Below are 72089 nucleotides of genomic sequence, written 5' to 3'. Positions count from 1 at the left end.
TTGTACATGAAAGTCGTTATGACATAAACAAAAGACTCACACAACATACCACTGGTATGTTTCATTCATTATATCAATGTGAAATATGCCGTACGAAGTGCTTGTCTGTCCTCAGAAGTGGAGGGCGTACTGCAGTGGTCGAGTGATCAAGAGTGTCCGTCTCGTAAGTCAACAGGCAAAAGAGTTTATAGGTCGTATGTGAGACTTAAATATCGACAGTTCTTAGTCCCTTCTCATCTGCAGGTTGGTCATAGACTTTCCCACTTTCGACCTGAGAGAAGCCAAGCGTGAGCTGGTCTTGACCTCACAGCGATAGCATTGGTGATAGGCTCTTGGGTCATTGTGCTCCGCTAACATTCAGACCTCCAGGGGAATGACGTTAAGTGAGCAAGTTGACAACATAGTGCTCATGCATAGTTTGGGCTCCAGGCGCTGTTGGTAGTGTTGGTTTACAAATTCATGGTTGGATGATCGCTATATACGAGTTAGTGTCAAGCAATGCTCATCCCATAAGAGCTGATAGATTTGGTGTTTCGTCCCAGAAGACCTATAAAGACAGACAGAATGTTAATATTTACAATATGAGGGATATGATGCATGTAATTTCATCTGTAGTATGCATGGACAGCTGTTGGATTAATGTAAATAAAATATGGAAAAAAAAATAAAATAAAAAAAGGAAAAAATATTCATGTCTTAAAGTATTAAGGCATGGTCATTATTCAAGCTTCATCTGACATGTTTGACAGTAAGTGGGGGTATACACAGTCGCTAGAGACAGACGGGAAGGCAGCATCACATAATGACTGGGGAAAATCACCTCGTCCATCATCGCCACTGAATATATCACGTGGAAACACGAGTCTCTTAGCCTGCTTCCTGTAATAGGCGAATACGTGGTCTTACAAAATAGGATCGCAAAATTCGCTTCCATGGCTACCAATAAATTTATATTCACAAGATACCGTTATAATATCACAGGAGAGGAAAATACCTTAATTAAGAAAAGGTCAATGTTTTAGATTTTAAGCTTAGACACGCATAGTAGGCGGAAGGTTCACGAGATAAGATATATAATTCCATACGTAAAAAGAGCACAGCAGAAGAGTCAAAACCCAGATAAGCAAGCTGTATGAACAGTAATACATGGTATGTGGTTAAAGCCAAGTATATAAACTACCAATTCTGTCTTTTAGTATACGTGTCACCAGTTTTGCAGCAATCAATCCAGTGCATGGTTGGAATTACTATTCGTTATTTCCGGAATATATGGTCAGAGAGCATTGAAAAGCGTCCTCGAGACACAATACCCTATAACATTTCCCGTGCAATGACGACTACAAAGGTACAGGCTGAATTGATTCATTTGTTGATTTATTGATTGATTTATTTATTAGATTGGTGTTTTACGCCTTACTGAGAATACTTCACTTATACGACGGTGGCCAACACTATGGTGAAACCCACGACCACCCTCAGGTTTCTGTCAGACCATCCCGCGTAAGACAGGAGACGACAACCTGGGCTTGACCTCACGGCGACTGCATTGGTCAGAGGTTCGTGGGTCATTCTGCCGCGCTAGCACGCTAATCACCAGGCCATAGCTGAAATTGCGCAATGTTGTTTTGCAATGTATGAGTAATACGATTGCCTACAAAACGTCATTGCAAAGGCGATGAATAATAAACTGCACAGCTCAGGCCAGAAGCACTTCACACAGGAAAGCCTTCTCACTGTATTCAGAAATATACAAGCTATAGACAGAGGCTTTCAGACGAACCCGTTAAACGGCAATTTTAGCGATATATCTTTGTGACAACTTTTCCCATTGTGTCTAGGGATTTACAGAGCAAGCTAGGAGCAGAGGCTCTCAGAAACGAACCAGTTTTAGCGATTTACATTGCGATGTATCTTTGTGGAAGATCATGCAGTGGACATGGTTGTATTGCTACCCAACCAAACCGGCACACCAACATCTAAAGTATTAAGGATTATTGCTAAACTTCATGCACCTGGAGAGTATATCAGCCATTGCTTAATGAGTCCTTGTGGCTCCTCGACAGGCACAGCAATATCACTGTCGAACCACATTACTGGGCCCTTTTTGTCTTTTATCTTAGCGTATGGGCTAACACCATTTAATTTTTGTAGGATCTACAAGAATTGCCTAACGAATGGCATCGTGATTATATGACTGGGTGTTAATGGTGCTTGTCCGCCAATGTAATTTTACGCCATGCTGGCATCCAATACGCGCGTCGTACATCGAATCAAACTGACAACATATATACCGCATACACACTCAGTTTTTGGACATGTTGAGGTATCACTGGAACTATATATAAACTCACCATATACATCTTTCTTGCATCTTCACTATTTTTGTAAATTTATCTAATGTATAGCTTGGCGGTTATGTGGTTTAATAATGTTCTACGTAACTATGCTAAACAATATATAAAATCTCCACCAAATGAAAGCAATCGAATCCTGATCTATGGTGGATGTATGGTGTTTTTTGTTTTTGTTTATTCGTTATGAAAGTATGATTGCTTGAATCAGTTTGCTACTTTAGTGTGGTTTACAACAATTTTAGTTCACGTAATCGTATTTTATTACCGTTTCGGTGGCCTATTGCTTAGGCCGCCAAACCTGAAAAATGGTACTTGTTGCAGCCTCGCTTGGCGCTCAGTACTGTATGAGAGGTTAGAGCAAGGGTGCGGGACTGGTTGGTCCGGTGGCAGTTAAATGTGACTGGGTGGGGTGTCATGTCTGGTGTCTTTGGCATGATAGTTCAGTGGTGACAACACTTAGCACTAAGTACGACGTAAAACCGCAAGCATACATACATACACACATACATATAGGGTTTGTGTACAAACTCGGCATGTTGAAGGCTGCGCCAGTTTAAAAGATACAGGGATTCGAATAATCAACGTATTTTAATCGCAATTTTTCAACGGTTTTTGTTTTTTTTTTTTTGTTTTTTTGATGTGGAAAATTAAGCATTCACAAACACTGGTTGCATTGTTGACTGTATAGTGCAATGCCTGTCGAAAAATAATATAACAACAGGTGACCTGAAACTTCAATGACTAGAAAACACTACATGGACGTTCTAGCCTATAAAATAATAAAACTTCACAGTCTCCAGGTTTAAATGCAACTCTTTCTTCAGGTAAAATGTCAAGTTGACGGAAACAGTCACTTTCGATGTTGTAGTCAAACCGATAGTATAGACTATGGTTGGCCCTAACTGATTAATTAATTATAAGACCTTGATAGTACGCTGTAAAAGCACGAAAAACACTGTATTATAGCCTGTAGGACGATATTAATGAAATATATCCTGGATGAATAGCGCCATTCTCTTATTGATCATTGTGTAATTACGCATCGTCAATTTCATGACCTACATAAATATTAAAGATATGTTATTCTTTTTTTGTCGCTCATTATGGTGAATGCTAACGATGTACATATGCTTCACTGGGTACGGGAAGATCCCATCTTTAATTCTTATGTCCAATCCCTTTGACATATTTGTACTTTTATTTGTCTACAGCCTGTGGATGGTCGTGGGTTTCCATTGGGCTCTGCCCGGTATCCTATCACCATAATGCTGGCCGCTGTCCTATACCTGAAATATTCTTGAGTACGGCGTAAAACATCAATCAAATAAGTAAATAAATAAGACTTAAATGGCCTACTTGGAATGAAATCAAAGAGACCAAAGCCTGCAGTAATAAAGTGGTAAACCGCTACATAGTGAAATTTAGATTTTGTGTTACATATATACATTTATATCCACCAAGTCTCCACAGCAGAAATATTCTAATTATGCCAAAAATTCAGATTAAAATATTTCAAAGTATTGTTGGATGGCTATGCATGCGTTAGAGCCCTTGGCAGAGACGACGATTATTTTAGATTGAGTGTCTTAAGGAAAACGTGTCAATTAGCCACATCGCGTGCGTGCCTTGAGTAGCTGGTGTAGAGACGAGGTCACAGTTTCATGAGTAGCTCAGTCAATATCCCAAATAAATGTAACCCTAGCAACCAAACAGAAAAGTTTAACAACAACAACAACTAAATGACAACGCTAGGAATATTGCTTCTTGAATTGTTGAATTGACAATGTGCAGAGTTGAAAACAAAGGTAATGTGTACTGAAACAGAACTGTACACATGCACACACACAAACATGTCATGTTCGCTTTATATGATTTTCCTATTACCTTCTCCATGGCTAGCTGAGGCGTTCCTTACGCTGCGCTCAGCGGCCCTGTCCCATCTAACACCACGTGGAAAATTTCACTAAACTTTATCAACTCGATCCGTCTGTGGTAGCTGTTGCAAATGTCCACTTATATTCACTTATGAACTTTGTAAAACAATGAAAAGCGCATTGTAAACATCCTTTCCACGTTGCAAAGGCTTTCTAAACGCGGTACAAAGGCTTTCTTCGCGGTGCAAAGGCTTTCTCGAAGAGAAGAGGGTTTACATCGCGGAGTAAAAGCTTTACACTACGGACAAAACCTTTTCACCACGGAGAAAATTTTTTTCCACTGCTTTTCCACGTCTATAGCTAAATTGACCAATTTTGTTTAATTTGTTTCGGGGGCCTCCGTGGCTCACTTGGTTAGCCCGCTATCGCAGCACAATGACCCAGAAGCCTCTTATCAATGCGGTCGCTGTGAGTTCAAGCCCAGCTCATGCTGGCTTCCTCTCCGGCCGTAAGTGGGAAGGTCTTGCAGCAACCTGCGGATGGTCGTGGGTTTTCCCCGGGCACTGCCCGGTATCCTCCCACCATAATGCTGGCCGCCGTCGTATAAGTGAAATATTCTTCAGTACGGCGCAAAACATCAATCAAATAAATAAATTTAATTTGTTTCTTTTGTTCATTCGCTTTTGTATATACTTTAAATTCTTCAAATCAATCATTGTAAATCAGTAGATAATGTTGATAATTTCGAATACCACGAACAAGATACCGTATAGGGAAACTCCGTCATATCCAACCGAGTGTCTTGCTGAAAAGTGGCCTGGTCCTCAAATGCAGACAATATTCGTCCTCTGAATCATTACGGCATATTTGTCCACATGCAGGTCCATATTTACAGAAAGCGTGTTTTTGTCCACATGCATGCTCATATGTACAGAAAGCGTATTTGTCCACATGCATGCTCATATTTACAGAAAGCGTATTTGTCCACATGCACGCTCAAGAAAGCATATTTGTCCACATACAGGCTCATATCTACAGAAAGCGTATTTGTCCACATGCATGTTCATATCTACAGAAAGCGTGTTTGTCCACATGCATGCTGATATCTACAGAAAGCGTATTTGTCCACATGCATGTTCATATGTACAGAAAGCGTATTTGTCCACATGCACGCTCAAGAAAGCTTATTTGTTCACATACAGGCTCATATCTACAGAAAGCCTATTTGTCCACATGCATGCTGATATCTACAGAAAGTGTGTTTGTCCACATGCATGCTGATATCTACAGAAAGCGTTTTTGTCCACATGCATGCTCATATCTACAGAAAGCGTATTTGTCCACATGCATGTTCATATCTACAGAAAGTGTATTTGTCCACATGCATGTTCATATGTACAGAAAGCGTATTTGTCCACATGCAGGTTCATATCTACAGAAAGCGTATTTGTCCACATGCAGGTTCATATCTACAGAAAGCGTATTTGTCCACATACAGGCTCATATCTACAGAAAGCGTATTTGTCCACATGCATGTTCATATGTACAGAAAGCGTATTTGTCCACATGCAAGTTCATATCTACAGAAAGCGTATTTGTCCACATGCATGTTCATATGTACAGAAAGCGTATTTGTCCACATGCATGTTCATATGTACAGAAAGCGTATTTGTCCACATGCATGTTCATATCTACAGAAAGCGTATTTGTCCACATGCAGGTTCATATCTACAGAAAGCGTATTTGTCCACATGCATGCTGATATCTACAGAAAGCGTGTTTGTCCACATGCAGGTTCATATCTACAGAAAGCGTATTTGTCCACATGCAGGTTCATATCTACAGAAAGCGTATTTGTCCACATGCAGGCTTATATTTACAGAAAGCGTATTTGTCCACATGCACGCTCAAGAAAGCATATTTGTCCACATACAGGCTCATATCTACAGAAAGCGTATTTGTCCACAGGCAGGTTCATATTTACAGAAAGTGTGTTTGTCCACATGCATGCTGATATCTACAGAAAGTGTGTTTGTCCACATGCATGCTGATATCTACAGAAAGCGTGTTTGTCCACATGCATGCTCATATCTACAGAAAGCGTGTTTTTGTCCACATGCATGCTCATATCTACAGAAAGCGTATTTGTCCATATGCAGGTTCATATTTACAGAAAGCGTATTTGTCCACATGCAGGCTCATATTTACAGAAAGCGTATTTGTCCACATGCACGCTCAAGAAAGCTTATTTGTTCACATACAGGCTGATATCTACAGAAAGCGTATTTGTCCACAGGCAGGTTCATATCTACAGAAAGCGTATTTGTCCACATGCAGGTTCATATCTACAGAAAGCGTATTTGCATACGCATGGCTGCGCACTAAAACAGTGACGTATTCAGTCTGAACATTTTAATCATTTTTCGATTGTTTTTATCTTTCAATGAATAGTCGTTTAAAAGTTTGTATAAATATATTTTTATCAATAATTGAAAAAAGTACCATTTCATTCAGTTATAGAATACACATTATCTTTCTCAAATGCTATTTGGGGCCTCCTTGGCTCAGTCGATTAGCGCGCTAGCGCAGCGTAATGACCCAGAAGCCTCTTACCAATGCGGTCGCTGTGAGTTCAAGTCCAGCCCATGCTGGCTTCCTCTCCTGCCGTAAGTGGGAAGGTCTGCCAGCAACTTGCGGATGGTCGTGGGTTTCCCCCGGTTTCCTCCCACCATAATGCTGGCCGCCGTCGTATAAGTGAAATATACGGCGTAAAACACCAATCAAATAAATAAATAAATGCGAGTTTATCCTATCTACATTTGTTTTGTTTTTTTTTGAGCATTTAACTCTTTGCGGGGTTTTAAATATTACAAAGTTTGGCTTGCGATAATCCAGCTTTAGAATATTTTGTTTTCTGACGAAGACTAAATTTTGCACTTTATATATATGACTCAAAATTGCTTTGTAAAACAGGCCAAGAATAGCCGCAGAATGATGGATGTTTGCGTCACGACGTTTGCCAGGTGTTTGACAACGTTCATGCAGTGCTTTCCTTCAGCTCTGTCGGATTTTCTCATATCATAAATCGGATCACCGCCATTTCGATAAAATATTCTTTGAGTGCAGCGTAAAACACCTGTCACATAAGTTAATGAATAAATAAGAAATGACTCCTCCACCTATGAGGTAGGCCTCGCTGTATCCCAATGGCTCCAGGGTCATTATTTATTCCTGTTGCTGCTCTTTTCAATTGATGTATTACTCTGCTTGTATACGTGTAAAAAAAAAATGCATATTTCTTTCTTTTTATACATACTTTATTACATGTGAATAATAATCCATAATCCTTTAAAGAATAAATGTTATTATGCTTCTTTCTCGCAGTATATATCTGTTCATTACGCTAAACATGGCGCGTCCGTATCGCACTTAAAATGTGTTGTATAAGTGACCGTTTATCCCCTGGAAGTATGCCCACATAAAACCTGTATTTAACCCATTCCTATATAAAAACATCACACTCGAAACAGTAGAAATACAAATATGTAGATAAGAGAGAAAGACTTACTCATTTTTTGAATGTGTGCCTGTGTTTCCAGTTTAGTGAAATAATGCGAATTGTTGGGCTTTCTGTCCACACATAATCCAGTCCTGGTTTACTCTCGAGCACCGGTGTCGTCATATATAAGTGAAATATTCCTAAGTTCGGTTTGTAACATTAACCTATCAAATAAGTACATAAATATAATAACCATGCAGAATCCCATTGATCCGCCCTGTATGTTATATAGCCCTATAGCCTACAATAAATACAAGAAGACAATCCAGAGAGGTACCCCAGAATTATATGTTAAGACATTTGAGTCAGTCTACCATATCTGTCATACACCCCTATTCTAAACTATATCGTGCTCAAGAATATTTCACTTATACGACGGCGACCAGCATCACGGCGGTTTCCTCTCATGCGCCATAATGCTGGCCGCCGTTGAATAAGTGAAATATTCTTAAGTAGGAGGTAAAACACCAATCGAATAAATAAAGAAAATAAATTTAAACTATATCGAATACAATTGTGTTCATAGGCGCTATATATCCATATTCTCTACCACTTGGAAGATAAGAATTCGGTCAGTTGAGACCCCTCACATCTCACACTTAATTCAAACAATGGCATATAAACTTGACTGACAAGATTTGAGCTCTCGTGAACTAATCATGTGCCGCAAACCTCAGACCGCTGTACGGGAAATTGGGTATTTTCTGGCGTGAAAAATACAACACATAATAAAGTCATTAATGCCTCGTGGCCTTGTAGTTTGCGTTGTACGCATGCAGGAATGAACCTCTCACCATTACCGCCACTGAGTTAGAGCCCAGCTCATGTTGGCCTCCTCTCCATTCGTGTACGTGGGAAGGTCTGCCAGCAACCTGACCTGGGTCGGCCGCTTATTGCCACTAAAGCTATCCAGATAGAGGTTTTAACCATTCTATAACCTCATATTTTCAACCACCTAGTCAAGAAATGCAAGAATACTGGTGGCTTCGAATTGGCTGGACTCACCCACAATCTGGTCGCTGATTTGTCGGTTAGAAATCCTCCGGGCCAATGGAAAAAAAACACATTTTAAGGAAGCCTAGAAACAAAGTATGCACACTGCGTGAATGCATAAATGCACACTGTGTGAAAGTTTGTTTCTAACAGGTTGCAAGTTCAAGATATTACAAACACCTCAGAAACGTCTAATGTCAGAAAAGTTTACACTTCTAGAATTTTGATGCTGTACTGAAAGTACCAATCTAGTCACATTATAGTGACCCCGGATTTGATCCCAGGTCTCCCGACTTCAAGACGGACGCTTTAAACATTAGGCCATCGAAGCGCTCTCACAAATGTTGGTGTAAGTATACGTAAATGGATTACAATTGTTCATGGTGTGATACCATACATGGGAGGCAACTCTTAACGCACCCAATTGCAGCCTCACTGTCTTAGGTTCAGACTGATTCATCTTTTAATAAGGGAAACGCTTCAATATGGCTAGCTGGGACACCTTGCTTTGTGGACCAGTTCTTAATCAGGTTTTTTTTAAAATATCATTTATTATATTTAACACGTACATATTAAGACGAAGGTTTATTACGTGTACATATTCATGGTGAACAATTTCTTATTACAAAAGAGCTAAACGCAGATAACAAATTTTGTTTTATACTGTTTGATAGGTGATTACTGTGTGGGTGGTCTCCGTGTCCCCAATACTATAGCTGGTTTGCCGAAGGGCATATGATACGTCAAATGTCGGCTCAGTAAAAGAAATGCAACAGGTAAGAAAACAGAGTAATCCGGTAATCGGATATGTTCCTAAAATTTGGATGTGGGATAACTAGGTATCGCTTGCATTGTTATAAAAGTCATGTATCAATCAGGAAAACTATAATATTGTTTTTAATAATTATAGTTCACCTTGGTTTTGTATTTTACCAGGCCTTATTTCCGGAATTTACTATCCAGCTCTTTGAAAATTTCTCGCGGAATGATGTTATAGAGAGTATGCCTTTGCTTCCTGTAGCAGTGGAGTTTTTGAGTAGTTACTGTCGGTTTTCAATAGAGAATTTTTTATATGTTTCCCGATGCGCTCAGAACCATGCACTCAACTGTTACGTGATGAGTAACCATGCAGCTGCTTTGTATTCATGGTTTTCTAATCAGGAGGGTAAGGGCAGACTCGTCCGGTATATTTCATACATGTACATCCTCACAGCGATCTTTGATCAGCAAACAGCACCGAGAACGTAACTCGACCTGTGGAGCATCAGACAATTAAGTCGGTACACATTCATGCCATCCCTTCCTCACGCTCTGTACATAATTACAGGATGCGAATGTTGTCGAATCAATCAGTTCTTGATTCTGAGCCCTATATTGTGCAGTTGTCCTATATAACCATGTGCTGCAAGTAGGCCAGACAAGTTACTAGTATGCAAAACCCGAAGAACTGTCAGTCTTCGAGACTTGGCCATTCAGGATGTTCGGTCACCGCAACCAGATGTTAGTGTTTTGCTTTTGCTACTTAACTGCGACGAAAAGCTGTTATAGCAGCGACGTTCAGAAGGAACTGGGTAAGTAAGCGTTATAATGTGATTGTTTGATTGACTAATTGACTGATTGATTTTTAACGCCGGAGTAAACCACAGACCTTTGTCAGGCGACTAACAAAACTGACAAAGCAGCCAGTCAGTGCTTTAAATATCTGAGTCAGCCAACCCCTTGTTTTCATATGCAGAAATAAGCATGCCATCTGATTCGTCTACCTTTAATAACTTTTTTTTGAACAACATAGCAGTCTTCCGGATAATTCTACACTTTGCATAATCTCGCGCACCTGTTCTTCTTTGTCCAGAGAACGGTCTATAAATTTCGAAAAGTTTCTTTGACTCTGCAGAGTCATCTGTTTGCTTGCCATTGCATGATTTCTTGAAGACTTGGAAATGTATGTTTCTATAGTTGATGATATGTTTAAATATATTAGTAAGTATACTTTTATGTGCGATACGAAGAAAATCAATAAAGAGACGATTGTTCTACCTCGCTGTTTCTCGGTCACTCGTATTTTTGACATCCATCTTTTAACATGTGCCTGCTATCTCTGAACAAAGGTCATTCATTCATTGGATGCTAGACGACTCCAAATGTACGGGGAGTCTCACAGTAATGAGAATCTGAGCATTTTAGCTCCGTAAAGCTTTTGCTGCTGAACAAATTGTCTTTTAGATCGGTTCGGGCATGGGCACACATATTCAAACCATTCGGTTTACGAGGAAGTCGCAGCCAAAGTTCGGCAGATACTTGTAGACCTGGAATGGAGGAGAGTGATGCTTTACAGCATAGGTGAATCTGGTAGGTAGTTGTTGTTGTTGAAGTCGCTTCTTGCTATCAACGCCAATAAAATGTAGCTGTTCTCTGCTTTAAATATTTATATGGTCTAAGGTATAGATTGATTTACATGAAATATCTTGACAGACAATAACTGAGTTTAAATACTTTATTGCAAGAACAAGGCACAAAAAATATAATAGCCTCTGATGGGGCATATATATTCCACAGCAGCATTAATCTAGTTAGTGTCTCCATGATAACGATTTCTATAGCTTAGTTTTTCAGAGATAACTTCAGGTAGGTTATTTTGTCTCAAATTGTTCCGCATTCAAATAGTGTATGGAACCCCTACCGAAAACCTCCCACCATAAAAGTCACTTTCGTATTTCAGAAGGCCGCCATTTTTTTTTAAGAGAAATGGGAGCTGAGTGCTAATTTTCACTCAACAACCTATGCTTTAACCTAGCGGCAGCATACTCGCTACATTATGTATCGGTTTCATTGGTGGCTCAGTTGGTTAGCGCGCTAGCACGCTGGGTAATGACCCAGGAGTCTCTCACCAATGCGGTCGCTGTGAGTTTAAGTCCAGCTCATACTGGCTTCCTCTTCGGCCGTACGTGGGAAGGTCTGCCAGCAACACAAATCAAATAAATAAATAAATATCGGTTTCGTTGAAATTCTGCACTGGAAATCTTGTCCTCATTTGCAGTAACTTGTAGTAAAAACAATGGAAAAACTGACAACATCAAGTAAAAAAATGTTACTTTGAAGGCTTGCTGTTTTATTGGCTGTGAAAAGCAGAAAAAATTCAAAGGGCACTTTGAGTGAATTTGTGCCTGGGGTTAAACGTAGTACTTAATGATTTTTGTTTAGTCATACGACGACAATGGAGTCCTAGAGTGCATGTAATGTGCCTTCTTGTTGCAGAATGGATTTTCACCGATGCTTGACTTAGACGACTTTACGAAGGCAAGTAAGTCGCCCCGACAGAAGCATCATACTGATACGGGTGAACCAGTCGTTGCACTATACCTTTAATGCTGAACGACAAGCGCCTAAATCAGATTACATATGAAAGTTACAACTTCCTCTTTTAAAGTCTTAGCTGTGACCCGACCCAGGATTGACCTTCGATTTAGCACTCCCAAAGCAGACGCCTTACCAACTGAACCATAGGGTCGAATATTAAAGATATGTCATTCATTATTATGGTTGATGCCAACGCTGTATATATGCTTCACTGTTTGCATGACATGAGAACATGGTTAGACCATTTTTTATTTAGGCGTATTTGACCCAAGAAGCTCCCATCAATGTGGCTCATGCTGGCTTCCTCTCCAGTCGCGCGTGGGAAAGTCTTCCAGTAACTTGCGGATGTTCCTGGGATTCCCCTGTCTGGCCGGTTTTCTGCCACCATAATGCATCAAAAATCAAATATTCGTTAGTGCGACATAAAACAGCAATCAAATAAATGAAATAAATAAATGTATTCATTTATTACAGACGATTAATGTACACTCAGGTCCAGAAACTGAACACATTGTAGACAAATGGCCATGAGCGTTTGAGTTTAGTCGTGTGCTGATGTTTTTTTTTGTGTGTGTTTTCCTAAACTTTTTGGAACTGATATTGCTTGCCATAAAGAGGCTTGACGTGGAACGCAATGTGGTGCGTTTTGTGGCAGACAACAATTTTCCATTTTTCTATAACATTTACTGTTATCTATTTTGTTTTGGGTTTTTTTTTCTAATATATTGCTCTATTAAGTTTATGTGGAAATATACAATTTTTAAGCTTCTCAGTGGTTGTTTACATTTGTAACCATGTTTGATACTAATTGCTTGGTCATTTAATGTATACATTACAATGTGTGGTTTTTCCCTTTGTCAAAAATCATGACATAAATCCTCCGCTTGTCGATTGCAAGTGGTCGAACAAAGGAGTATGCTTACGCTTTGAAGGCACACATCACACACTGGTCGTTGTTTACATTCAATCAAACCTTTTTCTTATACCATGAGTGTATCTTTGAGTAGAATAAAGATCCTAATACTCAAACACGCATCGCCATAGATTGATATATCTCGAAAATGATGTGTTTTATGCAATGGTGAAACAATACTGATGCTCTATAGACGTATTTGTGCATCTATACACGTTGCTTTACTTAGAATTTTCATTTCGGTTTCTATATACTGCTATACGCTAAAATGCTTGTTATGCGTTTTTGACACCTAAAAACATCCTTGCGTCATTCATTGTTTGAATGTATTTAATTAATTTTATTTCGTGTTTATTTTTCATTTTTATCCGTCTACATGAAACACCCAAGCAAATGTATTGCGCTTCACTAAAGACCACATGATTGGACACATGCTTGTTTGAAACCAGCTTCGTATAATACTATAAATAAAACCTTTTTTCATTCAAATTTAAAATATATCCGTTGGCGCAGTTGTTATTTGCACAATTAAGTCCGTCGCTCAGCCGTATTTAAACACAGGAATCTTTCCTTACCAGGAAGTATATAAATTTTATTGGCGTGGCTAACCATGGCCTTGCTTGCATTGCCATCTACAGCAGAAAAAATTACAATGGATCGTGGTAAGGCAGCCGTATTGATGAAACCCTATATGACCTATCTGCCGTGTATATAATCTTTTATTTCAGAGAGTAACCGTTTTGCAAACAAAACTGCATTACTCCTGCCTTGTAGACAGCTGAATAGCTATATACAGTTACATTAACTGGGCGTATAGATTTACCCATTGACATGGATCCATTATTGGTATCAGAACAATGGTAGGCCAGTAATACTTTTTACGCTATACTGTGATTCTCCTTTTCGCAATAAACTGTTCGCCATACGTCGGAATTGCCCTGGACAAACATTAAGTTTCATCCACTTCTGGGGCTTTTGACATCAGTATATATTAAGTCAATAGAAACGAGCTCTCTGTGTGCTAAAGAGCCAGCTATGGAGAATTTTCAAGGAAAGGGAAAAATTGACAGTTATTAAAAAGAATGCAAGGGACGGCATACCCTATAATTCCTTAATGGGAAATTTAATTTGGAGTCATAGCAACATAAATTTTTTATCTTCGTGAAGGATTTAACCTTAGAGACGTTTTTTATGACAGTGAGTTAATGAATATGGTTTAACTCCACATAAATTATGATACATAAAATATTTCGCATAATATCAATATTCAACTTCATTTGTTGCCGTATAAGAACACTTCATTGAGTTCTTCCTATTCCCAATAAGTCGTATACTTCATCATTGTTATTCTAAAAACTCACTGGTCAGGAAACGCTAATCTAGGGGCACGTCAGATTATACATATTGTTACATAAAATATAATTTCTTTATATCTTTCCTTCATATACTCTGTGACCGGCCCCGATAGCTCATTTGGTAGAGCGTCCGCTTCGGGGGCGGTAAATCCAGTGTCAATCCTGGATGGATTACTTAAAGCAGGAAGTTACAACTTCCAAGTTACGCTTGGCGTTCAGCATTAAGGGGATGGTGCAACATCAGTATCAGCAAAATGGCTCGGGCGGCTTACTTGACTTCGGTAAGTCGTCTCAGTGAAGCAGCACTAGATAAAAGAGCGGCGGAAATCCGCCCTGCAACAAGGAGGCACATTACAAGCACTCTTAGGATTCGTCACATGACTGAAAAATTGTTAAGTACGACGTTAGACCCCAAGCAATTACGCACTCACTCCTACACTCTATGTGCTTTGAACAGGAAGCGTTGCTTCTGATTTGTGGATTCGTGATACTTGGGGCCTCCGTGGCTCACTAGGTTAGCGCGCTACCGCAGCGTAATGACCCAGGAATCTCTCACCTATGGGGTTGTTGTGAGTTCAAGTCCAGCTCATGCTGGCTTCCTCTCCGGCCGTATGTGAGAAGGTCCCCAGCAACCTACGGATGGTCGTGGCTTTCCCCCTCTGCCTGGTTTCCTCTCACCATAATGATGTCAGCCGTCGTATAAGTGAAATATTCTTGAGTACGACGTAAACGACCAATGAAATAAATAAATAAATAAATTCGCAATACCGCGCTGATAGTTTGTGATATCGCTCTAATAATTCATGATATTGCGCAAATAATTTGTGATGTCGCGCTGATACTTTGTCATCTCACATTCCATAGCGCATACCATGCAGTTCTCATTGCTATATGTCACATGCAGTAAATAAACACACCCACAATAAGTTATGATCGATCTACCAGTTTGATATTTCTTTTTTTTTTTTCCTCACCTAAAGGACTACTTAACTTCGTCACTGATGAGTTATCCCGTCATGGCGTATGCTTTACTCACACATCGCGGACCTCAGTGAGAACTCGGACCAGCCACCTTCACAGAGGACAAATGTTGCCTCCAATATCTGCATTGATCGATGACATTATCGATAATGACACAGTTCAATTCCTGTTAGGTCCAAAGGTATATCTAGATCTTTTCTCCTAATCATACATCAATCTTAATCCCTTGATTTGAACAAAGTGCGACGTAATCTTCAATAACTAACACCGTTTAGATATATCACAAAATCGAAATGTTAAATTTAACTTTGTACTCGGTAAACCGTGAATAAAACAAGTTGCCGAGATATGACATAAATATTGTTGAGACCGACGATAAATCTCTAATAAGAACAAACAAACGTATGGACATGACAGTTTGTGTACGCTTCACATAAGCTACAACAGCTTTGTAAAACGGGAACCGAAAATTTGGAGTGAAGGGACCATTGCGGTGGCATCATTGGTGCAAGAACGATAATGGTGTGGTCTTAGACAAGAGCACTTTTTGCTGCCTCTTTTTATTCGGAGATGCCTGTTTGGGTAGAATCTTGTCAAGGGCAAATAGAATCACTGACAAAGTCATTTGGTCTTGTCAAGGACAAACACCATCACTGACAGTTTTGGAAGTTTATGTGAATCGCATACATGACAATAACAACAACAACAGCAACACACGTCTTCGTTAACTTCCTATAATACTTCGCGAAACACTGCATTATATGGCATGAACTCTAACCTTGCCTTATAGTTAACAAGGACGAAATATTATACAGTGTAGAAGACAAAGATACTAAATGTTATATTGTAAAACACAGGTAAGCAATTAGTCATGCAGTGTGCAATATGTTCTGTTTATAACTATTTAATGTAGATCGTACATTTATATATGTTCAAATCATCCCGTTTTAGACAGACAACAGGCCTCAAGGAAATACAACATGGATTACAATTTCATCAGTAGAGAATACGTCAGTGATTTTTGATCGACACCTTTTGTCAAGACAATATCCAGACATGACATCGGAGTGTATGCAGAAAGGACAGCTAATGGTGAGTACTCGAGGGGGTGGAGTTCAGTTCGAATTTAGTGAGTTGGTTTGGCCCTTAATTATGGTGACCAGGTAATACATACGTAATATCTACGGTATTTGATGACATGACAGTTGGCGTACGCCTTTCGTTACGTGAAATTGACGTAGTCCTCCATGACGATGAGCCGTATACAGTATAGAACACTGCATCCTTGCGTATGTGTCACTGAATAGTCGATAACATAACTTGGAAATACGTAACAATTTAATATCTCAATCGAAGACAAATTGCTTTCATTGCTTGCAATTAATTTGGAGGTAATAGCATAATTGTATATGTACAGCTAAGACACTGGCCTTGAACGTGCTGCGCGTCATTTATACCTGAGCAATCAATGCGTTCTTTTTTGGAAAGTGATTTTCTCTAAAAATCTTCTATGATCCAGCTTTATTGCTGACAGTCGTACACTAATCACCAGTTATATTTTCAACATGTGATGTCAATGTACACAATACCTGTTTTTTTTTTTTAAAAAAAAACCTTCATCACAAAACCCCCAATTAAGAAACTGAGGAACTGAATAAAGTAAAACCACAGTGAAGAAAACATGACGTCGATATAATGTCAATCCGAAATAAACATTTTCAGATGAATAATATAACCAATCTATCCCCTACTTAGAAAACTGAAGCTTGTATTCAGCGTTCAAACAGTACAATGTGATAACCAACAAGCAGTTATTCCTTTAGCGTTTGGAGCTAGTATTCGTAGAATGTACACACGGTGAACTAAATTGATTTAAATTGATGGACATGTTATATGACATAAAGTATACTCGGCTGAGGGGCCTGTGAATTCTTGTCTTGATTCCTTCATGCTGTGTTATAACAAATATAGTAAGACTGTCTATGTAAGCAAAAAAAGCCCAATCCATAATCTACTGTGCCAAGTCCAAAAATACAAGAAGAGAAACTGAAAAGAAGAATCGAGATAGGCCAAGTCATAGCTATAATATACGATCTTATAGAGAGAAGTGTCTGGATGACATTTATACTAGCCCTTGAACGTTCGTTTGAATTAGATATGAATAAAGAAGAATGAAATAGTCAAATACCTGTATATCCAACTGTTTCTAGTTTGCTTGTACGATGTGTTCTTTTATGTTAAAGAAGAAATAAGACGCCTTGTCCTCCTGGTGGGATCCAAAGTGATACCATTCCACATCACGATACTCGGTTGAGGGAATTTTTATATACAAGTCTCTTTTGACGTCACAAACAAAGTGTTTCCCTCACAGGCTGGATCATTTTGGAGTGGCAATTCGAATTCTATAAACAATAGTCGTCATTAGATATTTGCCGGATTCCGTAATATTATGTAATGAATTCAGGTCAGGCTCGAGTATGTCAGTACATATTATGAGCTGAGTGCCTCAAGTGACGGATCATATTATTTTACTTTGGAGGGTGGAGGGGGGGGAGCGTTTTGGAGCACATTTGAGGATACGTTAAGTTTGTGGGTGGGCGAAATTGAACGGCAATGGCTTCCTCCGTGGCCATACGTGGGAAGATCTGCTAGCAACCCGTGGATGGTCGTGGGTTTCCCCCGGGTTCAGCACGGTTTCCTCCCTCCAAAATGCTTTTGAGTACGGCGTAGCACACCAATCAAATAAATAAATGAATTATACTTACTAAGGATCTTTCTCTTCTAAGACGGTTAAACGCTGTCGGGTGATGAAACCATTTGTTGCTGTCTCGGCGCTGGGTGTAAGTTAGGTGCTTCGCCCGGTATCTGGAGAAGGCCAGGGTGTTTCCTCTGGGCTCTCGGTTTCCTCACCTCCTAAACTGGCCGCTGAGAGACAAGTGATAAATTCTTGAGTACGATGACCATTAAGCTGTATAAATACAATCTGTGCATCAGTTTGAAAGACTGTGATAAACCAATGTTTGTTCAGACAACACCGATAAAAGCGATGCCATGAAGTACATATATATATAGCAATAACTAACTTGCAATGTAAACTTTTGCGCGATTCTGGCTATATAACAAATATATTTATCACACTCAGTACATATCTATACCAATGTTATTCATTAAATGATAAACTTGGTTTGTTATATTTCCAGACGACACCTGTTCAATCGTATAACATCCGAAAGATATCAGTATCGGATCCTGAATGGGGTGGTTTGACCCAGAGAGACTATGAAAGTAGACAGAGGGTAATATGTGAGCATCCCACGCTAAGAGTTGGATTTAAACAGGTGAGGTCAATAATGCAATTGTTGTACTAGTCCCCGTAGCATTGGGTGCAGCAATATGTGTACTCGACACTCGGATCCGGGCTTGATAGGATTAAGAATCGACTACTGTTTAACGACAAAGTCAGTCGCATTTCACTTACACGAGGGTTTGATTTTTGATTGGAGAAAGTCGTATCGGTGAGAGTAAACCAATGACCTTTGGCATGTTACTTACTAACTTTTCGACGTGATGCCTGGAGACTTAAAAGAACTATTGGTGGAAAACAGGTGTTCAGCAAACGTTAGTCTGCACAAATAGCCCCGCCAACGGACTTGGACTAGTCTTGTATCTATAGGCTTCGGTATCGAACTGTGTCAGTTATCCATAATTTTTGGTTTAGTCCTTCAAAAATGATCAAAAGATTTCCCTTTGCATTGTTTTAATGTGATTTTATGGTAAATGTGTTGACAACGCAGAATTTTTATTAACTCTAGACCAGTGACGTCTAATAGATTGCAATTAACATAACTGCGGGTTTCTTTAAAACTTGAATCTGCCTTAGCCGAGGTGCTAGGGAAAGTGTAAATTGCTACTGTTGATGCTACTATGTAAAACCCTGACTGAGGTAAATTGACAAGAGGCCGCATTTCACCGGTTACGTGTGAACATTTGCCAGCTATCACATTGTCGTCGCTGCTATGGGTTTACTCTCTATGCTGTGCGGCTTTAATTATATTATCTTACATCATATCCGCAGAAGAAATGGCCGGTGGTTATTGCTTATGCTTATAGGTGCCGAATAAATGTACTTACCAAGGTTACTCCAGTGATCTTCAATATTCAATATAAAGACTAGAGCATAGAGAATAAAACCAGGTGAGCATGACAGTGTGGTAATTGGTAAACGATCGCACGTATATATTACCGATGGTATCTGGCTTTTGTCAATTTACCTCAGTCAGGGCTTTATTTCAACTGTGCATGTATCGGTAGAAACGTGCACGCCCCCTAGTACCAGGGCTTTATTTCTACTGTGCCTATAGGTAGAAACATGCACGCCCCCTAGTACCATGGCTTAAGCAGAATTAAGAAAAACCAAAACGCAGTGATGTTTATCGCAAATTGTTATGAATGGTCAATTACTCAAAATGTTGTGTTGTCATTAAAACAATGTGATTGTTAATTTCTAGAACTACGACATGTTTTTTATTTACTTCTTTATTTGATTGGTGTTTTACGCCGTATTGAAGAATATTTCACTTAAACGGCGACGGCCAGCATTATGGTGGGAGGAAACCGGGCTCAGCCCGTGGAAACCCACGACGATCCGCAGGTTGCTGTAGGACCTTCCCACGAACGGCCGGAGAGGTGTAAAACTTTAAACAGGCAGTCATGTTCATCCTTCTCTAACTTTTGTGCGCATGCGAAGAGACTATTCGTGGATTTTTTCTTTTGTAATGCCTGCATGAATTGTATCTGTCAAGAACAGCCATCAGCATGGAGAAGTCGCCTTCCACAAGGTAAACATGACTGCATGTTAAACATTTTGTTGTTTGCGATCTACAAATGAACCGACCGTGGTCCGAGCTCATGCGCACAGCGATTAGAGACGGTGAACATGGCTTCCTGTTTAAAGTTTTACAATGTCTTCTACTAGAAATGGTCGATTTGAGCGTAACAGGGGCCGGTTGTAGTCCAATAAAAGTGTGACACCCTCGACTAAAGATTGCGGGTTGAGAAAATGTCAGGTATAGTATAAACGCTACGAAAATTCTCTGCATGTGTGAACAGGGCAATATCCCCAGCCTTTCTTTTAATAGATCTCTATTACAGAGGTTGTATTAATCGTTAGCATACAATGTCTAATTCATTCTGCTTATGTCTTCTTTGCCAGTGGTATCCGTCCGCCACGAAGTCGATAACGGATGGCACCCTGGTTTACAGTGGATTCTCTGTGGAGTTGCTGAGTATACTTGGAGACAGGCTCAACCTTAGGTATACGACAATACAATTAACCATGTACAAAAGTTGTCATACCCAAAATATGTGTTTTCTTCTTGATTATTTATTTAATTGGTATTTAACGCCCCAACCACAGAGTGTTTCTCGTATTTGACGGCGGGGGCCTCCGTGGCTGAGAGAGCTAGCACGCCAGCGCGAAGCAGTGAGTGAGGGGTCTCCCACCAGTGCGATCGCTGGGAGTTCAAGTCAACCTCAAGCTACTTGGCTTCCTCTCCGGTTGTACGTGGTAAGGTCTTCCAGCAACCTGCGGATGGCCGTGGCTTTCCACCCATCATTATGCTGGCCGCCGTCGTGGAAGTGAAATATTCTTGAGTACGGCGTAAAACACCAATGAATTCAATAAATAAATGCCTGACGGCGCTGAGGTTTGTGTGTGGAGGAAACCGGCATCTCCGAGGTAAACCAACGCCCTCCGCGGAGCATAGGCCCTAGGTGGCAAATATTATCATCATAATTAATTATATCTGAATTTTATTTTTATTTGTGGTCTGATGTGCATAAAATATATACATGCAGAGAACCATGTATTTAGTACATATTAGTTCTGGTATCATTTCCTGTCGTGGTAATATAAATTTTAAAATATAATCTGTTAACTTTAACTGAAACTGTTGGCTAAATAACAGTAGCATCTATTCTGTTACTGCGGCACATTATTCAGTTAATGCAGCACATTATTCAGTTAATGCAGTACATTATTTTCTTATATATCAGACACATCCTATTCATATATGTATGCATGCTTGTGGTTTTAAGTCGTAATTAACAATTTTAGTCTTACGTGGGAAGATCTGCCAACGACCCGGCGGATGCTCGTGGGTTTCCCCCTGGCTTTGCCCGGTTTCCTCCCACCATAGTGCTGGTTGCCGTCGTATAAGTTAAATATTCTTGCGTACGGCGTAAATCATAATCAAATAAAAAAATAAATAAATAAATAAAACAATTTTAGTCATATGACGACGAGGAGTCATTAGTTGCATATACATATATACTGTGTCTTCTTATGACAAGGCAAGTCCATCCCGCCAAAGTGCTTCCGCCACTGAAGTATTATGCCAACGACACCAGACATGACACTCCACCCAGTCACATTATGCTAACACCGGGCCACCGGGCCACCAGGCCACTCTGCCAGTTAGTCCTGTCTCCTTGCTCTAACCTCAGTCCCGAGCGCCAAGCAGCAAACAGTACCATTTTTAAAGTCTTTGGTATGACCCACCCCGGGTTCCGTCCCGGGCCTCCTGATTTCCGAGCCGACGCTCTAACCATGAGGCCAAATCGGCCCATTGTATTAAAACAACTTTATTAATATTGCAGTAGGCTAACGGGATATTGTATTGAATTTTGCTCAGTTATATGTTATGATATAACTCAACACATTATACCGGCCCCGATAGCACAGTAGTAGAGCGTTCGGGAGCGGTAGATCAAGGGTCAATCCTGGGTTGAGTCACACCGAAGAGCTTAAAAGAAGTTGTAACTTCCTCGCTTGGCGTTCAGCAATGACTGGTTGACCCGTACCAGTAAAATGGCTCGGGTCGGGTTACATGCCTTCGGTAAGGCGTCTCAGTGAAGCAGCACTAGATAAAAGAGTGGTGGAAATCCGTCCTGCTACAAGGAGGCACATTACCTGCATTTAAATTATTCCTTTGTCGTCATATGACTGAAAAATTGTTAGGTACGACGTTAAACCCCAAGCACTCACTCAACATATTACAACAGACTTTCCGTTGAAGTCAACAGATCATTTCTGAGTGAACGTTGCACTGATTTAGTTTGAAATCAAGGGATTTTAGTCAAATAGTAAATTATTACTTCAAAGAAAATTATTTCAGACACAGAATGGAGATCACGCAGCTGACTGAATTGTTTACATTTCAATCCACAGTATTGAGTACATGGACTATGAAGACGAGGAGTGGGGCACTTTGGTTAATGGTACATGGACTGGAATACTGGGGGTATTGAAAAGTAAGGTGAGACGTCGGTACATGACTTCGTGTCTGATGCCCAGTGTCTTCAGAATGCGGGGCAGTACTGTACCACGTGTACCATGTCGTTGCTGCTCTGCTGTTGTTTCTTATGTTACACGCCAGCATAAACCGTGAATCTTGCTGGCTGACTGGCATGGACCCATTTGATGGTTTTCATTTTTCTGTATACTGAATGTGGTCACAACTTGGCAGTAATTGTAGACAAGTGACTGCTAATACGTTGTAGCAATACGTTGTTATTAACATGTGTGCATTTTCCTACGTAATATTTCTAAAGCCATGATGGGGCGTTCGTGTCCGATGGGTGAAATGACCCAGGGATCTCTCACCAATGCGGTCGCTGTGAGTTTCTCTCTGGTTGTGCGTGGGAAGGTCTGTCAACAACCTGCGGATGGTCTTGTGTTTCTACAGGGCTTTGCTCGGTTTCCTCTCACCATAATGCTGGCCAACGTCGTATAAGTGAAATATTCTCGAGTACGACGTAAAACACCAATTAAATAAATAAATAATTTTCAAATTGATTTGTGGACAAAAACACAAACATGTTTCATTTCAAAATTTCAGCTCCATTACTAAATTAAATCCATAATGTTGTAGAAAATTGACATCATAGTCCCACTGTACTCCATCTTAAAGGATCGCCAGGAGCACTTTGACTTCACCTATCCTGTCCTATTTGACGGCCAGGTAATAGCCGTGTACAATACCACCACGCCGGAACAGTCCATTTGGCGACTCGGGGTAAACCTGGTGAGTTGGCGCATCATAGCCTTGACGCTGATGTCTCTCTTCGCCACAGCCATTACGCTGACGATAACGCAACATTTTCGTCACGCCAGTCGGAAAGAGCAGAACGCCGTCCGGATCTGCGAAACGACACTTTGTAAGACGTGGTACCTGATTGGGAGTTTGTTAAAACAAGGTACGAGTTACACAAGGATGCACATGGGCATGCGCCTGACCTGAATATTAAACGTATGCACTTTGAGATATAAAAATATTTAATTTTAATTGCATTAATGTAATGAAGATTAATAACGTGATGAAGTAATTATCTATTTTTTTCATGTTGTATTATTGTAATTGCAACGTTGAGAACAAGTATCCACTGTATTTGAACACGCTGATCGCCTGGGCCCAGATGTTCGAAATTGTATAAGCTAATACTGACACTAAGAAATATTTTATATTTAAAACTTTAACGAAATTCAGCAGTTAAGGTAAATGTCCAAAATCAAGGTATAACAACAACAGTTAACACTTACTATACCTTATGCAGTTGTTTCTATGTTAAGCACAAACTTGAAGACCTGCCTTAAAGATAAATCTGATTTTAAGTTTTAAAACAGTTTTGAAGAACTTGAGCCTGGTATCTCTGATCACACGACGTGAACTAACGGTGTATTTGTGATGTACTGTTACTCTCACACAGGTGAAGATGGCCTCCAGCCCTGCTCTAACCGGATAGCTCTGGCCAGCTGGTGCTTGTTCTGTCTGATCATCTGCTCCTCCCTCACAGCGGCTCTTATTGCCTCTCTTAGCGCCTCATCTTCGTGGAAACCCCTCACTTCTCTGCAGCAGCTGGCCAACCAACGCACGTATAAGTGGGGTATGGTCGCAGGGGGCTACATCACCACCTTTGCCCAGGTATACCACCGATCGACTTTTGTGTTTTTCCTTTTTATCCTCTCCCAAATTTTGGTAACTAGTTTTCGGCTACTCTTCCATACTCTTTACAATGTAGGTTTCCCCAAATGCCCAGGTTTCCCCAAATGCCCAGGTTTCCCCAAATGTCCAGGTTTCCCCAAATGCCCAGGTTTCCCCAAATGCCCAGGTTTCATCAAATGCAAGTTTCAAGGAAACTTCCATACACCTCATAGTGGAGGTTTAAACGAGACACACTTCCTTCTTACTCACTGTGCGGGTTTCAACATCATCAATTTTCGGACATACTTCCTTGTTTCTTACGGTGCAGGTTTGAACAACATCAGTTTTCGGACATACTTCCTTGTTACTCACGGTGCAGATTTGAACAACATCAATTTTCGGACACGCTTCCTTGTTACTCATGGTGCAGGTTTGAACAACATCAATTTTCAGACACATTTCCTTCTTACTCACTGTACTAGTTTCAGCATCAATTTTGGGACACACTTCCTTGTTACTCACGGTGCAGATTTGAACAACATCAGTTTTCGGACACGCTTCCTTGTTACTCACCGTGCAGGTTTGAACAACATCAATTTTCAGACACATTTCCTTCTTACTCACTGTACTAGTTTCAGCATCAATTTTGGGACACACTTCCTTGTTACTCACGGTGCAGGTTTGAACAACATCAATTTTGGGACATACTTCCTTGTTACTCACCGTGCAGGTTTGAACAACATCAGTTTTCGGACACGCTTCCTTGTTACTCAATGTGCAGGTTTGAACAACATCAGTTTTCGGACACACTTCCTTGTTACTCACGGTGCAGAATGTGCCCGTTTGAACATCAATTTTTGCACACACATCGTTGTTACTTATTGTGGTGGTTTGAACCTCAATTTTCAGACACATTTTCTTCTTACTCACTGTACTAGTTTCAGCATCAATTTTGGGAGACACTCCCTTATTACTCACTGTGCAGGTTTCAACAACATCAATTTTCGGACACATTTCTGTGGTCAAACTTGTCAGTATCTTGCCAAACGTCCGTGATTTACGCCTATCTTTCACGCTTCCCACATTCATAAAAAATGATATCAGTGAGTATGGTTAATCATCAATGAAATAAATAGATTAAAAGAAAAAATCCCAACTATATTTTCTCTTTAGTCAAAGGAAAGGGATGCTACCCTGCGGAGATTATGGGCTGGCATTGAGGAGTTCCGCGTTGATGACCCTGATGTACTCAGCAGCTCTAGAGAAGTTCATCTGAAGAAAGTCAGGCTGGGTTCTTACGTTTTCCTCAGCGACGCGGTCATATTGGCACGGGTCCTGGCTGACAACTGCGATCTCCACTATTTTCTCGTACCTTTCCTCGACCAACAAACTTCGTTCATACTACAAAAGGGTTCCCTGTTTACCGACATGCTCTCACAACAGTAAGTTGTTGGATTAGCCTCATCAACCATTAGAGAAAGATGAAATATGATGATATAATCAAATGGTATTGGTTTGATATTTATTTTATTGTATAACTTATTCCAAGCGTGCAATTGGCATCGTCTTATTTCTGTATCCCTTATTTTGTGTTGAACAAATAAACCTAGTTTGCATTCCTGACAATCCGAAGAATAACTTTGAAAATGTCGTTACAGGATTCTGTCACTTCACGAGAACGGCGTCATCAAGCACCTGGCGCAGAGATGGTTGTCACCGCGGGACAAATGCACAAAGAAAAGAACGTTAGGAAATCAGCTCGACCTTGAAATCATGAAAATCGTTTTCGTTTTGCTATTGTGGGGAATCGCTATTGCCGTTTTCTTTCTATTCGTGGAAATTGTTTCCTCTAATCTTCAAAAGAAAAAGAAGACCTGCAAGCCGAAAATGAGACAATGGCCTCAGCAGTGATGGTACATTCTGGGTTTACGTGCGGAAAGAGTTCTGAGCAAGACAAACACTGAAAGATATGTGGCTGGTCAAATCTTAAATATTACATTTAATATACTGGATCTTACATGAAGGTGCTCTTTTTGATTACGCCCAAGAGCAAGACAGGGCGTCCTATCAGGCGAAAAGGTGCCATATTAGAGGCCTTGAGGAACACTGATAAAGGCGCGTCGCAGATATTAGATGACTGTAAACCTTGGTGCATACCGACGATAGCTACAGGAAATCTGACTGGCTGGCGTACTGTATATAGGGTGGAGCAAAAAGTCCGGACCCATAAATAATTTACTATACAATTTGATTTGATTTATTTTTAACATAATTTTGATCATTTAAGTATCATATATAGTTTTATTAATTTTATTTATTATCTTTCAGATTGTTGCCCATGGTAGAAAAGTTGACATTTCCAGAAAGAATAGAACTTGTGCTTTTGTATGCGAAGGACGGCGACAGCTCGCATTCAGTCGCAGATATTTTTAATGCTAAATACCCGAATAATGCATCGAAATGTGCAAAGATCATGTGTCTCACGAGTAAGAAAGTGTTTGGGGGAAAGTGGAAGTCAGTTCGAACATTTATTGTAAACTGTAAATTGTTATATAGTGAATTGCCTATGGGTCCAGACTTTTGCTCCACCCTGTATGTTAACTGCAAGTTCTAGGCGTTAAAGAAAACACTAAAATGTAGTATATATCAGATAACAGACCATTACATTAAACACTGTGGAAAAATTTTATTTTTTTTAGAATTTTTCTAACAAAGTGGTTTTAAATCATCAGCTTCTTCGATTGTCTGTATATAGTGACCCAGAGGGTATCAGTGAAGTCACGTCCACATTTTTTTGCTTGAAATAGTTGTCCATTTTGCAAAAGCATTCGTAGATTTACATTTACATGATATGCATTTAGAATAATGAAATTTGTGAAATTAGTACAGTTATGATCAGAACAGGTCACCGTAGAAGTTTCATATACATTTTACTGAGTTGAAAAAATTATCAAAAATAAAGCTAACTTTATGTGTGGTCTTTCATCTGACACGTTTAGAGCTTTCTTTGCCTTTAAATGCGTTACATGGTGGTAACATGTAATTTACTCTGAAGTGATGAAAATGGCTTGGCGAAGCAGAGACGACACAGCGGGAGGTCTTTGACCACGCCCTGATCTAAAACATCGGTTCACATCAATGAAGTTCACCGCCACCGTGCACACAACAAACGGTATAAGTTCTGTGGAAAACCAAACCAACGCGAAATAACCAAAAACACTATCGTAGTGTCAGTTTATGATTTATTGTTGTACAGCAGTATGGTATGACAAAGAAATGCTTTCGAAGGTAGTTCCTGAAACTACTGTGCACAAGGTAAAAACAATGAAGCAAAACAAGTTAACAGGGTCGATAATCTGTTCCCATGAAGGTGTTTCTCACCTGCCTTTTTCACGATGCCCGAGCACTAAACTTTACCGCTCAAATGTGACATACATTTACAACAGAGCAAGACATGATACCAGGTTCGTTTATCGTGATACATGCATATCGCAATGGTGGAGACGATTAAGAAGACAAGATGTGTGGCGTGTGCACATAAACATTGCAATCTATCTGGTAAAAAAAATATCATGCTTGTATACTATTGCATGCAAAAGCAAGCCTTACGGATTACAAAGGCACAATATCTTCATAACAAGCGCATATAACATATGTCTATATTAACATATAAAGCTATGATATATACAAAAACAAAGTAGAAGGTCAAAGATCAAAGGTCAAGACATCTTGACATCAGGTGATGTTAATATGGAGCACTGGTGTTGATGTTCAAAGGTTGGAAGGTATCTGAAAACAAACAAAAGGTAAGTAAATTTTAATACACATTAGGCCTATATTCAAGGGGCCAATATGATTTTCCATCAATCATTTCATACCTATATAACGACAATGGTTTGATTTTCCGGATTTACAGTATCGAGTATACAAACAGAATAAATTGTAGTTTACATAAGTTTATATTGTCGTTCTCACCTCAGAGAGTTTGTGTGTTGAGCGGACAATACTTGACGGTATGTGCCGCATCCCCTGAAGCGCCACATATCGGACATTTGTAACGCCTCAAAACAGGGCAGGTAACTCTTCCGCTAGAATCCTTCAGCACATGAGAGCCGTACTGGGAAAGACGTTCGCCGTTCGTCTTGCAGAAAACACAAACGGATATGGTGGCGTGAGGAAACTTGACTGGTGGAGACGATAGAGTAGATCTTCTGGAGGGCGTTCCTGTTAGGCTGGGAGACTGGTCATGAGGTGTCGGTGTGGACGTTCCTGGCAGTGAAGCGTTATACCGTGTCTGGGGAAAAGTGACGGGAGCTGGTGTCGAACCCGCACCATGACGGTTCATTCTTGGGGGACTCGTGTACTCCGACTGGCGAGACGAGGAGATGTCATCTACTAGGTTTTGCCAAACACTGGCAGGAGGTTGGTACATTGGACTGAAGAAACTGGATGAGCCGACGATAGCTCGTGGTTGTCCGGAGACAGATGACGTCACTGGTTTCTGTAATCGATCCGTTCTAGCCGATCCAAATATGGCGGTGAAGTCTACCGGGCTAGTTTGTCCAAACAGGTTATATTTCGGAACGTTGTCCATGACTTGTGGTCGGTTTTGGATGTGATGACTTGTGTTCTGGTCAGGCTTTTGCACTCTCTGTTCCGGATTTACAGAACCGAGGATCTATTTATTGGACTCAAGAGATTATCGGATTAGCTGTTTTACTTCATTCAAACCATCATGAGGTCTTCTTCCCTGTTTTGCATATAAGGATAAGATTTGAAAGGCGGCTTGGGGTAACTTAACCCTAGGGAGTGAAATACTATGGCCACATAAGCGCGGCTAAAAAACAACATGTGCCCGGAAGCAGCAAAGTTCCTTTTCGATTTAATTACATCACGGACGAGAGTCGTCAGACTCACTGTATGTGAAATATACCAACAACTGGATAGGAAGTTTAGTATTTTTGTTACTATTTGCTTTCTACCTACCATGAAAACATAGGAAAGATATGTCCCTTTTATTTCCTGAAAATGCTTTACACCAATCTAAAAGGTGTAATTAAAACCAATTTTGGGAAATATTACTCTGTAACACGTAAGAGTAGAGTGAGCTAAAATTTTCCGTCAAAAAATTAAAACGAGTCTGTAGTTGCGAATATGTCTCCAGAATTGTCAAACGTGGCGGGCTTGTAGCTTTCCAGAAGTAGTCCTATAGTATGTATACAAATAACCAAACGGGTGAGGGGGGCGGGGGGAGCGGTAATGGTTTTCTTAAAAGTTGTCCGTGGGTGGGTGGGAGGTGAAGTTTTTCGTGGTGTATTTTGCATCATTTTTACAAACACTCTCTTAACTGTCTGTAGTTTTTAAGGGGAACAAATCGTCATGACCCACAGTATTTAATTCGATGAACGAGATATTTGTTCAAATGTAATTTGAATGAACAGTACGAATACCGTTTTCAAGTGTCACCTGAAGACAGCATAACCTCATGTAGCATTTCCGTCTCGTATATATACGTGTACATACACATATAGTCTCATTCGATCAGCTGTGTCCAAAAGAAAATATTTCATAGTATTCTTTAAATTCCACTTTAAAATCTTCACTTCTGTCTCGAATTTATATACTGTGAACGAATAATTTCAGTATAGCAGCATATTATTTTTAGTTGAATACGTTAAACTTAACATATGAGAAAAATCAACTATATCATGTTTATTTATTAGTAAACCATTTAAAGCCTTTAATATGTGATTGATAGTAGATACCCTATGAAGCAAGACCCCTCGGGTAGTTGTAAATCTGTTCTTTTCCCACAGGAAGACCTCCGTAAAAGCACCACGCTCAGTTACTAATTAACTCAGGTGAGAAATATTAAATAGAATTGTTACACCCAAAGTAAACTACAGACAGCTTGTGCTTGTAGTTCCTACGTCTTCAACAAATTATTAACTAAATATGTCAAAAGAAAACACGCGCTACGTGTAATATGAAAACAGGTGCGATATGCAGCTGTATCAACTTTGTATGTTTGAAATTAACTCAAACACTAAAGAGTTTATTGTAACACTAGCTTTTTTCAAGCTTTCCACAGCTATTCGTTAGGCGATATCATCAATAGTGTGGAATAAACACTTGAAAAAAAAAGGAATATTAGTTGATTATTAGTAGCTTTTTTATTAAGAATTAATGAAAATAATGTGTGGTCATCACATTTAATAAATAATCACATGGACTCAATCCAAAAAGACCAGGCCTCGGGCACTCGTAGTTCACCAGTTCAGTCATGGTTTAGGCAACATTACCTATACAACCAATGCAAGTGAGACTTGTGAGGCTAACGGTGTCTGATTTCAAATATACCATCAAGGATCCGTTGAATGAAAAACATTGAATGAATGAGTCCGAAGAAGGCGAGATACGAAACAATGACATTAAGCCCCGGGTGTGCGGTGTTACTCTGTTCTTTACGAAAGCTTCTCACCTTAGGTAATTTTGCTAATTATAGAGACGCTCCCTGGGGTTTCTGTTTGATTTAACACTTGGCACAGAGCCAACACCTGCAACACGCTGTAGTTGGATATTGTGGGATTTTGTTTTTCGGAAAGAAACGTACATTTTGTTTGATATGAAATAACATTCATTTGACCCTTGATAATATTTGTATTACGTTTGGAACTACCAACAATAAATGAGCAAGAAGAATAAACTATATGTGTTTATCACATAATTATCTTCCAACAAACAAAAGAATTATATCTATTGTTACACTGAAGGTACAGGTACAGGTGAGGGAAACTCGCCACGTCGTGTCATTTCTGTCTATCACCAATTTGGACTCTCATCGCACAATGACAATCCAATAGCAACAGTCAATACACTACATATGGTGTAAGGAATCAGGACACAATATAGAGTGAATTGGAAGCTGACGTGATGCAACAAGTCAGAAATACAACAATTCCATTTGGATTCTATTTTTTGCCTTTGTTACTTTCCTTGCCATACCTTGTAATTGGTCCTACGTGAAATGTGATGATTTCAATCTACGTCACAAAGTATTGATTGAAAAACTAACGTGTGAAGGATACTTCATCAAACGCCTTCGATCTAAATGTCTAATATTTCAAAGAATTCATGTTGATTACATCAACAAGATGGTTTTATGGACAGTTGGAATAGAAGCGCGACAGAGATGTTTGTATTTGACCTGAACATTACTAATGTTTAATTATTAAACAGGGTTGAAATTATCATGCCAAATATTTACCCTGCATCACTGAAAACTTTTGACACCTTCACTCTTAAGTGTTAGTAGCTGTATTCGCAAAAAAGTTTCTAATTTTCTTTTTTACGCACCTGGGTCGGGGGTTTTTACGTCGTGGGTTTTTTCCGAGCTCTGCCCGGTTTTTTCCTCACCATAATACTGGACGCTGTTGTAGAAGTGAAATATTCTTGAGTATGGCAGAACACACCAATCAAATCAATAAATAAATATTTTTTACATATTCCTTTAGAACTTTAGGTTTTTTTTACTTTATCTTGGAAATGGGTCTCGCCCCTTTATGTTTTAAGAATATCAAATATAGGGCTTGGTTCAAAAATTAGCAATATAACATACATAGGACAGTAAAAAGAATTGTCTACTACAGCGTTCCGAAAGAACATGGATCTTACCAAGGAGAGAAATTTTTGAATATTTGGTCCCATTAAAAACCATTTGATGAGAAAAGGGATCCACCATAAATTTACAATTCTTGTTTCAAGAGATATCCCGACCAAAACAAATATGAACATAAGTTACTAGGCTAAAATGTTTACTTTCACTTTTTTCTCTGCACAATGCCTTGGTTTAAAATTCATAATACATACATGTATAGATATTGGCTGCATGTACCCACATTGTTTACTTCCAGGAAGACCCCAGGGAGAACCCCACTCATCACCTAATTAACACAGGTGAGAACTGTCGGCAAAGTTCTTTTATTTCACACGTAAAAATTAATCTCTTTTTTGTTGCTATTTCAACAGTTCTTTAACACACTTGATGTAAAATGGCTTTAGCAAAAACAAACAGACCCTAGAAGCCAGGGCGAATAACAATGGCGCTAATCCCCAGAGCGTGTGTAGATTAGAATATATAAACTCCGATTATTCACTCAGAGGCCATATTCTTCTCCAGTTACCTCACAGATATACTTACAAGACACTTACAGCGACATGGAATCCGTCAACGACTACGATTACCTTGTTGAGGACTTTCTCGACTTGTCCTCCATCCTGAACGCGGTTAACTGTGAAGATAACTGTAGTGAGCAGAGCGGGTCTATCTGCTCCCCGTACACCAGCCCGACCCCCAGTCACTCCTCCAGCTGCAGATCCAGCACAGAAACATGTCCCTGGACATCTCTCCAAGACGAGTTCCGTCAGTTGCTCTTCAAAGACATCAGTAGTCCACTCAACGCCCTAGACCACATCCGCATCACAGAGCGAAATGATTTCTTCACAAATGGCATCGACAGGGAACTGGACGAGTTTGATCTTTATCAGGTCAGATTGCGATCTTCTCCCCAGCTCTACTCCAGATCTGTTATCTCAGATACACGAGTTCAGCCCAGCAAAGATGTCCCAATGAGAAACACGGTGTGTGTGTTCTGTAAGAACAACGGAGAAACTTTATCTGTATATGGTTCTCATCTTCTGAAGGACTCGAGGGGACGAGTGACGTGCCCTGTTTTGCGAAGGTACACCTGTCCTATATGTGGTACGTCTGGAGATACAGCCCATACCGTGAGATACTGTCCCCTGAACACCAAGTGCTTTAGATAAACGATATAAACTTCGAACGGTGCTTTATGATGGCTGTAGTTTCCGGTCCTGCATCTTGTAGTTTCTGAACTGTCACGCCTGGCTCGGTAGAGACTATTGCCTACGGGGGCAATTTTTGTACTATCCGGAGAGAATTTACAAACTGGATTCCTGCTATCATAAGACTTGTGAGAGACAACATAAACATTGACATCGGATTGTGCTTGATGTGGACAGTTTATTATCTTCTTACACCCGTAACACGAGTAATTAATCCTTTTTTTTTTTTTTTTTTTTTTTTTTTTTTTTTTTTTTTTTTTTTTTTTTTTTTCACCAATGCGGTCGCTGTGAGTTCAAGTCCAGCTCATGCTGGCTTCCTCTCCGGCCGTACGTGAGAAGGTCTGTCAGCAACCTGCGGATGGTCGTGGGTTTCCTCCGGGCTCTGCCCGGTTTCCACCCACCATAATGCTGGCCGCCGTCGTATAAGTGAAATATTCTTGAGTACGGCGTAAAACACCAATCAAAAAAAAAAAAAAAAAAAAAAAAAAAAAATCCTTTTTTTTTGGTTGTTTTTGTTTTGACACGATATTTGTATGTACATTTTTGTACGAATATGTATACGTTTAAATACAAAGTGTTCGTAGCCATGTATGTTGTTTGCAATCTGCCATTTTCTCTTACTTTAGCGCGTGTTATGTATACATAGACACCAAGGATGTAATAAATATGTAAATTGTATATTTCGTTTTCTCTTGGTCTCACACAGTGAATAAAATATCCTGTTTTAGGCCACTTTACGTGTACTGAATTTCACTTTGATGAACGTTTTGTTGTCTTTTCTACTCGAATTAAAGATTAGAAAAGTCAGAGTGCCTGGGCCTGGGCCTCCCACTCGAGATGTGGGACTGACCTCGTGTATCTGGAATAAGTCTCATTACAATTATCTTGTTATTCATTTCCTTCCCACTGAGCCGTCGGATGGAATGACCATGACCATGACTATGTCACAATGATGTCTCAATGATGTCACAAATTTGTAGGAATTGAAAGTTTACACAAGTTAAAGTTTACACAAGTTAAAAAAAAGGTAAGGAAAAAGCGTTTGGCCGAAAAGGACGCAATCCTTTCCTAGACAATATAAGTTACAGAAAGCTCTATTAGGTACATGTACTATATTAAGTTTAATATTATTATTATTAATATAATTTACTGATTTTAATGATTTCAATTTAGGCGAACGGCTAAGACACTGCGTCTAGGCGTGGATTCATTCCCAGCCTTGCACGGGTAATTTGTGGATTACTACGCTTTCGGTCATGGTGACAATGCATTTTGGACGGATCATTTGAATGCGTAGGACGGCCTAACGTTCTTGTCTTCCACCGTGATGGCACGCGCGAATGTTCGCCAGTAACATGCCAAATATCAATGGTTTAACCCTGGAACTCTTCCACCCATAAAACTGACCACGGTAATGTCAGCAAAAACTTCTTGAGTAGTAGTACGCCTAACAAGTTTCACTAGAACAATTATATTAAAGTTATTGAGATATTGCTTTGAAATTAATTCACCCATTGCTTGCCCGTTTTGTTTGTCATATGGCTTAGTAGAAAACGTTTTCCGTGTGTAGCCTGTATCACAAAAATCATTTTGCGAAAAAGTGGAAACCTTTAAAGGAATAAGGTATGGATACCATGACATTTTCAAATGCCTTGAACCCGCAAGAAAAAGTAAAACAAACACATTACCGTTCTCCCATCACAGTTCACGATTTGTTCTTAACTTATGTCATATGACAACAAGAAACCATTTCTATTCAGCTCGATTGGCAAAAAAACATTTTGCCAATGTATACAGCTAAGGTGTCACAGACAATAAAATCTCAATTCCCTTGACATCGTGCATGAGACAGAAGAGTACCACACGTTTATATGAATGTCTCAAAGACCTTACTATAACAGTTCAATATCGAAAATATGGACACCAAGTATACAATCCATTTCCTTGTGTAACAAAAATACGAGCATTTATCGAATAATAACATCAAGATGACAACACGATAAATGGCTTGCAAAAAGCACTAAATCTTTACTATATGGATTTAATACGCATGTAAAAACCACAATAAATAAAAAAAAACACAGATACAAAGTCATCTGTTATCGGTACGATTATATATGAACGAGATACATCAGTCACGATCAGTCAAACACGTTATTTCCTTCTGTCGGATGTCCGGGAGTTGTTCCAATACAATGTTAAACAAAATGACAGGCGATGTTAACATGTAGCACTGGCGTCGAGGTTCGAAGTTTGGAAGGTATCTGGATAGAAGAAATGAGAAAGGAAAATGTAATACACGTGTATGCTATGTAAGGTTTTCCATTTACGATTTGCAATCTAGAGTTTAGGCAATGCAAGATTTTCCATTTACGATTTGCAATCTAGAGAATAAAAACAGAATAAAGTGTGTATATATAATGTGACAGTCTTTCGTTCTCACCTCAGAGGGTTTGTGTGTTGAGGGGGCAGTACTTGACGGTATGTGCCGCATCACCTGAAGCGCCACATATAGGACAGGTGTAACGTCTCAGAACAGGACAGGTAACTCTGCCAGCGGAGTCCTTCAGCACATGAGAGCCGTACTGGGAAAGACGTTCGCCGTTTGTCTTGCAGAAAACACAGACGGATATGGTGGCGTGAGGAAACTTGGCTGGTGGTGATGATACAGTAGATCTTCTGGCTCTTGATTGGCTGGGAAACTGGTCACAAAGTGGCAACGTCGTCTCTAACAATGATGGGTTATGCTGTGTCTGGGAATAAGTAACGAGAGCTGGTGTCGAACTCGCGCCATGACGGTTCATTCTCGGGGGACTCGTGTACTCCGACTGGCGAGACGAGGAGATGTCATCTTCTAGGTTTTGCCAAACATTGGCAGGAGGTTGGTACATTGGACTGAAGAAACTGGATGAACCGACGATAGCTCGTGGTTGTCCGGAGACAGATGACGTCACTGGTTTCTGTCCTCGATCCGATCTAGCCGATCCAAATATGGCGGTGAAGTCTACAGGGCTAGTTTGTCCAGACAGGTTATACGTCGGGAAGTTGTCCATGATTTGTGGTCTGTTGTGGAAGTGTAACTTTATGTCCGGCTGTTTGCACTGTATGTGCCGGATGTTCAGAAGCCAGGGTCTATTTATTGGGCTCAAGAGATTAACAGATTAACCACCATTGTTTCCCTTCTTGTAATCACAACGCCCATGCCATCACGGAGTCTACTTCTCTGCTTTGCATACAGGTATAAGATTTGAATGGTCGCTTCGTGTAATTTAACCATAGGGAAGGAACAAATATAGGCCCCTAAGCACAAATTTAAACCAAAGGGGAAACCAGAAACGTCAGTTTCGATTTCATTACTTCATGGATGAGAGTGGTCACAGGGTTGTCAAACATGCAATATGTGAAATATATATTTAAGAGCTGGACATGAAGTTAAATTATTTTTGGGCACATTATCTTACTAACCTGGAAATAAAATTAAAACTTTAAGACCTACATTGAAAGCTATAACAGAGAAAGATTCTGCGTTTGTTATGAAATACACTTAAAAATCAATTTTGAAAGACAGTTTGTTGCGTTAACCTATAGTATAACATTGGACATTTTACTTACTATGTACCATACATTTAGGAAATTTATTACATTGATTTCCATTAAAAACATTTGTGCTGGAAGTTCTTAATTTAAATCTAATTTATCCTTTATCTTTAAATTTAATAACTATGGCGAATATTTCTTTCTGTGTTAAGATTTTTGTGCCATCAAAATGTCACACATAAAACAATCAGCTAAGTAAATAACTGCAATATCCTCATAAACTTATGCCATGCATTATAGAATTTAAAGTCTTTAACAATTTTTTTGTAACACTCGGCTAATCATGTGAAAAAATCATGGTTCCTTGTGCTGTTGTAAATGTATTTTTAACCAATCAACAACTACCTTCCCCTTCTCCGAGGAGCGACATGAAAATACATTTGAAAGAATAAATACGGCTTAAAGCCACATCGGCTATTTTCCAGCCATATCGTGGCGAGAAATACATTTGAATAAAGTGTGAAATGACCAAACAATTTAACAGTGGGGTGGGAGTACAAGATCCTAGAAAAGTTTACTCTTTAAATCAGCCACACGAGTAATTAAAACTGCACTGGAACAAGTTCCTGCTCCACAACTGTTTCTAATTCCGCCCAACCCGTAGCTTAGACATTGAGTAAGAACACCAATCGCAGTTAAAGCCAACTGAGATACATATTTTGATTATATTATAAACTAACGTGATACCTGATTCTGATACTAATTTAATTAATTCAACTAACACATTCCTTTACATCTTTTCATCATCAATGAAAACTGCTGACTGCATCTGTTTGCATCGATCCGTCCTAATTACTCTTAGTTCTTTGGTGATTTGAATCGAAAGTCGTTTTAAAAATTGGTTTTGTGATTATTGACCCAGAACTTCCATTTTGGTTGTCAGCTGGTGTAATAATGTCTATAGGTTCCTGCCTCATTTCAGGAATTTACTGTTAATGCTTTGATAGCATGAATCCAGGACATTTCCCCTTGTAGACAGTTCCCCTAGGACATTTCCCCTTGTAGACAGTTCCCCTAGGACATTTCCCCTTGTAGACAGTTCCCCTAGGACATTTCCCCTTGTAGACAGTTCCCCTAGGACATTTCCCCTTGTAGACAGTTCCCCTAGGACATTTTCCCTACGTACAATTCCTTCTGTGGACCCTTTCCCATTTGGGCATTTCCCTTTATGTATATAGTTAAGTTATTCAACAAACTATAAAGTGTATTTATCTGTAAATTAATTGTCATAATTATACCACTCGGCACGATATTACCTGTTATGCAGCACATTTTGCCCCATCAATCCAAGAAACTATCAAATTGTGTTATAATGTTGGGGTTTTAGGCATGGCTACTGATTGCCTTGTAAAAATTCTACTGTAAGTGGGATTAATGACATTGAGTAAGACTAAGTGAGACCACTCAACACAGGGATTGGGTATTAAAAACAAAGACTTGCTTCTCTGTATAAGATGGTACCATACAAACTAATTATGACATTATCACACGTTAACTTGGTTTTTACCTATCCTTTTCACCACGAGCTTCAAGTTACTGTACATAAATGTTATGGATGGTATAAACAGTGATAGATGTCAAATTAGAACCAAAAATGTAGGTACTGATTTCCTGGTTATACATGTATATATTAAAGGCGGGATTGTCCGTAGGGGGGAAATGTCCCCGGTGGAAATTTCCCAGGGGGAATATCCGTGCTCTCATTAAGATCAATTTACAACCAGACCTTGTTTACTGTTTTATAACTGGAACTAATACCCTCAAGAGAAAAGACGCTGTTGATTGGTTATGATAATGGAGCTTTTACTCTATATAGACACATTTTAGAGAAACGAAAGTATTCAGCCATTTCTTTTCCTAATTACACCAAACTCATTCTGTAATGATGTAATAGGTAATTTGAATACATACAATTTTGTCGGGGAGAGCAAACTTTCTTAAACTTGCTATTTTTAGAAATAATATTGAACTTTAGAAAGAAATAAAATACATACTTGATCACATTTTAAGAATAACAGTAATATGATTACGGTTGGGTAATCCTTCCGGTGGGGTGGGGGTTGAGGGAGAGGTGCATATGCATCTCGGTAGTTTGTGTGTCCTAATCGATCCACGCTGTCGGGATTAGCGCCCGTGTTTCACAGCAGATAATCCACAGATGTTTATTTTGTATTTTGGGATTATTTCTTTCACATATACGGCGTTTATGTTTGGGCAAAAACATGTAGACAAGGATTAAGTTGGCGCCTCAACAACTTTGGGAACGATTCTCATCCTTGTACATGTTTATTAGCTTATAATCATAGCGCACCACGTGTAATTTTTCTATCCGCAAACAACAAACCGAAAGAAAGCATTTAGTGTATTACAGCAATAATGTCCTTTTCTCTGTACTTTATGTTTATTAGTATAAGGCAGAGCGCCAGGGCATTTTGTTAGCATCTGTTTTTTTTGGTTTTTTGGTTTTTTTAAGCTGCATTTTGTTTTAAATCGCTTTGTCAGCTTGTTAACCCCTGTTGTATAAAGACCAAGACCACACGAGGCGTTTATATTAAATATACAAGTTTGAAAACATATCTCAAGTCAGTAGATGATACAGTAAATAAACATAAAAAATCTGTGAGTGGTTTGTGTTTTGATCGTAAAAGTTTGTCTTTCTCTGTGATTTTCTGTTTGTGATTTCTTTGTGATTTTCTGTCATGTAACGTACGCCCATCTTTAACGTTACACATTATTCAGTGTGTTGTAAAATACAATTGTTATAATAAAACAAATAATTACCATTAAAACACAACATTTGAATAAAGTGTATACATGATTTTTTCATTTACATTTGACATTTACATTTACATCTGAGGCACGAAATTGGATACATCACAAGTGTATAAAGCAACAGTGTAAATCATTGCCATTGAGAGTTTGTCATCTCTGTGTTTCGTTTTCGTTCCAGTGTGATAATTGCTAAGTGTTCATTTAACTTGACAATTGTCAAGCTATGAAAATCAACCATACGTATGAGAGACACTCCAGTGGGGTGAGGAGATCATGTCCAGGGCAGTATAGTTGAATATCCCCCTACCCCAGCTGAAACCTGCATGGATTGGCCGAATTTTAGGCATATTATCAGAAAGCGATGAACTAAATTGTGTATTAAAACCCATTAGAACATCACTTATATTATATTAGTATTTTCAACAAAGACGTTGCATTGAGGCAGCACTTTAAATACATTGGTGTAACAATGGCCCTGCTACAAGGACATAACGTCGTTGTATGGTGGAGATATTAAAGAAACGACAGTAAAGCCCCCGAAAATATATTGGTGTAACAATCGCCCTGCTACAAGGACATAACGTCGTTGTATGGTGGAGATATTAAAGAAACGACAGTAAAGCCCCCGAAAATATATTGGTGTAACAATCGCCCTGCTACAAGGAGATGCCGTCGTGATATGGTGAAGATATTAGAGAAACGACAGTAAAGCCCCCGAAAATATATTGGTGTAACAATCGCCCTGCTACAAGGAGATACCGTCGTGATATGGTGAAGATATTAGACACACCACAGTAAACCCCCGAAAATATATTGGTGTAACAGTCGCCCTGCTACAAGGAGATACCGTCGTGATATGGTTAAGATATTAGACACACCACAGTAAACCCCGAAAAATCAAAGCAATTATGGTCATAGAATTGTCGTTATTTTGACATTGCACTTTCTTGATATAAACCAAATTCAAATGATGAAACCTCTAGGATCTTTGCCATACCTAGAGAGTGTAAATCGCACAAATCCCAAATAACGATAATAATGCCCCTTATCCCGCTTTCTAAATCCATCAGTCTGACACATAAATGGTCCCGTGAGACTAGAGGAAGGTTTGACATTAAAAAAGTAAAGCTCGGAGAGCAAAATCAGAGCAGCGACGATGTTGCAATAGTTGACAATTGGCTATAGACAAACGGTGAAACAAAGCAAATTGTAAATTTATTTCACTTTAGCTATTATTCTAACTGTTCATGTAAATACATAAATAATAGCAAATTATACGCCCCCTAGCGCCATGACTTTAGCAGAATTATTCTTAGCGCTGTTCCCGCTTAATACACAATCCCACGAAAACAACAAAAAGAACCAGAGGCCGGTTTCATGAAGCCTACTTGGTGTTAAGTATCCCTTAGCTAAGTATAATTTATACCTCTACAACATACGTTGCCATGGTTGTTAAGGGCTTACTTAGCTAAGTGAGCTTCCTGAAACCGGCCCCAGGCCTCTGAGACTCAAAACTGAAAGGAACTTGTCTATTGTCCTTACAGAGAAAAGTATTGAAAGATAGTTAAGGAACAATTAAGGTTAAACTGCAGCTGTTTGAAAACAAAATGTATCAAAAGACATATAATCATGTACAAATCTGGGTACTGAATATAGAATTTTGATGTATTTGTCTGAAATTCTGAACAGAAGGGCTGAGAAGTAAAACATGTAATTCCCCCCTTGTTTAATTTTCAAGCAATGCACAGATGCCTTCTTTTGATACATCTACCCACCCACCCGTTTCAATTGGGAAGCTCTGACTTGACGTACAAAACTTTGCAAACTCGATACGTAATTTCGGGTCTAAATTAGATTAATAACCCTACATCCCCACAAACATCACGCGGGCGAGTCTCGGGTTGGGTGGGGGGGGGGGGAATGTGCAGATTGGGTGGAATGAGCACACTAGAACATCCATCAGGGCATGGAGCTCAACTGAGCATTACACCCTGATCTGAAACAACCCCCACTGTGCCACTGAAGATTTAACCAATCAGTGAGAGCGAACAATACAGGTGGTCTGATCCGAGAAGGCGTCCACTGTAAATACAAAATGACAATTTCAAAAGAGATCAGACCTCAAAATATTATTTCCAATCAACACAACAATTTCACCAACCGCTACCTTGGCTATGGATTATTTCACACCTCTGACGGTGGACACGAGTATGGAGTACTCAGTGGATATAGAGAGATTCCCGGTGATAAACGATCCGTCACACTATTCGGAGCCAGCACTCATGATTGAGCCACGATGTTACCTCCCCTGTGACCTTGCGCTTCCAGAAGAGACAAGACCCTCAGCTGCCGTGTCAATCAGTGGAAATGAGCACGCAGAACTTATTGACCTCATAGGTATGTATACAATTGCATAATATGGTTATATATGTATTTATTGAATGGTTGTTTGACGTCATAATCACACATGCTCCATTTATATGAAACAAGGTTATATGTATCAAAGAAAAGCAAAGGAACGTCGTTGGTGTCTATAAATATCTATGTATGGAAGTTACTCGGTGACTCATATTAGTATCAGTTTGGGAGTCACTCAGATTTTCATATACTAAATTCTTCATTTCCAGGCTATAAAATGCCATTCTTAAACCTTAGACGTGTTTTTGTTCGATATTACAGATTTTCTTCTCAGAGCACTATAAGAAAAAAACGTGTAATAAAAATCCACCTGTATCCTGTATTGTGTTGTAACCCCAGAATTTCCCCTCATTACACTGCAGATACTTATGACATGGGGAATACCTTAAATGACACTGTTGATTTTGGATTCGACGATTTGTCGACAGCTAGTGAGCAGAATTTGTTGGAAACCATGGGAATCTTTATGGAAAGTTTGTTCACCAGTGATCTGGAATCAAGTCTTGATTTATCCATGTTCAATCTAGACGCTGAGGACTCGGGGCTTGGATTGGAAACCGACGTGGGCGACAGTTTCTCTGCACATGCGCACCTCCATTGGTCGTGGTTTACCGGAGATGGACAGGAAATAAGAGCACCGGAAGTCAGCCATGACGCTGCTCAACAGGTGTCTCCCGATACTCATCCCTAGCAATGGAGATTTGTTTGACTAGAAAATACCTCGATGTGGTTAAACAATACATGGCTTCTGGAGGAGAAAAGTATTTCCACGGGTGAAAGGACTATGGGTCTGTTGCTGTTTTGCTGAACATGTTACTTTTTTTTAAATGTATTTGGTTCTGTTTGGATGCTATGTTATGAAACTGTTACACTGTTACTGACCACATGCTGTTTGTTACTGCGTGTATAGCTTCAATAAAACTACACTGCATACCACATATTTGAACATGACTGTTTTCTTTAGGTTATCGCAGAACGTGACAAGTTTCCCTTAGCCTTTTCCCCTGTAAGTTTGTTCCAACTGAGATGTCACATCTGCCCCGCAAGGAGACTTATTTACCTCTATGATTCATTTGGGGTACTGAAGAATACCTCTTATATAGACGACGATGCTAACCGTAAAATGCCAGGATACCAGACAAAAATTCTGCATAAAACCTACATGAAAATGACAAGAGATTGGAGTATTTCTGATGCAGCCACAACTCCGTTAGACTAGCTGATTCTTTTTCATTTTCAAATAAAATCAGCTCAATAAAGTTCTGGTGCCCATGCAAAATATTCGAGAATTTGATTGGTTTCTATGTTTGTCTCTTAACGCCACACCCACGAATAATTCATGTATACGCTAGTAGGAGTGAGTCACACGGTTCTAACCAACGCATAGATGCAATCAGATTTCGTCTCACGCGTAACAACTATGGTGACATAATACATGTACCTATATCACAACTGTAAATGTAGGTGTAAGTAATACCGCGTAAAATTGTGAAACGGTTGTCTGTAGAGAAGTTACATCGCCGAAAAATAAAAAATCCCACCAGTTTCCCAAAAGTCAGCATATGGGACAGACCAGGGCGTCAGAAAGGTCTATCGTGTTCTCACATAGCCAACCAATCAAAATATTATTATCGCTCCTTAACACCATTTCTAGTGTTTGTGAAAAATTATTTCATTTATTTTCCTTTGATGTCTCTAATTGTTAAATCAAAAGTCATTTAATAATAAAAGGCGATCAGTTATATCGGTCACCTAACATAGCTTTCCTTGACCAAACATGGTTAGCATAAATATATTTCCGGATCCATGCAATTGATGGATACAATTAAACAACGCCCTTTCTAAGTATTTCAGACTTTGATGTTGAATAGCCATAATTACACTCGTATGATTTCCTTGGGCCAATATGAGAATATTTGCTTAAGCACCTCTATGAAAAGATGGGTTCCATTTTTGCTGGACACATGTTGGCAATGAGAAATCATGGCTATTAAGTAACCTTGAAGAACTTTTTACCACATTATCTAACTAACTTTACGCTGATAGCAAGTAGTTGGTGTTGGGAATATCGCCGTGTGCCAGTCACCCAGTGGGACTCTCCGACTGATTTACGCCAAAACCGTATGGGCGTCAACGAAGTCTGTACCTAAAGTTACAGGAAAATAAAAAACAGTTTAATTTACAACTTTAATACTGCCTGGAGAATTCTAATCCTGCCCTTCTCTGGATGAAGCAAACCATGCATTATAGGGTGATGAACCCCAAGTGAGGATATCCGCTGTTGTAGCTTAAAACGAAATTGCCTGAATAAATAAAAAAATGTCCATAGAATCTTAGCTGAGTAAAAGTATTACAAACAGGCAGTACTCTGAAGAGAGCCAGACACGATTGTATTGTATCTGGATTACCTTTAGACTCTGTCTGTCTACAATTTTACGAAAAATTGCGACGCGCGGTCTTGGTTTGTGCACAGCTTGGTCAAAGGCTAAGTAAAGACCAGAAAGGTTTTTGCGGTAGTCCGGGTCAGGAATTCTTACGATTCTTACTCTTAGAAATGCACAATATTGGCCGTTTGTCTGTAGCGATCGACGGATCTGCACATTTTACTGGAGTGGATGTTTGCACTCTCGGAGCTTCTTCGCCAGCAAACTGATATAGATACGATGTTCCGCTGTCATACCTTAACTGGAGAAGACGCTCTCGGAGAAGATTCCACATATCTTGCTTAATTCAATGGTGTTTGACACTGCTAGTTTGCACAAAAGCTAGAGCTCAGTCGGTTCCATTTTCTTATTTTGGGTATCTGTTTGTTTCATTTCCTTTTGAAAAGTACTACGTGTATAAACCTAACCTGGAACGTGTCGTATGACACAGGTCTCAGGAACGAGATACAATGTTTAAAAATGTATAGGTAATAAGTTTATTTTCAGTTACATTTGTGTTACAATCACCAAGTTAGTAATGTGGAAAAGCTTACATAAAAGCATGCAAAATACAATATAATGTAATGTACATATTTGCTAAATGCATGCAAATGAGTAAGTTTGTACAAAAAACGTGCCAAGCAACTGATCAGTCCAGACAATATACGCAAAAGACAAGTAAGTTTCGTGACATACAACCAACAGTAAAGGAAGTCAGTTGAGTACACACAATGAGGAGCGTCAATCAGTGACACATTTGATTTGTTGATGCTGAAGGCACGCAGAATACTTTTACTTCAATGTCTCCTTGAACGGATTCATGCACTCCATGATGATACCCTTTAAATCGTCTCTCACAAGAATTTGCTGTTCAGCGGACAGTATCTCACGGTATGCGCTGTATCTCCAGATGTTCCACATATAGGACAGGTGTACCTTCGCAAAACAGGGCACGTCACTCTTCCGCTCGAGTCCTTCAGAAGATGGGAACCATACACAGAGAGAGTTTCTCCGTTGTTCTTACAGAACACACACACTGTGTTTCTCATTGGGACATCTTTGCTGGGCTGACCTTGTGTATCTGAGACAACAGATCTGGAGTAGAGCTGGGGAGAAGATCGCAATCTGACCTGGTAAAGATCAAACTCGTCCATTTCCCTCTCGACGCCGTTTGTGAAGAAATCATCTCGTTCTGTGATGCGAATGTGGTCTAGGGCGTTGAGCGGGCTGGAAATGTCTTTGAAGAGCAACTGAAGGAACTCGTCTTGGAGAGATATCCAGGGGCAGGTTTCTGTACTGGACCTGCGGCTGGAGGAGTGGCTAGGGGTCGGGCTGGGGTACGGGGAAGAGACAGACCCGCTCTGCTCACTACAGTTATCTTCACAGTTGACCAAGTTTAGGATTGAGGACAAGTCGAGAAAGTCCTCAACAAGATAATCGTAGTTGTTGACGGATTCCATGTCGCTGTTACTGTCTTGTAAGTATGGAGTGATATCAGTGAGGTAACTGGAGAAGAATGTAGCCTATGAGTGGGTAATCGGAGTTTATATATTCTAATCTACACACGCTCTGGGGATTAACGCCATTGTTCTGCACCCAGGCTTCTATAGGGTCTGTTTGTTTTTGCTAATACCAGTTTATATATACAAGTTAAAGACGTGTTGAAATAGCAACAAAACTAGGTTATGTTTCACCTTTTATATTAAAGAACATTACCGACAATTCTCACCTTAGCTAATTAGGTAACGAGTGAGGCACTGCTTGAGGTCTTCCTGAAAGTAAAGAGTACCTGCGAGAAGCCAGCCGTGAAATTTCACCTGTGTCATTACATAATGCAGATCAAAGCTTCACATATGGAGAATGATTTAAATGCATCTATATCTGTGGTACTGTACTTGATATTTGTTTTCGATTCGACGTTTTTTAAATATATTACTTTTTCGAGTTGTGAATCTCGCATGACCTCAGACAGCCAAAGATTTTTTCACAATTACATGAACAGATTGCTTCGCTGTTTTTGTCAGTAATATAAAATTCACTTATTTCATTCTAACTGTTTATGTAAAGTCTTAAGTAGTGCAGCAAATTACAATAAAAATTGCAGTGATGATAATAGCAATTTATTAGACCTCACTACTCTAGAATTTTTAATAGGACTGAATGTTAAGGAAAATTATGTCTACTTTGATGCGTGTGCTTTTGGAATTACGTTGCAGTAGGTGCATCACTTTACTGCTCACTGTTACATGCAAATAAGAAAACCTTACGTGAAGGAAACTCTAAAACTATTACCAGTGATATTTTATTTTAAAATGTATACATGGGGTACAATGTGTTTTAATTGTTCTTGAAAAGTTAAAACTTGGAATGTGATTGTTCAAATCGCACGAATTTGATACTGAGATTATTGCAACACAATTATCAATGGCTAAACAGATCAAATTAAAGTGTTTGTAGTTTTATAAAATATACATTGTATATGGATGGGAAATATGACAACTGCGAATGAATAAATGAACTGTTTTATGCTCACCTAGCCAAATGACATGGCAAAATGACAAAAGTTTTGGATTAATTTTGATAAATGTCCATACCCTAATATTTTTTAATGTATATGTTGTCATTTCCTAATATATCATAAATATCCACATCACAGGATCAATGGATCTAAAATATAAATCCAGGCAAGCTTTGAGGATTAAGCCCTAGCTTTAAACCCTGACTTCCCTGTTTTGAATTCCAGCCGGTTTCCATTGATGGTGCTCCGTAGGTGTTTGGGATAATGACAAAGGGGAAATAATGCCGAACCAGGGAGATAAAGCCATGTATCTGACAAACTCATTATTAGATAATAATTGATAAGTTCTCTTAGGTATTCCTGTAATAAAGAATTGCGTTTATAGCCACCATGGGGCCTGTACTATAGTGCTAAAAGGCTTCTGTTGAAAATAATTTCCAGAAAACTGGCTTTGGAATTGATTAATTTTTTTAAGTTATGTTTTAGCCGTGAATTTTTGTTTAATATAGGACATAGAATATGCTGATGTATTATAGTGTGTGCATAACGTACACAACTGCAGAGCGGAGTAACAAGAATTCTAGGCCACATATGATGTATAACGCACACTTTGTATAAATTATAGTAAACGTGTTATGTGATAACAGACAAATAGAATTGGCTATCCAGCTAATTGGAATGACGATATCGCAATATTAACACGAATTAGAAGACCATGTCATACATATATACAAATGTATAAGTAAAATTATCAAGGAAATATAGAGATGACAAGGGTAAATGACTTACAAAAGGGAGGAAATCTTTATTAAGTGCATTTAAAAGCATCATATATATAGAGTAGAATGACTAATATATCACTAGTACATAGTACATCTGCTGTTAGGAGTCATGCAAGGTTACACGTGGATGGCACATTTTTTTCTAAGTTTACACATTACATGCATGCGGTGACATCAGGGCCTTACACATTACCATGTGTTTACACTGACCCGAAAGTAAAAGCAAACTTGATTAAACGAAAACTTTGTACAGATGTCATCTTTAAATGAATAAGCTCTGAAGTTTGACCACTAACCATACGGGTAAGTACAGTTTATAAAATTTGAAGCTAGCGTCTTTGGGTATTAACGTTATTGTTTTATGCCCGGGTTTTAAAAGAAAGTTCACGCCTATAGCGAGATTGGGCGAAGGATGATAACCAGGTGTTGGTATGCCAACACAGAAAATGCAATGCTTTAATAGCTGTGTAGTAAAACAAGCTAACGACTAATTCTCACGAAAGGTAGTTAAACCAAGAAAAATAGACCTAATGTTTACTTTCACGAAGACCTCATGGAGTCTCTCACTCATTACCTAACAAGGGTTTGGTCAGCTAAGTGGTTTACATTCTTGGAAAACTATAATACCCCTTGTTTTCATTATGCCTCACAGTTCGTCAGTATATTCAATAGTAATTCGCGTGGAACGAAAACACTCCTTATATAAGGCCTGGCGTGAATCTAGGGTTTAATCCCGAAAAATGGATTTATTAAAGACTGGTTGTAATATGTGAAGTAGTGTAAATTTGGTTGGAAAATGACAATTAATGTGCAGTTTACATCTAATATTTCAATCGCAAGTGTACATTTTATCTAACTACATACAAGGACATCATGGGGGTAAATTTCTACGAACTGAAAAACACATGTTTATCTTAAATATTTCCAGACCAATTAAAAGCACGCTCCCTATTTGATTGTTTGCTTCACGGCATACTCAACCAGAATAATATATAATTATGGTACGTCTATTTGTATGAGGAGAGTAGGATGAATATGACGGCCAGTACTGACGGTAGTGGGTTTTGAGTAAACTTAACGCTCCGAGAACTTGTAAAACTGATGTGTAGTTTAGATATTGCCTCAGGAGGGAATGGTTTTCTTTTTATTAATTTGTTTGATTGGTGTTTTACGCCGCACTTAAGAATATTTCAACTATATACGACGGTGGCCAACAATATGATGGGAGGAAACCGGACAGAACCCTGGGGAACTGGACGGAATGAAGAAAATCATTCTTTCGCCAACATTCCATAAATGATCAAATTTGCCAACATTCATTGCATGGAGAGTGCATTGTGCGTTGGAAAGTCCTGACCGATTACTGCTCACTTCCTTTTTACTGTGCAGACATAATCTTCTTTTTAAATCATATTTAGATCGGCATCATTTCTTTGTTTTTAAAAACCAAGTTTATTCATTTATCACATACCTATGCGTGTTACCACCTGATACAGAACCGTACTATATTTTTCCGTAGTACCATCTTCTGAATATGCGCAGGGATCGAACTACTTTCGTACTGGGTGACCACTGGCTGGTAAAGTTCTGTCTTTCTATATGGGAATTTCCATGCACAGCTGAGGTTTAATGATCTTAAACCCTCAGAAAAAGTTAACTTCCTTTTCCACACTGTCCGCATGCCATTATCAAAGGCAAACTGTTTATAATGATTAACTGCTTCGGCTTCTTGTGTCGTCTGCTTCGTGATTTTTTGTTTTACCAGATTCCATTCTGTGGCGTATACAACTGTCAGTTTAAGCAAGATTCAATCTATTTGCACATTAAGAGTCATCTACTTTCTTTGTGAGCAATGATGACGTCGAATCAGACAACCACGAGAGACAACGCACGCAATTCCCTGAGAAGGGATCAACTTCCAACGAATGTGATAAGTTGGAAAAATCGGAGTTTGTTCTGGCTATGAAGAACAAAAACACTGTTGGAAAGACGGAAAGTGACATCAGATTTCTCGGAGCTTTCCCACGAGTAGAAAATGGGAGAAATAACTAAATGTGGTATCATTTCTTCTGTCTTTGAGAAAGCACAAGGGCTGGGAAGACGAGCCGGACATTTTGACATGTTATCATAGGGCCATAGAGCGCTATGTAAGGGACTATCAGAAAACTATCCACACGGCTTGATTTTCGACAAACATCCTTGCATCGAAACAAAGGGAACAGAAAGGCAGAGGTAAGAGGCCAAAGAGAGCTGAACCACTGACAGAAAATGAAGAACGCATATTGAAGGAAAATAAAGTAATTAAGAATCAGTCCACGCGCACTGGTCAACAAGATATGACTGATGAATTCGCTTCATTTTGGCTTACCTGGTGAGGAAGAATATCCAAAACTAAAACGGGGAGACGTATCCATGAGCGGGGCATGGAATATCTCGAGTATAATGAGCGGGATGCAAAAACAAGAAGCGGTGAAAATCCCAACATGTATGTCCCTCCCTTCCAGCCCAAACAATTCGCTATTGGTGTCCCTTAGAGGCATACAAAATACACAAAGACCACAGGCCAACAATCATGCGGGCTTGATCGATACAGAAACTCAAGTCCACATGGCCATAAATTATAATGGATTCTGCCCCGTGGAGCATGGTATGACTCGAGAAACAGACACAAAACCATTGAGCACAGTAGATCAATTCTGTATATTTTCAAGTAGTGTTACAATAAAATAGACATCATCCGAAACTAATATGGCAAAGCAGATATACACAAACATGCAATACAGAATAGTATAGTTTACAATTTGCTGAATACATGCAAAACATAAAATCATACCCATGACGTGCTTAACTAAGGATATTCATAGAAGTCATAAAATTTTCAGGTAATACATTCTATAATATCGGCATAGCATAGACACAGGTAAGAGTTCGGTATATACAAAAGAAAAGTGTTATTGAATAATACATCTTTCGAGCCGAGGTTCCTTTTCTCTCCCAGAGCAAAGGTAACTACGGAAACAAAATATATTTCCATCGTCTTTGCTCTACCGATTAGATTCATGCACTCCACGATGCCACGGTTTACATTGTCTCAATGTTCACAAGAACTTGGTATTCAGGGGACAGTATCTCACGGTATGGGCTGTATCTCCAGACGTACCACATATAGGACAGGTGTACCGTCGCAAAACAGGGCATGTCACTCGTCCCCTCGAGTCTTTCAGAAGATGAGAACCATATACAGATAAAGTTTTCTCCGTTGTTCTTGCAAAACACACACACCGCGTTTCTCATTGGGACTTTCTCTTTGATGGGATAAGCTCGTGCGTCAGGGACAAACAGGTATGGAGCAGGGCTGGGGAGAAGATCGCAGTCTGACCTGGTAAAGATCAAACTCGTCTAGTTCCCTGTCAACGCCGTTTGTGAAGAAATCATCTCGTTCTGTGATGCGGATGTGGTCTAGGGCGTTGAGGGGACTACTGATGTCTTTGAAGAGCAACTGACGGAGCTCGTCTTGGAGAGATATCCAAGGGTAGGTTTCTGTACTGGATCTGCGGCTGGAGGAATGGCTGGGTGTCGGACTGGGATACGGGGAGAAGACAGACCCGCTCTGATCACTACAGTTATCTTCACAGTTGACAAAGTTCAACATTGAGGACAAGTCGGGAAAGTCCCTCAACAAGGTAATCGTAGTTGTTGACGGATTCCATGTCGCTGTTACTGTCTTGTAAGTATGGAGGTATCTGTGAGGTAACTGGAGAAGAATGTAGCCTATGAGTGGATAATCGGAGTTTATATATTTTAATCTGCACACGCTCTGGGATTAGCGCCATTGTTCTGCACCCCGGCTTCTTGGGGGTGTTTGTTTTTGCTATAGCCACCTTATAAGGAGTACGTTAACGAAGTGTTGAAAAAGCAACAGAAAAGAGATTGTTTTACGTGTGAAATAAAACAAGTTTACCTAAATTCTCACCTGTGTTAAGCAGGTAATCCGTGAGGTGCACCTTGGGGTCTTCATGAATAGAGACAACGTGTTTACACTCAATACCTGCGAGAAGCCGACATCATCAGTTTACACTTAAGCCATTGTGCAAATCTAATTGGCAACACTTTGAGACTGAGATAGGTACATTTATAATTTATACTTGATCTAATGTGCAAAATATATGTTCTGGGACAAAATATTTCCTAAATACAGATGGCTTCGTGTTAGTCAAACAGTAGAGAAACTGCTGAACAACTTTTCATCATCACATGTATCATATGAATACTTTTGTTCCGTACTGAGTGATAATTAACTTTGCCTAAATTTGCAAGCCCTTTGAGCTTTGAATAAAGCGCTTGCAACAAGTTTAAACGTAAATAGTGGCGAGTTGCAATTTGGTTTATACACTTTGTACATCTCAGTTATTCATTCAATGTATTTTTCTGTAACAAATTTTCTCTTACACCGTTCTGTAATTCCATCTTTCTAGAAAATGCACTTTCCAGTTTTAATCTAATGCTTGCAGTAGGCGTAAATTTTTCAATTCGTAAAATAATTCCGTCTGCCTGGATGGAATTCTATTTTTCTCTAACATAATCTTTCTGTTGTATAACGTAAGCTGTTACGCATAATATCTTTCTGTGTACGACATATCAAAACAATCTACTTCTAAAAATAATGTTTCAATATAATCAATGCCAAAAGCAACCTTTCAGGAAATTTTCAACAGAAATCTTTAACGCCAGAGCAGGCCTCCCTCGGGGGCATTGTAAACCCAAAGCCTAATTATCGGAACACTTCACTTATTACCGACCGCCCGGATAGCACAGTTGGTAGAGCGTCCGCTTCGGGACCGGTAGATCAGGATCAATCCTTGTTCGAGTCACACCTAAGACTTTAAAAGAGGAAGTTGTAACTTCCTCGCTTGGCGTTCAGCATGAAGGGGATAGTGCAACGACTGGTTGACCCCGTATCAGTATAATGGCTCGGCGGGGCGGCTTACTTGCCTTCGGTAAGTCGTCTCAGTGATGCAGCACTAAATAAAAGAGCGGTGGAAATCCGTCCTGCAACAAGGAGGCACATTACACGTGCATGCACCCTAATGATTCCTTCGTCGTCATATGACTGAAAAATTGTTGAGTACGACGTTAAACCCCAAGCACTCACTCACTTATTACCTATTAATGGTCTGATTCGCTATGTGACTTTATCTCTCTGGTAAAGCATTGATTGTCTTTTGTTATTATCCCGAAGACCTCCTGGGTACCCGCAAAAGAAACCGACTGGAAATGACAACAGTTCTGTACCGGAAGTCAGGATTTTAATCTCGTGTTTAATCCTCAAAGCGTGTGTGGATTTATTTTTGAGATCAATTTGTCCCGGGATGTCTGCATTCGTGTTATATTAGGAAATAACAGTAAAACCATGTAAATTAGAAAATATTACGGCATACAAATTTATCAATATTTCTGTAAACTAATTTACTACTCCTGTTATATGTACATATGTCGCCTCTTATATCGCTTTTTACCTAGCTGAGAGGAATAAACTTTCATCCATTCACAGAAAATGCACAGTCAGACCTTCAACCCAATAGTTCTTACAAGTGTTAATTTTATCAAACTAGAATCACCTTAATTTGACTTGTTTAGCATTTGATAATGTGGTGTCATCATTATCATGTTAATTTGATGCGATTTCAATAATTATATCCCATGTTTATCAGCTTAAACTTTTCAACAAAAATTAACAGGTAACCACATTCTACGCCAGATGCATTTTTTAAATTATAACCGGTGATATTTCCAGGGTTTACTTCACTTTTGGTTTCCATGTAAGTATATAGGACAGTAAAACTGGTTCACCTACAGCAACTTAATTCCAAGAGCACACGCGTCACACTACAGAGGTATATTATGACTATTTTATATTAAGTCCTATTAATAACAGCATCAAACATGCTCATGTGATTGTAAAAAAGTTGGTGTTCATAGTAATATTACTTGGGTTCACAAGTCAAAATACTAATATGTCCATGAGATACCTGAGCAAAAAAAAAGTAAACCAATCTGCAAGTGTTGGTAGCTTTGATCTGCTCAAGACACATATTGCTGAAGTTTCACCGCAGGCTTCTCGCAGGTACTGTTCACTCTAAGGAAGACCCCAAGTAGTGCCTCACTCATTACCAAATTAACTCAGGTGAGAATTGTCGGTAATGTTCTTTCATATCAAATGAGACACATAATCTCTTTTTTGTTGCTTATTCAACACTTTAGCATACTCCATAAAACTGGCTTTAACAAAAATAAACAGTCCCTGGAAGCCAAGGTGCAGAACAATGGCGCTAATCCCTCGAGCGTGTGTAGATTAGAATATATAAACTCCGATTATCCACTTAGAGGTTAGATTCTCCAGTTATCTCACACACATCACTTCATACTTACAAGATAGTAACAGCGACATGGAATCCGTCAACAACTACGATTACCTTGTTGAGGACTTTCCCGACTTGTCCTCAATCCTAAACTTGGTCAACTGTGGAGATAGTTGTAATGAACAGAGCGAGTCTGTCTCTTCCCTGTACCCCAGCCCGACCCCCAGCTACTCCTCCAGATCCAGTACAGAAACCTGCCCCTGGGCATCACTCCAAGACGAGTTCCTTCAGTTGCTTTTTAAAGACATCAGTAGTCCGCTCAACGCCCTAGACCACATTCGCATCACAGAACGAGACGATTTTTTCACAAACGGCGTCGAGAGGGAAATGGACGAGTTTGATCTTTATCAGGTCAGATTGCGATCTTCTCCCCAGCTCTACTCCAGATCTGTTGCCTCAGATACACGAGTTCAGCCCAGCAAAGATGTCCCAATGAGAAACACGGTGTGTGTGTTCTGTAAGAACAATGGAGAAACTTTATCTGTATATGGTTCCCATCTTCTGAAGGACTCGAGGGGAAGAGTGACGTGCCCTGTTTTGCGAAGGTACACATGTCCCATATGTGGAACATCTGGAGATACAGCCCATACCGTGAGATACTGTCCCCTGAATACCAAATTCTTGTGAGAGACGATTTAAACAGTTACATCGTAGAGTGCAAAAATCTGGTCAAAGATGAAGGAAATGTTTTGCGTTCTTTGTCATCTTTGCTCTGGGAGAGAAAAGAAACCTCGGCTTAAAAGATGCATCATTGATTAATGCCGTCCTTTTGTATATACTGAACTCTTCACCTTAGTGTTGTTTGTGGAATGCACTATGGAATGTATAACATGAATGCTACGTAATGACGTCTTCGTGTAATTTCTGTGCGTATCTGTTCCTAAGCGCATTTGACATAATTGTAAACTACACTAGTCGGTATTGCATGTTTTTGTATATTCACTTTTTCCCATATTACTGTCTTTGGTGACGTCTTTATGTTCTAAGACAATTTAAAATATATTGAATGGACTTCCTGAACTGTCATATTTAATGGTGTTGAGTCTGTTTCCTGAGGCATGTCTGATTGGTGTTCTTCTTACTCAAGATACATAACGACACTTCCAAGAATTTTTCACTTAGATGAAGGCGCTTTGAGGAGATAACCAAATTACCCGGCGTAAATCCCCGACCTTTGGCAAGTTAGTGTCAACTTTCCCATATAAATGTGTAGATAGGCTTATGAGTGCAGGAGGTTTCCACTGTACTGTATCTCAAAGACAGAATGAAACGACTGTAATAGAGCCGAGTTGAATGAAACACCTTACATTCTAATGAATTGTAATCTATCAGAACCCAGATACAGACCAATGTCTGCTCCTCTTGACACTCAGGTCATATATGTGCTTTGCTCTTGGGGTAAGTTTTGAAAGTTTAATTAATCGTCACTCTTTCGGTCAACATATGTCCAGCACAATATTGCAGGGTTGTTTCAGAACAGTAATATCAGTAAGAGCACTGACCACTTCAATTACAGTCCTTCATGTACTCCTTAACTCGTTTTTTCTTTGGATATTTGTGTTCTTTAGCATCCGCTCCCGTTAAAAAATATCTGTCTAAATACAACAGCTCTCCTCTCTGGTTCTCATTTCTCTTTGTTTGTCCTCTACTACACTACTTCACAAATGATTGACTGACTGTCGTAATAGGCCAAATGGGACCTACCGGATTGAGTGAAACTAAAAATGTCACTGACCCAGATTCTAAGAACTGGTACTACTGATACTAAATTGCGACTATTGTCACTTGCTTCTTAAAGTAATCGTTTTTGCAATAAACACGTTTCCATACAGATGATATTTGGACAAACATAAATCATTGACCAAACCGCAGTTATATTCCGCTACCCTTCTTGTGTCGAAACATTGTTTCGCCTTGTGTAACGTTGTAGGTGACACGCGCTGTTTAGAACGACTATGCTTGGATCTCTTGTTTACCGTTTTCCCGTCTGTGCATTATGCATGAAATTAAGTTCAAATTTTATATGTGAGCAATTGCAAGACACATTTCTTTATTGACACATTTTATATTTAGAGTATCCCAAGGCTACATTTAACCTGGGATACAAAATGAAATCCGATGTCGTATCCCAGGTTTAACGTAACACAAATGTGAGGAAAGGCCCAGAAATATCATTGGAAGTGTTTTTTTTTTTTTGTTTTTTTTTTTGCAGCGTGCTTCAGTTCGTTCCATTTATATCTCTATATGACATGGGTCGGACAGGGAATTTTAATCTTCCTCTGTTTTCATTTGTTTCGGAGCACTGGGTGTATAATTCAGTCAGTACAGACCTCTTACGTGTCACAAGTATGACATATGCAACGTGCAAGTTCCCCAACATGTGATGAAACGATTACACCGATATTTCTGGTTACCATCGTCTGTGTCAAAATTTTGCGCTTAAGGCGTTAAACAAACAACCAAATCATGTTTTTAATTTGTCCGGAAATCTTGAAGATACAAACATGTGATTTTCAACTCGTAGAAATTTAACCCCACGGTCATTGTGTATGTAGTACGATAAAATATACATTTCCATTTCATTCAACATTAAAGGGCATTTTTGAAAAAAATTAAAATACACAAATTCTCATGGTACAGTTACTCTTTTATGAATACTTCTAAAAAAATCTACCCACGCTTTCAGGATTAAACCCTAGCTTCACGCCACGTTTCCTGTAAGAGATGTTTTTGTTTCTAGCAGCTTTCTATGTAATGTACTAACGAGGTGTTCGGGCTAATGAAAAGAAGCGAATGGTTTTCCAGGGACAGAAAGCCACTTAGCTGACCAAATTATTAGGTACTGAGTGAGAGACTACATGAGGTCTTCCTGTAAATAAACACTGGGTCTTTCAAATATTTTTTTTTTTTTTGATTGGTGTTTTACGCCGTACTCAAGAATATTTCACTTATACGACGGCGGCCAGCATTATGGTGGGTGGAAACCGGGCACAGCCCGGGGGAAACCCACGACCATCCGCAGGTTGCTGGCCGAGCTTCCCACTTACGGCCGGACTCTCAAATATCGACGGATTAACTCAAGTTGCAATCAGCGGCTATTTTGTTTTCCTACACAGTAAAAACATTACATTCCCTTTGTTGGTAGGCTTACACGTGGTTATCATCCTTCACACAAACTGATTATAGGCATAGACTTTCATTTAAAGCCAAGGTATATAACAATTATAACGTTACTAGGAAAATTGCAAGTAGGTTTATACACTTTGTACATCTGGGTTAGACATTCAAGATATTTTTCTTTAACGAATCTTCTGTTATACACCACTCTGTAAATCCAGCTTTCTAAGGCTTGCGCTTTTCATATTGGATCTAATGCTTGCATGTGGAAGGAAATTTTCCTGACTTCACAAGATAATTTCGACTACCTGGATGGCCAGTTCTATTTTTCTGTTCCCATATAATCTTTCTGTTGTATAATATAAACTGCTACGCATATTTCTCTCTTCGTTCTTGTTACTCGGCTCAGCAACTGCGTATATTATGTACACAATACAATATATATCGGAACATTGTGAACCACATAGAACAAAAATTTACTGCTTAAAATAATGTTTCAATATGATCATTACCGTAAGCAAACTTTCTGGAAACTTTTAGTTGGAATCTTTAACGCAAGAGCAGGCCTCCCTGGGGCATTTGTAAACCCAGTACTTAATTACAGAAACACCTCCTTGAACACCTCACTTATTATCTAATAATGGGTTGGTCCGCTATGTGACTTTATCTCTCTGGTAAAGCATTGATTGTCTTTCGTCATTATCCTGAACACCTCCTGGGTATCCTGAAAAGAAACCGACTGGAAATGACAACAGTTCTGCACGGGAAGTCAGGATTTTAATTTCCGGTTAAATCCTCAAAGCGTGTGTGGATTTATTTTTTCAAATTTATCCCGGGATGTCTGCATTTGTGTTATATTACGAAATGACAATATATTCATGTACATTATAAAATATTACGGCGTACAAATTTATCAAAATTTCTGTAAACTAATTTACTACTCCTGTTATATATACATGTCCAATACATATGTAGCCTCTTACATCGCTTTTTAGCTAGCTGAGAGAAATAAACTTTCATCCATTCACAGAAAATGCACAGTTAGACCTTCAACCCAATAGTTCTTACCCAGTGTTAATTTTATCAAACTAGAATTTTATCAAACTTATTTTGACTTGTTTAGCATTTGATAATGTGCTGTCATCATTATCATGTTAAATGGGTGCGATTTCAATAATTATATCCCATGTTTATCAGCTTAAACTTTTCAACAAAAATTAACAGGTTACCACATTCTACGCCAGATACATTTTTTTTATTATTATAACCGGTGATATTTTCAGGGTTTACTTCACTTTTGGTTTCTATGTAAGTGTATAGGACAGTAAACTGGTTCACCTACAGCAACTTAATTCCAAGAGCACACGTGTCACACTACAGAGGTATATTATGACTATTATATATTAAGTTCTATTAATAACAGCATCAAACATGCTCATGTGATTGTAAAAAAGTTGCTGGGCATAATAATAATTTCCTGGGTTCACAAGTCCAAAATACTAATATGTTCATGAGATACCTGATCAAAAAAAAAAAGTAAACTAATCTGCAAGTGTTGGTAGCTTTGATCTGCTCAAGATGCATATTGCTGAAGTTTCACGGCAGGCTTCTCGCAGGTACTGTTTACTCTAAGGAAGACCCCAAGTAGTGCCTCACTCATTACCTAATTAACTCAGGTGAGAATTGTCGGTAATGTTCTTTCATATCAAATGAGACACATAATCTCTTTTTTGTTGCTTATTCAACACTTTAGCATACTCCATAAAACTGGCTTTAACAAAAATAAACAGTCCCTAGAAGCCAAGGTGCAGAACAATGTCGCTAATCCCCAGAGCGTGTGTAGATTAGAATATATAAACTCCGATTATCCACACAGAGGTGAGATTCTCCAGTTATCTCACACACATCATTTCATACTTACAAGACAGTAACAGCGACATGGAATCCGTCAACAACTACGATTACCTTGTTGGGGATTTTCCCGACTTGTCCTCAATCCTGAACCTGGTCAACTGTGGAGATAGTTGTAATGAACAGAGCGAGTCTGTCTCTTCCCTGTACCCCAGCCCGACCCCCAGCTACTCCTCCAGCCCCAGATCCAGTACAGAAACCTGCCCCTGGGCATCACTCCAAGACGAGTTCCGTCAGCTGCTTTTTAAAGACATCAGTAGTCCGCTCAACGCCCTAGACCACATTCGCATCACAGAACGAGACGATTTTTTCACAAACGGCGTCGAGAGGGAAATGGACGAGTTTGATCTTTATCAGGTCAGATTGCGATCTTCTCCCCAGCTCTACTCCAGATCTGTTGCCTCAGATACACGAGTTCAGCCCAGCAAAGATGTCCCAATGAGAAACACGGTGTGTGTGTTCTGTAAGAACAATGGAGAAACTTTATCTGTATATGGTTCCCATCTTCTGAAGGACTCGAGGGGAAGAGTGACGTGCCCTGTTTTGCGAAGGTACACATGTCCCATATGTGGAACATCTGGAGATACAGCCCATACCGTGAGATACTGTCCCCTGAATACCAAATTCTTGTGAGAGACGATTTAAATAGTTACATCGTAGAGTGCAAAAATCTGGTCAAAGATGAAGGAAATGGTGTGCGTTCTTTGTCATCTTTGCTCTGGGAGAGAAAGGAAACCTCGGCTTAAAAGATACATCATTGATTAATGCCGTCCTATTGTATATACTGAACTCTTCACCTTAGTGTTGTTTGTGGAATGCACTATGGAATGTATAACATGAATGCTACGTAATGACGTCTTCGTGTAATTTCTGTGCGTATCTGTTCCTAAGCGCATTTGACATAATTGTAAACTACACTAGTCGGTATTGCATGTTTTTGTATATTCACTTTTTCCCATATTACTGTCTTTGGTGACGTCTTTATGACAATTCAAAAATATATTGAATGGACTTCCTGAACTGTCATATTTAATGGTGTTGAGTCTGTTTCCTGAGGCATGTCTGATTGGTGTTCTTCTTACTCAAGATACTTAACGACACTTCCAAGAATTTTTCACTTAGATGAAGGCGCTTTGAGGAGATAACCAAATTACCCGGCGTAAATCCCCGACCTTTGGCAAGTTAGTGTCAACTTTCCCATATAAATGTGTAGATAGGCTTATGAGTGCAGGAGGTTTCCACTGTACTGTATCTCAAAGACAGAGTGAAACAACTGTAATAAAGCCGAGTTGAATGAAACACGTTGCATCTTAATGACATGTAATCTATCAGAACCCAGATACAGACCAATGTCTGCTCCTCTTGACACTCAGGTCATATATGTGCTTTGCTCTTGGGGTAAGTTTTAAAAGTTTAATTAATCGTCACTCTTTCGATCAACATATGTCCAGTTCAATATTGCATGGTTGTTTCAGAACGGTAATATGAGTAAGAGCACTGACCACTTTAATTACAGTCCTTCATGTACTCCTTAACTCGTTTTTTCTTTGGATATATCTGTTCTTTAGCATCCGCTCCCATTAAAAAATATCTGTCTAAATACAACAGCTCTCCTCTCTGGTTCTCACTTCTCTTTGTTTGTCCTCTACTACACTACTTCACAAATGATTGACTGACTGTTGTAATAGGCCAAATGGGACCTACCGGATTGAGTGAAACTAAAAATGTCACTGACCCAGATACTAAGAACTGGTACTACTGATACTAAATTGCGACTATTGTCACTTGCTTCTTAAAGTAATCGTTTTTGCAATAAGCACGTTTCCATACAGTTGAGATTTGGACAAACATAAATCATTGACCAAACCGCAGTTATATTCTGCTACCCTTCTTGTTTTGAAACATTGTTTCGCCTTGTGTAATGTTGTAGGTGACACGCGCTGTTTGGAACGATTATGCCGAGATCTCTTGTTTATCGCTTTCCCGTCTGTGCATTATGTATGAAATTAAGTTCAAATTTTATATGTGAGCAATTGCAAGACACATTTCTTTATTGACACATTTTATATTTAGAGTATCTCAAGACTACATTTAACCTGGGATACAAAATGAAATCCGACGTCGTATCCCAGGTTTAACGTAACACAAATGTGAGGAAAGGCCCAGAAATATCATTGGAAGTGTGTTTTTGCAGCGTGCTTCAGTTCGTTCCATTTATATCTCTATATGACATGGGTCGGACAGGGAATTTTAATCTTCCTCTGTTTTCATTTGTTTCGGAGCACTGGGTGTATAATTCAGTCAGTACAGACCTCTTACGTGTCACAAGTATGACATATGCAACGTGCAAGTTCCCCAACATGTGATGAAACGATTACACCGATATTTCTGGTTACCATCGTCTGTGTCAAAATTTTGCGCTTAAGGCGTTAAACAAACAACCAAATCATGTTTTTAATTTGTCTGGAAATTTTGAAGATACAAACATGTGATTTTCAACTTGTAGAAATTTAACCCCACGGTCATTGTGTATGTAGTACGATAAAATATACATTTCCATTTCATTCAACATTAAAGGACATTTTAAAAAAAAATTAAAATACACAAATTCTCATGGTACAGTTACTCTTTTATGAATACTTCTAAAAAAAATCTACCCACGCTTTCAGGATTAAACCCTAGCTTCACGCCACGTTTCCTGTAAGAGATGTTTTTGTTTCTAGCAGCTTTCTATGTAATGTACTAACGAGGTGTTTGGGCTAATGAAAAGAAGCGAATGGTTTTCCAGGGACAGAAAGCCACTTAGCTGACCAAATTATTAGGTACTGAGTGAAAGACTACATGAGGTCTTCCTGTAAATAAACACTGGGTCTCTCAAATATTTTTTTTTTGATTGGTGTTTTACGCCGTACTCAAGAATATTTCACTTATACGACGGCGGCCAGCATTATGGTGGGTGGAAACCGGGCACAGCCCGGGGGAAACCCACGACCATCCGCAGGTTGCTGGCCGAGCTTCCCACTTACGGCCGGACTCTCAAATATCGACGGATTAACTCAAGTTGCAATCAGCGGCTATTTTGTTTTCCTACACAGTAAAAACATTACATTCCCTTTGTTGGTAGGCTTACACGTGGTTATCATCCTTCACATAAACTGATTATAGGCATAGACTTTCATTTAAAGCCAAGGTATATAACAATTATAACGTTACTAGGAAAATTGCAAGTAGGTTTATACACTTTGTACATCTGGGTTAGACATTCAAGATATTTTTCTTTAACGAATCTTCTATTATACACCACTCTGTAAATCCAGCTTTCTAAGGCATGCACTTTTCATATTGGATCTAATGCTTGCATGTGGAAGGAAATTTTCCTGACTTCACAAGATAATTTCGACTACCTGGATGGCCAGTTCTATTTTTCTGTTCCCATATAATCTTTCTGTTGTATAATATAAACTGCTACGCATATTTCTCTCTTTGTTCTTGTTACTCGGCTCAGCAACTGCGTATATTATGTACACAATGCAATATATATCGGAACATTGTGTACGACATAACACAAAAATTTCCTGCTAAAAATAATGTTTCAATATGATCATTGCCGTAAGCAAACTTTCTGGAAACTTTTAGTTGGAATCTTTACCGCAAGAGCAGGCCTCCCTGGGGCATTTGTAAACCCAGTGCTTAATTACAGAAACACCCCCTTGAACACCTCACTTATTATCTAATAATGGGTTGGTCCGCTATGTGACTTTATCTCTCTGGTAAAGCATTGATTGTGTTTCGTCATTATCCTGAACACCTCCTGGGTATCCTGAAAAGAAACCGACTGGAAATGACAACAGTTCTGCACGGGAATTCAGGATTTTAATTTCCGGTTAAATCCTCAAAGCGTGTGTGGATTTATTTTTTCAAATCAATTTATCCCGGGATGTCTGCATTTGTGTTATATTAAGAAATGATAATATATTCATGTACATTATAAAATATTACGGCATAAAAATTTATCAAAATTTCTGTAAACTAATTTACTACTCCTGTTATATATACATGTCCAATACATATGTAGCCTCTTACATCGCTTTTTAGCTAGCTGAGAGAAATAAACTTTCATCCATTCACAGAAAATGCACAGTTAGACCTTCAACCCAATAGTTCTTACCCAGTGTTAATTTTATCAAACTAGAATCACCTTAATTTGACTTGTTTAGCATTTGATAATGTGCTGTCATCATTATCAGGTTAAATGGGTGCGATTTCAATAATTATATCCCATGTTTATCAGCTTAAACTTTTCAACAAAAATTAACAGGTAACCACATTCTAAGCCAGATACATTTTTTTTATTATAACCATTGATATTTTCAGGGTTTACTTCACTTTTGGTTTCCATGTAAGTGTATGGGACAGAAAACTGGTTCACCTACAGCAACTTAATTCCAAGAGCACACGTGTCACACTACAGAGGTATTTTATGGCTATTATATATTAAGTCCTTTTAATAACAGCATCAAACATGCTCATGTGATTGTAAAAAAGTTGGTGTTCATAGTAATATTATCTTAGGTTCACGACTCCAAAAAGTAATATGTTCATGCGATACCTGATCAAAAAAAAAAGTAAACCAGTCTGCAAGTGTTGGTAGCTTTGATCTGCTCGAGATGCATATTGCTGAAGTTTCACGGCAGGCTTCTCGCAGGTACTGTTTACTCTAAGGAAGACCCCAAGTAGTGCCTCACTCATTACCTAATTAACTCAGGTGAGAATTGTCGGTAATGTTCTTTCATATCAAATGAGACACATAATCTCTTTTTTGTTGCTTATTCAACACTTTACATACTCCATATAAACGGGCTTTAACAAAAATAAACAGTCCCTAGAAGCCACGGTGCAGAACAATGGCGCTAATCCCCAGAGCGTGTGTAGATTAGAATATATAAGCTCCAATTATCCACTCAGGGGCTACATTCTACAGTTATCTCACACACATCACTTCATACTTACAACACAGTAATAGCAACATGGAATCCGTCAACAACTACGATTATCCTGTTGATGACTTTCTCAACTTTTCCTCATTCTTCTACTTGGTCAATTGTGAAGATAGCTGTAATGAGCAAAGCGAGTCTTTGGCCTCCCCCTACCCCAGCCCGAACGCCAGTCACTCCTCCAGCCGCAGATGCTTTTTAAAGACATCAGTAGTCCGCTCAACGCCCTAGACCCACATTCGCATCACAGAACGAGACGATTTCTTAACAAACGACGTCGAGAGGGAACTGGATGAGTTTGATCTTTACCAAGTCAGACTGCGATCTCCCCAGCTCTACTCCAGATCTGTTGTCTCAGATATACAAGGTCAGCCCACCAAAGACGTCCCAATGAGAAACACGGTGTGTGTGTTCTGTAAGAACAATGGAGAAACTTTTTCTGTATACGGCTCCCATCTTCTGAAGGACTCGAGGGGAAGAGTAACGTGCCCTGTTTTGCGAAGGTACACATGTCCCATATGTGGAACATCTAGAGATACAGCTTCTCCTGACACTCAAGTCATATATGCGCTGTGCTGTAATCGTTACGCTTTCGGTCAACGTATGTCCAGTACAATTTTGTAGGGTTGTTTTAGCATGTTGATATCACTACGAGACTGACTGACTGCCGTAAGATATCAAATGGAACCTACCGATTAAGTAAAACTAATAATGCCACTGACCCAGATAAACTTTGAGGGTAGTGGGTGTGGAATGAACTGGTGCTACTGCTACTAAATTGTGACTATTGGCACTGTTCTTCTTAAAGTAATTGTTTTGTTTTTTTTGCAATAACCACATTTTCGATACAGTTGAAATTCGGACAAACATAAACCATTGAGCTTTATTCTGCTACCTTTCTTGTTTGGAAACACCGATTTCGCCTGGTGTAACGTTGTAGGCGACACGCACTGTTTAGAACGACTATGCTGGGTTTCTCTTATTTACCGTTTTCCCCCAAACATTAGGAGGGATATAGATTAGAAATAATGTTCCTGCTATGGGCGCCTAGTAGGAGTTTTACCGTCAGGTTAGGCTCACTCAAAGCTTTACAGTCAGTACTGGCTGCATGACAATGTAATTCTATTCTCCCAGCGGAATCAGAAGAACAATAAGTTTTAAGCTCGGAATACACGGAGTGACGCTACGCAGCATAAGAGTAAGGTATGCGCTACTCATAACCACGAGGCAGACCTGTTGCGGGTTCAATTCTAGCCTTGTACAGGGTATTTGTGAACCTCCCACTCTTATTGCATGTTCGTGCAGTCCCTTTTTATGACAAAAAGCGGTTAGAATATGACAAAGGTCGATTGTTTAACTAGGACGATGTAGTTTCCTTCACCCCTAAACCCTAACATCATCTCGAAGTGGGAGTGTGGCGTTAAATAACAATCAGTTAATCACCGGGATTTGACTGAAGTCGACCAGGGTTGAGCCCGAAATAGCATCTGTTAGGAGTCCCGTGCCTTACCATTGCTCTAGATCAGACTTTCCAGAGTATTATGGACGATGGAGGAGAATGTAAAAACAAAATAAACCCAAGCGCTCACTATGAAAACAAAACAGACAGCTCTTGTATATTTATTTCATTCTTTTTTTTGTACAATATTTCTCAGAGAAGATAGTCTTTTCTTACAGAGATGTAAATTCAATTGTATTCACAACAGCAGCCATCACAAAGCACAAACCGATAATAATACTTATATGGTCTGTCTAAAGCGCTTTGGTGTTCTGAGAACAGTATCTCACGGTATGGGCTGTATCTCCAGACGTACCACACATAGGACAGGTGTACCTCCGAAAAACAGGGCACGTCACTCTTCTCCTCGAGTCCTTCAGAAGATGGGATCCATACATACAGAGAGGTTCTCCATTGTTCTTACAGAACACACACACCGTGTTTCTCATTGGGACGTCTTTGCTCGGCTGAGGTCGTGTATCTGAAACAACGGGTCTGGTGTACAGTTGGGGAGAAGATTGCAACCTGGCCTGGTAAAGATCAAACTCGTCCAGTTCCCTGTCGACGCCGTTTGTGAAGAAGTCTCGTTCTGTAATGCGAATTTGATCTAGGGCGTTGAGTGAAATACAATTGTCATTGAAGAGCAACTGACGGAACACGTCTGAAAGGGATGTCCAGGGACAGGTTTCTGTACTGGATCTGCGCCTGGAGGTAGAACTAGTGTACGTGGAGAATCCGCGGCTGGAACAGCAGCTGGGCGTCAGGCTGGGATACGGAGGGGAAATAGACCCGCTCTGTTCACTACAGTTATCTTCACAGTTAACCAAGTTCAGGATAGAGAACAAGTCGAGAAAGTCATCAACAGGATAATCGTAGTTGTTGATGGATTCCATGTTGCTATTACTGTGTTGTAAGTATGAAGTGATGTGTGTGAGATAACTGGTGAATGTAGCCTCTAAGTGGATAATCGGAGTTTATATGTTCTAATCTACACACGCTCTGGGGATTAGCGCCATTGTTCTGCACCCCGGCTTCTAGGGTCTGTTTGTTTTTGTTAAAGCCATTTTACATCAAGTGTGTTAAAGAAATATTGAAATAGCAACAAAAAAGACTATGTTTTACCTGTAAAATTAAGAACTTTACCGAGAATTCTCACCTGAGTTTATTAGGTAATGAGTGAAACGCACCTGGGGGTCTTGAAGTTGAAGTAACCAAATTCTTCACGACAATTACGGGCAACACTTTGGACTGATTTACGTACTGAATCACTTATGCGTTAGATATTCGTTCTTCGAGAGGTATTTCTGCAGTTCATATGTTTTTGTAATTGTAAACTTGGGAAAAAGTTGCGAAACAAGTTTTACGAACTACTACGGATAATGTTCATTTTTTTCTCTAAAATGACGTGTGTGCTATTGTAAAATACTTTCACGGTGTGATTATTGTGGTTGCTTTTGAATCATTAGGTCACGTAGGTACCGAGCAAGCAGGGGGCATTGCATTGTCAGAGTTCTCCTGTTTCCATTTTTATCGAGGGTGTTTCAAGCATGGTACACGATTTAATACTGATTTAATTAATTCGCCGGGAACGTACCCTTCGCTTTTCCATCATCATTTAAAATTATTGCCTGCTGTCTTTGCCTGATTCCGTCCTAATTTCGTGCTTTATATACTTTCTTAGCTGAACTTTAATGTCCATAATGGTTGACGGCTGTTATACGAATGTCTGCTTCGACGTAGAGACTCATAACATGAAGCGGTAGTTAGTGACTACTTGCCAAGCAGCACTGTGTCATGTATCATCGGTCGGCCTCCTCTATCCTCAACCCAAAATACTGTCCTCTGGTATCCTCAACCCAAAATACTGTCCTCCGGTATCCTCAACCCAAAATACTGTCCTCCGTCGTAGAAGTGAAAATTCTTAAACATGTCGTTAAACAACAATCAATTAGGTAGACTGCGCTTTAATTAGCTATGAAATCGATTTAACACCATATTAGGCAGAACATAATAATACTGGCATTGTATCTCTGATAAAATAAACGTTATCTTTCTGATAAAATAAACGATAAATTGACACATTTTACATCTAATCTTGAACAAATCTATCCGTAAGCTAAATCCAACCACGCTTTCAAGATTAAACCCCATAGTTTCACGCAAGGCCTGTAAGGTACTGTTTTCGTTTCAAGCGGCTTTCTATTCAGTGTGCTGACAAGGTGTTTGAGATAATAACAAAGGACGAATAAAGTCATTTATCTGACCAAATTATTAGCTAATAATTGAGAGACCTCATGAGGTCTTCCCGTCAATAAACACTCGGTGTCTCATTCATCCAGTAATTAACCCAGGTGGGAATAAGCCGCTACTTTGTTTTACTACATAACTAACACAAAATACTGCAGCATGTAAAGTAAAACCAGAGCAGCGACGAAAGTCTTTGTATACAGGGTGGAGCAAAACTCTGGACAAATGGGCTATTTACTATATAACATTTTACAGTTTACAATAAGTGTTCGAACTGACTTCCGCCTTCAACCAAACACTTTCTTACTCGGGAGACACATGATCGTGTGTGATGATATCTTTTAGTGCTTGTAATGTTCCTGCTTTGTTAGCAAAATCCACAATTGCCTATGGGTCCAGACTTTTGCTCCACCATGTATAGTCGGCAAAGGCTCCCACACACGGTTTTATTCCAGTTGTTTATGAAAATGCATGCTTAAATATTAGCCAAGTACACTCTCACTTTCGTTATTATCTCAACTGTTGCTTAACACCATTCCTCGGCATTAACTGCATAAACTTAATAAACTTAAGACATAAACTTTTATTTAAAACCTAGGATTTTGTGGATTATGATGTTCAATTTTTCGTTTACAGGACGGTTCATTCGTTCATGTAGGAGCACTGTGTTTTGCGACATCTTGTTAATTACTGGGGTAAAATTACACATTTACCCTGTATTCCATTTGATGATTCGGAATAAAATGTATGTCGTAACGAAATGCTTCCTCCCCAAGTCACATGGATTGGTTATACTCCAAAATAAGAGCTTCTTTGTTTGTTTTATAAATTCTTCATTTAATCAGGTGTTCTGCTTGCTTTATGTCTTTAGGGATTGTGCGCTATTGAGTATCTTCATCGACGATATGTCTGACGACCCTTGTTTAACCAGATTAAGAATATGTCTATCAGATTGACGATGCAATCTTCTTTACGTCAAACTGTTAAGATTAACTAGTGCAATAAATCATTTACACAAATAAATTACCTTAAAGTATTACGATAAGAACTATACTGCTGAAAAAGTCTTGTTATAACAACTCCAAACTAAACATTCCCCAAAATACGGCTAAAACAAAATGTGGGAAACTCTTTCCAGCAGAAATTTTTACTGCTTTGTAGAGTGAGTTTCTCTCTAGGGTGTATGTAAACCCAATGTTTACCCACATGAAAGTCTCATGGAGTAAAACTCCGCTTATTACATAATAACCAATGACAACTAGTATCCGTATTTTTGTCATTGCCCTAAACACCTCCTGAGTATCCCCCGAGTAAAGCCACTGTAAAAACATGGCTATGTAATTCTGTGAAGCGATATGACTGTAATCACGTTGCATTTATTCACATTAATTACACAGTTATGCCATATTTCCAGTTCAATAGTTCGAACCCAGTGCTCATTTTTTTTCTTTTTTTTTTTACAAACATATTATCTCGACTTCCTTAGTCCTTTGCACCCAGAGTGTTCAAAACCTTTGGCGATCTGTTTCATAACTGTCATACAGTTACTTTAATTTATGTCATTCCGTTAGAGGCCGTATAGCATCCGTCTCTATTACATTACCATGGTGCTTTTATATAGACATATAAATTGCCATAACGCAATTAGACCTATATTTGTACTTAACCCCAAAATGATTCAAGAGCTACAAGACTGAACTTCAATTGGAATGCATTATCCCTAGGGTATACACTCGTTTCCCAAGTAGTTAAAAAACTTCTACTTTTTTCTCACATGTTACAACCTTTATGAACTATTTATACATTATTTCTCACATATCCCTTTGATAGCTGGTGTTCTAGGTTGGTTAGGAAATGAATCTCACCATTATAGACTTGGATTGCACGTGTATGGTTTAAGAGTGGTCTTCTAATGTCGGATGTGACCATTTACTTAGATATAAACACAAATCTCTCTAGCACAGGACTTATAGGCGCTCTGTATGATAAGTGTGTCTACCTCAGTCTATCTTGTGGCCAATGGGTGCGTGTTAAATAAGTTGACAACGAAGTGAACGAAATTGCAGCGCGTATGAATAGAATCAGAAATACGACGAAGATGGCACAATGGTTATTTTTTTCACGGATGCAACAGTTAATCTGACACGCATTTATATACATGTAGAGAAAATGTCAGGATATAAATAACAAATAGAATATTGCACAGTGAAGGTTGAATACCATAAATATTGCTCGAGTGACGGGCGGAAATGATAACCAACAAGACGCAAACCTCTCAATCGAACAATATTTATGGTATTTAACCTTCACTGTGCAACATCCTCAATATCCTCTATACCATTCGTAAGCCATACCGGGGCGTTCCAGGTCAATAATCGCCTTACCCATTTCCAAAACGCCATTGACAACATAGAGGGCGCTGTGTTCGAATTTCTTCCGATAAAGTTATAGCACATGACTCTTTCCGCCCTAAAATTAAACAACTTTTAACATTTTGGTTTAAAAGAGGGAAAAATTTGAGCTTATTGTCATTACATTTCATTGTAGCTTGTGAAGTTAACATCCATTCAACTCACGCGCTTGTACACAAGTTGGACAGTCATTGCGTTTTACAACATAGATGGTGTTGCATGTAATTTGCATTTAAAAGTAATCGATCAACGAAGGTGTTTTGGGGCTGTTCGCTGGTTAAAATATGTCCCTCTGCACACACTAAAAAATGTGGTACAGTGACACGTCTGTTTTGCATTGTGTCATTATGCCGAAAGAGGTCACTGTAGACTCCATTCAGGGGTTTTATGGTGACCTACCGGTACATCGTTCTACATAAACGTACCGGTACTGCTGAATGATGACAGATACCGGTACACTATAGATTTTATTTACTGATCTAATGTAGCTTGTTCAAAATGAATAACATACATCATTATTTACCATAGTTTGTGAAACAAAACATCCTTTCAGGTTCAACTCAAGCACATACATGAACAAAGTCATCTATGTCGCCCTGGTGAATACAGCATAGGTAGACCAGTATCACTAGTCCAAGAGCTAGTGGTTGTCTAATGGACATGGCCCAGGTGAAGTTCAGTGGTAGTTGCCTCCTTCGAGTTTGACAACATAGATGGCGCTGCTAACAACTGGAATCAACGTATCGATCAACATAGGCTGTTTCTGTGCACACATTAAGCTCGACGTACTAATTTGTTCTTATTTTACTGTTTTTAGGTATACTGGAGGATGGCATTGTTTATTTATTTATTTATTTGATTGGTGTTTTACGTCGCACTCAAGACTATTTTACTTATACGACGGCGGCCAGCATTATGGTGGGTGGAAAACGGGCAGAGCCCGGGGGAAACCCACGACCATCCGCAGGTTGCTGCTAGACCTTCCCACTTACGGCCGGAGAGGGAGCCAGCATGAGCTGGACTTGAACTCACAGCGACCGCATTGGTGAGAGGCTCTTGGGTCATTACGCTACACTAGAGTGCTAGCGAACTGAGTCACGGAGGCCCCAGGATGGCATTGTTGTTCATATGTAAGGTATTTTTGATTGGTGAAAAATAATTCAACAAATGGAGAATTATCCTATTTCAAAAGGCCTACATTTGGATTGGTGGCTCAATTGTACAGTGAATTCTTGGGTTGGATCATACAAAAGAAAATAAAAATGGTGCCACCTGCTTCCAAGTTTGGAATTACTAAAATAATGAGTCGTTTAAAGCAGACCGATGACTGACAAATTACTATGTAAAGGGCCAATCAAACAATTCTAAAAAAGAAGATTAACGGCCCTTTAAGTTCGGTATCCCTACACAAATTTATTTCCTCTTGCAGACAGAAAAATGTGTGGATGAACGAGTTACCACTTAAACCATTTGTTTTTGTTCATTTGAGTAAATTAAATTTATTTACTTGTTTTACACCGTTCCCGAGAATAGTTCTCTTATACGATGGCGGTTAGCAATATGGTGAGAGGAAAGCGGGTAGAGCCCGGCGGAATCCCACAACCATCCGCAGGTTGCTGGTAGACCTTCTCACGTACGGCCGGAGAGGAAGCCAGTATGAGCTGGACTTGCACTCACAGCGACCGCATTGGTAAGAGGCTCCTGGTACATTGCACAGCTCGGCCAAAAATACATTAAATTTGAGTTCTTT

At 39.3% G+C, this 72089-nt stretch overlaps 7 protein-coding genes across 7 annotated transcripts; 4 read left to right on the top strand and 3 right to left on the bottom strand.

The window, feature by feature from the left end:
* Nucleotides 1-16442: 16442 nt before the first annotated feature.
* LOC135462796 (glutamate receptor ionotropic, delta-1-like) lies at nucleotides 16443-25813 on the top strand. Its single transcript, XM_064740066.1, has 7 exons — nucleotides 16443-16478; nucleotides 18587-18724; nucleotides 20599-20699; nucleotides 22615-22702; nucleotides 23318-23642; nucleotides 24153-24367; nucleotides 25541-25813. Exons 1-7 carry the CDS (start codon nucleotides 16443-16445, stop codon nucleotides 25811-25813), a joined length of 1176 nt encoding a protein of 391 aa, XP_064596136.1.
* Nucleotides 25814-28343: 2530 nt separating this feature from the next.
* LOC135462790 (nanos homolog 1-like) lies at nucleotides 28344-28961 on the bottom strand. The gene has a single exon (XM_064740053.1). It carries the CDS (start codon nucleotides 28959-28961, stop codon nucleotides 28344-28346), a length of 618 nt encoding a protein of 205 aa, XP_064596123.1.
* A 3623-nt stretch (nucleotides 28962-32584) lies between these two features.
* Nucleotides 32585-33193, top strand: LOC135462782 (uncharacterized). The gene has a single exon (XM_064740040.1). It carries the CDS (start codon nucleotides 32585-32587, stop codon nucleotides 33191-33193), a length of 609 nt encoding a protein of 202 aa, XP_064596110.1.
* Nucleotides 33194-35676: 2483 nt separating this feature from the next.
* LOC135462776 (uncharacterized) lies at nucleotides 35677-36285 on the bottom strand. The gene has a single exon (XM_064740028.1). The coding sequence runs from the start codon at nucleotides 36283-36285 to the stop codon at nucleotides 35677-35679; it is 609 nt and encodes a 202-aa protein (XP_064596098.1).
* Nucleotides 36286-45296: 9011 nt separating this feature from the next.
* On the bottom strand, nucleotides 45297-45902 carry LOC135462767 (uncharacterized). The gene has a single exon (XM_064740014.1). It carries the CDS (start codon nucleotides 45900-45902, stop codon nucleotides 45297-45299), a length of 606 nt encoding a protein of 201 aa, XP_064596084.1.
* Nucleotides 45903-54188: 8286 nt separating this feature from the next.
* LOC135462758 (uncharacterized) lies at nucleotides 54189-54788 on the top strand. Its single transcript, XM_064740004.1, has one exon. It carries the CDS (start codon nucleotides 54189-54191, stop codon nucleotides 54786-54788), a length of 600 nt encoding a protein of 199 aa, XP_064596074.1.
* A 4428-nt stretch (nucleotides 54789-59216) lies between these two features.
* LOC135462749 (uncharacterized) lies at nucleotides 59217-59822 on the top strand. Its single transcript, XM_064739992.1, has one exon. It carries the CDS (start codon nucleotides 59217-59219, stop codon nucleotides 59820-59822), a length of 606 nt encoding a protein of 201 aa, XP_064596062.1.
* The last annotated feature ends 12267 nt before the right edge of the window (nucleotides 59823-72089 follow it).

Source organism: Liolophura sinensis, chromosome 1, assembly GCF_032854445.1.
Source record: "Liolophura sinensis isolate JHLJ2023 chromosome 1, CUHK_Ljap_v2, whole genome shotgun sequence".
Classification (NCBI taxonomy): domain Eukaryota; kingdom Metazoa; phylum Mollusca; class Polyplacophora; order Chitonida; family Chitonidae; genus Liolophura; species Liolophura sinensis.
The sequence above is the reverse complement of the archived record's forward strand: the minus strand, read 5'-3'. Positions and strand labels throughout refer to the sequence as shown.

Coding starts and splice junctions, on each gene's coding strand:
- LOC135462790 (XM_064740053.1), bottom strand. CDS start 28,961: ATGGACAACGTTCCGAAATATAACCTGTTTGGACAAACTAGCCCGGTA.
- LOC135462758 (XM_064740004.1), top strand. CDS start 54,189: ATGGAATCCGTCAACAACTACGATTACCTTGTTGAGGACTTTCCCGAC.
- LOC135462776 (XM_064740028.1), bottom strand. CDS start 36,285: ATGGACAACTTCCCGACGTATAACCTGTCTGGACAAACTAGCCCTGTA.
- LOC135462782 (XM_064740040.1), top strand. CDS start 32,585: ATGGAATCCGTCAACGACTACGATTACCTTGTTGAGGACTTTCTCGAC.
- LOC135462796 (XM_064740066.1), top strand. CDS start 16,443: ATGACATCGGAGTGTATGCAGAAAGGACAGCTAATG. Junction 16,479..18,586: donor TGCAGAAAGGACAGCTAATG/GTGAGTACTCGA, acceptor TTATATTTCCAG/ACGACACCTGTTCAATCGTA. Junction 22,703..23,317: donor TGGGGGTATTGAAAAGTAAG/GTGAGACGTCGG, acceptor ATAATGTTGTAG/AAAATTGACATCATAGTCCC.
- LOC135462767 (XM_064740014.1), bottom strand. CDS start 45,902: ATGGAATCCGTCAACAACTACGATTATCTTGTTGAGGACTTTCTCGAC.
- LOC135462749 (XM_064739992.1), top strand. CDS start 59,217: ATGGAATCCGTCAACAACTACGATTACCTTGTTGGGGATTTTCCCGAC.